Below are 72,089 nucleotides of genomic sequence, written 5' to 3' on the forward strand. Positions count from 1 at the left end.
TTTTGAGGGGACAGGAAATTTACACTGTTATACAAGCTGTACACTCACTACTTTACATTGTAGACAAGTGTCATTTCTTCAGTGTTGTCACATGAAAAGAGAGAAGAAAAGATTTACACAAATTTGACTGAGGGGTTTACTTACTTTTGTCAGATACTGTATATCTTTCCCCTTTCTCTCCTCCCTGAGTGTATATGAAGAGGCAGAGCTCAAATTGTTTATGAAGAGGAGGAGCTCCTGAGTGCATATGAAGAGGAGGAGCTCCTGACTGTGTATGAAGAGGAGGAGCTCCTGAGTGCATATGAAGAGGAGGAGCTCCTGAGTGCGTATGAAGAGGCGGAGCTCCTGAGTGTGTATGAAGAGGAGGAGCTCCTGAGTGCGTATGAAGAGGCGGGACTCCTGAGTGTGTATGAAGAGGAGGAGCTCCTGAGTGCATATGAAGAGGCGGGACTCCTGAGTGTGTATGAAGAGGCGGGGCTCCTGAGTGTGTATGAAGAGGAGGAGCTCCTGAGTGTGTATGAAGAGGCGGGGCTCCTGAGTGTGTATGAAGAGGCGGGGCTCCTGAGTGCAGATGAAGAGGTGGAGCTCCTGACTGTGTATGAAGAGGAGGAGCTCCTGACTGTGTATGAAGAGGAGGAGCTCCTGACTGTGTATGAAGAGGAGGAGCTCCTGACTGTGTATGAAGAGGCGGGGCTCCTGAGTGTGTATGAAGAGGAGGAGCTCCTGAGTGTGTATGAAGAGGCGGGGCTCCTGAGTGCATATGAAGAGGAGGAGCTCCTGAGTGCATATGAAGAGGAGGAGCTCCTGAGTGCATATGAAGAGGAGGAGCTCCTGAGTGCGTATGAAGAGGAGGAGCTCCTGAGTGTGTATGAAGAGGCGGAGCTCCTGAGTGTGTATGAAGAGGAGGAGCTCCTGAGTGTGTATGAAGAGGCGGGGCTCCTGAGTGTGTATGAAGAGGCAGAGCTCCTGAGTGCATATGAAGAGGAGGAGCTCCTGAGTGCGTATGAAGAGGCGGGGCTCCTGAGTGTGTATGAAGAGGCGGAGTTCCTGACTGTGTATGAAGAGGCGGAGCTCCTGAGTGCATATGAAGAGGAGGAGCTCCTGAGTGCGTATGAAGAGGCGGAGCTCCTGACTGTGTATGAAGAGGAGGAGCTCCTGAGTGCATAAGAAGAGGAGGAGCTCCTGAGTGCGTATGAAGAGGCGGGGCTCCTGAGTGTGTATGAAGAGGAGGAGCTCCTGAGTGCGTATGAAGAGGCGGGGCTCCTGAGTGTGTATGAAGAGGAGGAGCTCCTGAGTGTGTATGAAGAGGCAGGGCTCCTGAGTGCAGATGAAGAGGAGGAGCTCCTGAGTGCGTATGAAGAGGAGGAGCTCCTGAGTGTGTATGAAGAGGCGGAGCTCTGAGTGTGTATGAAGAGGCGGAGCTCTGAGTGTGTATGAAGAGGCGGAGCTCTGAGTGTGTATGAAGAGGCGGAGCTCTAAGTGTGTATGAAGAGGCGGGGCTCCTGAGTGCGTATGAAGAGGAGGAGCTCTGAGTGTGTATGAAGAGGCGGAGCTCCTGAGTGCATATGAAGAGGCGGAGCTCTGAGTGTGTATGAAGAGGAGGAGCTCCTGAGTGCGTATGAAGAGGCAGAGCTCCTGAGTGCGTATGAAGAGGCGGAGCTCCTGACTGTGAATGAAGAGGAGGAGCTCCTGAGTGCATATGAAGAGGAGGAGCTCCTGAGTGCGTATGAAGAGGCGGGGCTCCTGAGTGTGTATGAAGAGGAGGAGCTCCTGAGTGCGTATGAAGAGGCGGGGCTCCTGAGTGTGTATGAAGAGGAGGAGCTCCTGAGTGTGTATGAAGAGGAGGAGCTCCTCAGTGCGTATGAAGAGGCGGAGCTCCTGAGTGCGTATGAAGAGGCGGGGCTCCTGAGTGTGTATGAAGAGGCGGAGCTCTGAGTGTGTATGAAGAGGAGGAGCTCCTGAGTGCGTATGAAGAGGCGGAGCTCCTGAGTGTGTATGAAGAGGAGGAGCTCCTGAGTGCGTATGAAGAGGCGGAGCTCCTGAGTGCGTATGAAGAGGCGGAGCTCCTGACTGTGTATGAAGAGGCGGAGCTCTGAGTTTGTATGAAGAGGCGGGGCTCCTGAGTGTGTATGAAGAGGCGGAGCTCCTGAGTGTGTATGAAGAGGCAGAGCTCCTGAGTGCGTATGAAGAGGCGGAGCTCCTGACTGTGTATGAAGAGGCGGAGCTCCTGACTGTGTATGAAGAGGCGGAGCTCCTGACTGTGTATGAAGAGGCGGAGCTCTGAGTGTGTATGAAAAGGCGGAGCTCCTGAGTGTGTATGAAGAGGCGGGGCTCCTGAGTGCATATGAAGAGGAGGAGCTCCTGAGTGCGTATGAAGAGGTGGGGCTCCTGACTGTGTATGAAGAGGCGGAGCTCTGAGCATGTATGAAGAGGCGGAGCTCTGAGTGTATATGAAGAGGCGGGGCTCCTGAGTGTGTATGAAGAGGCAGAGCTCCTGAGTGCGTATGAAGAGGCGGAGCTCCTGACTGTGTATGAAGAGGCGGAGCTCCTGAGTGTGTATGAAAAGGCGGAGCTCCTGAGTTTGTATGAAGAGGCGGAGCTCCTGAGTGTGTATGAAGAGGCGGAGCTCCTGAGTGTGTATGAAGAGGCGGAGCTCTGAGTGTGTATGAAGAGGCGGAGCTCCTGAGTGTGTATGAAAAGGCGGAGCTCTGAGTTTGTATGAAAAGGCGGAGCTCCTGAGTGTGTATGAAGAGGCGGAGCTCTGAGTGTGTATGAAGAGGCGGAGCTCCTGAGTGTGTATGAAAAGGCGGAGCTCTGAGTTTGTATGAAAAGGCGGAGCTCCTGAGTGTGTATGAAAAGGCGGAGCTCTGAGTTTGTATGAAAAGGCGGAGCTCCTGAGTGTGTATGAAGTGGTGGAGCTCTGAGTGTGTATGAAGAGGCGGAGCTCCTGAGTGTGTATGAAGAGGCGGAGCTCCTGAGTGTGTATGAAGAGGCGGAGCTCTGAGTGTGTATGAAGAGGCGGAGCTCTGACTTTGTATGAAAAGGCGGAGCTCCTGAGTGTGTATGAAGAGGCGGAGCTCCAGAGTGTGTATGATGAGGCGGAGCTCTGAGTGTGTATGATGAGGCGGAGCTCCTGAGTGCGTATGAAGAGGCGGAGCTCTGAGTGTGTATGAAGAGGCGGAGCTCCTGACTGTGTATGAAGAGGCGGAGCTCCTGACTGTGTATGAAGAGGCGGAGCTCTGAGTGTGTATGAAAAGGCGGAGCTCCTGAGTGCATATGAAGAGGAGGAGCTCCTGAGTGCGTATGAAGAGGTGGGGCTCCTGACTGTGTATGAAGAGGCGGAGCTCTGAGCATGTATGAAGAGGCGGAGCTCTGAGTGCATATGAAGAGGCGGGGCTCCTGAGTGTGTATGAAGAGGCAGAGCTCCTGAGTGCGTATGAAGAGGCGGAGCTCCTGACTGTGTATGAAGAGGCGGAGCTCCTGAGTGTGTATGAAAAGGCGGAGCTCCTGAGTTTGTATGAAGAGGCAGAGCTCCTGAGTGTGTATGAAGAGGCGGAGCTCCTGAGTGTGTATGAAGAGGCGGAGCTCTGAGTGTGTATGAAGAGGCGGAGCTCCTGAGTGTGTATGAAAAGGCGGAGCTCTGAGTTTGTATGAAAAGGCGGAGCTCCTGAGTGTGTATGAAGTGGTGGAGCTCTGAGTGTGTATGAAGAGGCGGAGCTCCTGAGTGTGTATGAAGAGGCGGAGCTCCTGAGTGTGTATGAAGAGGCGGAGCTCTGAGTGTGTATGAAGAGGCGGAGCTCTGACTTTGTATGAAAAGGCGGAGCTCCTGAGTGTGTATGAAGAGGCGGAGCTCCAGAGTGTGTATGATGAGGCGGAGCTCTGAGTGTGTATGATGAGGCGGAGCTCCTGAGTGTGTATGAAGAGGCGGAGCTCTGAGTGTGTATGATGAGGCGGAGCTCTGAGTGTGTATGATGAGGCGGAGCTCCTGAGTGCGTATGAAGAGGCGGAGCTCTGAGTGTGTATGATGAGGCGGAGCTCTGAGTGTGTATGAAGAGGCGGAGCTCTGAGTGTGTATGAAGAGGTGGAGCTCTGACTTTGTATGAAAAGGCGGGGCTCCTGAGTGTGTATGAAAAGGCGGAGCTCCTGAGTGTGTATGAAGAGGCGGAGCTCTGACTTTGTATGAAAAGGCGGGGCTCCTTAGTGTGTATGAAAAGGTGGAGCTCCTGAGTGTGTATGAAGAGGCGGGGCTCCTGAGTGTGTATGAAGAGGAGGAGCTCCTGAGTGCGTATGAAGAGGCGGAGCTCTGACTTTGTATGAAGAGGCGGGGCTCCTGAGTGTGTATGAAGAGGCGGAGCTCCTGAGTGTGTATGAAGAGGCGGAGCTCTGACTTTGTATGAAGAGGGCGGGGCTCCTGAGTGTGTATGAAAAGGCAGAGCTCTGACTTTGTATGAAGAGGGCGGGGCTCCTGAGTGTGTATGAAGAGGCGGAGCTCTGACTTTGTATGAAGAGGGCGGGGCTCCTGAGTGTGTATGAAAAGGCGGGGCTCCTGAGTGTGTATGAAGAGGCGGAGCTCCTGAGTGTGTATGAAGAGGCGGAGCTCTGAGTTTGTATGAAGAGGCGGAGCTCCTGAGTGTGTATGAAGAGGCGGAGCTGCCATAACCCCGGTTTCCTCGTCTTCAGTGGACGGTCCGGTTTAAGATAAAAGTGGCCTCTGCGGCAAATTCGCTGCAAGATCACTTTTATCGTCAGCGGGAGAGAGGGGCCCGCTGTGATCCGGTGCCCTCCGCTGCTTACCGGAGCCGTCGGCAGTGGTGGAGGTGATCGCGTCTGTCCCCTGCCTAGGTGTGGAGATGAGTGAAGTCTAATTTAGACAAATATACCCAAACCAATCCGCAGTTCAGGTGTAACACTAAATGTGAAAAACGCATAGCGAGTGCTCTTCAGGGGCCGGCGCTACACTTGTAATAGGAATAAAAGTGACACCATTAAAAAAAAAAAAAAAAGTGTAAAAATGTAAAGAAAAAGCAAAAATAAATAAAAATTTGCGTCCCGCCGAGTGAAGCGCGTGGAAGCAAACGCCTTACGTGAGCAGCGCCCGCATATGAAAACGATGTACAAACCGCACACATGTGAGGTATCGCCGCGATCGGTAGAGCGAGAGCGATAATTCTCGCCCTAGACCCTCCTCTGTAACTCTAAACATGCAAGAAATTTTTAAACGTCCCCTGTGGAGATTTTTAAGGGTAAAAGTTTGTCGCCATTCCACGAGCGGGGGGGCGCTATTTTGAAGCGTGACATGTTGGGTATCAATTTACTTGGCGTAACATTATCTTTCACAATATAAAAGTACAAAACCTCCCAAAATATCTTCTTGTATTTCTGCAAATCCCAACAGAACGGATCAGTATGTGCTGCAGACTGCGGCCACCGGAGCTCCACAGAAATCATCTACAGGAATCATGTGCCCTCCACTTCCTGTAGTGGAGCTCCAGCTGCAGAGATTCACAATAAAGTTCAGTATAAAAAAAAAAAAGTGGAGTGGAGGCCACATACTTCCTGTCATCAGTGGAGCTCCACTCTGCAGCCACACCCCTCAGATACAGACAGGAAGTGATGTCAGATACAGACAGGAAGTCTCTATAGAAGACAGGAAGTGATGTCAGATACAGACAGGAAGTCTCTATAGAAGACAGGAAGTGATGTCAGATACAGACAGGAAGTCTCTATAGAAGACAGGAAGTGATGTCAGGAACACACAGGACATTCCGTAGGAAGTAGAGAGGAGACGTTGCTGGATCTGGAGGCAGAGGAGGTAATATGTAGATTAACCCCTTCAGGGGGATCAGTTGATGGTGCATATATCTTCCCTCCAGAGCCGGCCATACATGGTTCAGGTTTATCGTTCATCCAGCCGGGTCGGTGACATGAGAGAACCTCACTGAGCTCCCGCTGCCGATCTTTCTCCTTTACTGTCACCATCGGCTCCTGCTTCCCCCAGCAGCTGTCTGTGTCCCTGCAGAGCCCTCCGGCAGAACAGAGAGGAAGGAGCGAGACCCAATCTCCAACATGGCGCCACCTCGGTACTGCCACAAGGTGCTGAGAAACAGGACTACAGGGGGGGTCCTTACAGGAGTGACCAGGACAAGCCTGCAAAGCAGCCAGCTAAGAGACCAGCCAGGGAGGGACATGCTGCTTTATGTACACAAGATGTCCTCTCCATCCACTCTGCTCTCACACACTGCTGGGGGGGATGTACAGGACATGCAGGAGGACACAGGGGGAGGGGGGATTGTATTACTGTCCTGCATTCTGCGCCCCATGCCCCGCGTTCTGCGCCCCACGCCCCGCGTTCTTCTGCGCCCCACGCCCACGTTCTGCGCCCCCCACGCCCGCGTTCTGCTCCCCACGCCCGCGTTCTGCTCCCCACGAGTTCTGCGCCCCACGTCCCGCGTTCTGCACCCCATGTCCCGCGTTCTGCTCCCCACACCCCGCGTTCTGCGCCCCACGTTGTGCGCCCCACGCCCGCGTTCTGCGCACCACGCCCCGCATTCTGCGCCCCACGCCCCGCGTTCTGCGCCCCACGCCTGCGTTCTGCTCCCCATGTCCCGCATTCTGCTCCCCACGTCCCGCATTCTGCTCCCCACGTCCCGCATTCTGCGCCCCTCGTCCCGCATTCAAGGATGGAGAAAGATCTGGGGGTCCTAGTAAAAGACAGACCGAGCAATATCATGCAATATTAAGCTGCAGCTACCAAAGCTGGCAGAATATTAGCATGCATAAAAAAATAGGATTTTTGTACTCACTGTAAAATCCTTTTCTCTGAAGTTCATTGACGGACACAGCTCCTTTAAATATTGATCATAGGGTTATCATGCCACCTTCAGGAGAGGACTAGGCAGAACATGTAACACATGTAAAAACAGCAGAACTGCCTAGCTCCGCCCAGGGGGCGGTCCCTCTGGCTATACCCGCTCAGCCTGCTTCCTGCAGCTCAGTACATCAAAAAACAGTACATGTAAAATAGGAGGGGAGGGAGCTGTGTCCATCAATGGACTTCAGAGAAAAGGATTTTACGGTGAGTACAAAAATCCTATTTTCTCTGAAGTTCATTGACGGACACAGCTCCTTTAAATCTTGACCATAGGGACATCCCCAAGCCGTGTCAAAACAAGGGGTGGAAACGGCAAAACATAACTTCACCCACAACCAGAGGCACGCCTCAACGGAGGAGTTGTCACCTGAAACGACTGCATCAGAACTTGCGGCCAACGCATGCATCAAAAATGCATTTACAACAAAACTGTAAATTTCTTTAAAAAAAAAAGAAAAAGGTGTAAATTACAACTTTTACACGGCCGCCTGCAAAACTTTGTGGCCAAAGCAAACATCCGAAGATGCGCTTACGTCAACTTTGTAGAATTTTGTAAAAGTGTGAAACGGACAACCAAGTCACCGCCTTACACACCTGGGAAAGAGGCGCTTGATGTCGGAAAGCCCAGGAGGTTCCAATTGCCCTGGTGGAATGAGCTGTGACAGGAAAGAGGGGCACCTGCCCCTTCAAGGCGGAATCCTGGACCACGATCTGTCTGATCCACCGGGAAATGGTGGTCGACGAGACCACCAGAACTTTTTTTTTCGGACCAGCTACCGAAAAACAAACAGAGAGTCTGACTTCCGGGAAGGGAGCCGTAGCAGACAGAGATACCCTCAGAGCCCGGACCACATCCAGGGAATGTAGGGCAACCTCTTTTGGATGTGTCGGCTTAGGACAAAGGGATGGTAACACAATGTCCTCACTGAGACAAAAAGCCAAAACCACTTTTGGAGGAAAAGAGGGCCTGCGGATGTAGCGCCCGCCTTATCCTTGTGTCTAACCAGATAGGGCGACTTGCAAGATAAGGCCGCCAACTCAGAAACCCCCCCCCCTGGCAGATGTAATGGCCACTAAAAAGACACATTTCTGGGAAAGAGTCAACAAGGGAATTTCCCTGATGTTCTCAAACGGCAGTTTCTGAAGCGCCGATAACACCAGGTTCAGATCCCACGGAGGTAGATGTGGTCGAAACCGGAGGGACTACATGCCGAGCCCCTTGCACAGAGGTGTTTACCGATGAGTGAGACGCCAAGGGGCGTTGGAAAAAAGACGGCCATGGCTGATATCTAATGAATAATAATGGAAAAAGAGTCCTGCGCAAATCGTGAAACTCATATACTATAATCAAAAAACTCAAAATAATGCTAAGTGAAAAAAAATCAACGTACAAAATGTGATAAAAATAGTCCAAAATAGATCCCCATGAAGAAGTCACGTGGTATGACGTAACGCGTAGGGAGTGGCCGTAGGACGTACCGGAAGTAGAGTAAGACTGGCAGAAGACGCCACACAACCATCTTCCTTACTGTGCTATTCATTTTGTTTTTAATGTGAGAGTCTTTGAATTTTTTAATAAATCGATCTGCATACTTTAATACTACACTATTGGAGCCTCCTCTCTCTCTCTCTCCTTCCCCTTCCCCTCTTGTCTTGAGCCATACACTACGGAACACATTTGAGGATCTACAGTGCAAAGCCTATATGCTAAGATTGGCCCTCTAATGGCGGAATTTTATTAATACATCCCTCATCTGGATTTCCTTGATGGCTGAATATGGTGAATGAAATGAGAGACTCCTGGGGTTCTTTTTTGATCAGCTTGTTTACTCTATTTTAAAGGTGAGAGTTCTGGGAGCTCGGATTAGTGGACTTTGCATCATTGGTCCTCCTTCCATTTATTTTTCACTTATTTTTGTGCTTTTTTATGGACTATTTTTATCACGTTTTATACGTTGATTTTTTTTCACTTAGCATTATTTTGAGTTTTTGGATTATAGTATATGAGTGGCACGATTTGCGCAGGACTCTTTTTTTCCATTATTATTCATTTGATAGTTTGTGTTCACTATTTCGTCTTGCTGCATTTTTTGCACTATTTATTAGCACATGCACTTTATATCACTCAGTTGTTTACATTTGATATATTTATTTATATTATTCTTTTCCATTTATTTATTAGTAGTTTAGACATTTATTCACTTTAGGGCCGGTTCACACTGCAGGCGATGCGAGGCGACACCGACTTGCCTCGCCGCGACCTGCCACGACCTCAGCGGCAACTTGCAGATGACTTCTGTATAGAAGTCAATGCAAGTCGCCCCCCGAGGTCGCCCGAAAGTAGTACAGGAACCTTTTTTCTGAGTCGGAGCGACTCGAGTCGCTCCTCTCAGAACGGTTCCATTGTACAGAACGGGGGCGACTTGTCAGATCGAGGCGAGGCAAGTCGTGTCGCCTCGCATCGCCCGCAGTGTGAACCGGCTCTTAGTCACATTCATCACATAGTGGCGCGAGGGCTTATTTTTCCATGGCTGATATCTGTCCCTTGATGGTGCTTAAGGCAAGTTTCTGATCCACTCCTTGCTGTAAAAACAGCAGGATCCTGGAAACAGAATAGGTGCTGCGGACGCCACCCCATCTCCTCACATGGAGATATAGGCCTTCTACGTACAATGGTATTTCCGTGCCCTCAGCATAGTGGAAATTACAGAGTCCGTCAGACCTCAGTCCTTTAGCACATGGCTTTCAACAGCCGTGCCGTTAAAACCAGCGATGGTCTTCTCGCATCAGCAACCGCCAAGGAGCATCCGCCACCAGGCGTACTAGGTCGGCGTACCAAGGACGCCGAGGCCAATCTGGGGCAATCAGTATTAATGGAATCCCCTCGGCCTCCACTCTGCGAAGCAGACGTGGTAACAGTTTGAGTGGAGGAAAGGCATAAATCAGCCGGTACTGCCCCCATGGAGCCACCAATGCGTCTGACGTGTCCGCCCAGGGGTCTCTTGTCCTGGACATAAACCTCCTTACCTTTCGATTGAGCCGAATGGCTAAGAGATCCACATCTGGTGTGCCCCACCACAGGCAAAGAAGCCTGAACGCCTCCGGATGCAATAACCATTCTCCTGGGTCCAGCATCTGGCGACTTAGGTAGTCCGCCTGACAGTTTTCTAAACCCGGGATGTATGTGGCCAACAGGGCCGGGCACGTGTCGTTCTGCCCACAGGAGGATGTGAGCAATCTCTTATGCTGTGGCTGAGCTCCTTGTTCCTCCTTGATGGTTGACATACGCCACCGCCGTAGCGTTGTCTGACTGGATCCTGATCGGCATCTGGGATTCCTCCCACGACCAGAGGCCCTGGGTCGACTGCACCCCCAGCACTCCACCCCAGCCGGTCAGGCTGGCGCTCGTTGTGATCACCGTCCAAATGGAGAAGGAACGATCTGGACCGAAGGGCCGGAGACCTCAGCCACCAGAGAATGGAATCCCTGACCAACAGGCTCACCCAAATCTGACGATTCAGGGATAACGGAGATTTGTCCCATTTGGACAGTATCTCCTTCTGCAAGACTCGGGTGTGAAATTGGGCGTATGGTACTGCCTCGCAGGAGGCTAACATGAGGCCCAGAACTCGCATGCAGAAATGCAGCGATGACCACCTGCCTTTCATCAACAACTTTATCATGGCTCGGAGAGTCTGCAGTTTGTCTGAAGGGAGAAAAACTCTTGCTTCCATGGAGTCCATTAGTAAGCCCAGGTACTCCAGGCGCTGAGTCGGCATGGTGATCGCCACATCCTCCCTTAATTGTGAGGCAGAAGCTGCTCTCAGAAGGAGGTTGTCTAGGTAACCCACGATTGCGATCCAATGTTGCCTTAACAGTGCCAGAATTGGAGCTAACACTTTGGTAAAGACTCGGGGTGCTGGCGCCAGGCCAAACGGAAGAGCTACAAATTGGTAGTGCGCTTCCTCAACTGAGAGTCGCAGAAACCTCTGATGCCTGAGGCATATGGGTTTTTGCAAGTATGCATCCTGGATAGCCAGAGATGCCAGGAAATCCCCCTGATAGAGTGCAGTGACTACGGAGCAAACTTATTCCATCCTGAACTTTTGCCCTTTTACAAAGCAGTTGAGGACTTTTAAGTCCAGGGTTGGACGTACCCCTTCCTTTTTGGGACTACAAACAGATTGGAGCAGAATCCCTGAAACCTTTCCAGCTTTGGAACCGGCACTATCACCCTGTGTAGGAGCAGGTCCTTTACTACCCCTAACAGGGCTTTCCGGCAAGCCGGGAGTAAAGGGTAAAAAATCTGTTTGGTGGACAAGAAAGAAACTCTATCTTGTAGCCCGATGAAACCAGTTTGCAGACCCATTGGTCGACAGCCGTGAGGTCCACTGAGCTGAAAACTCCTGAAGGCGACCCCCCCACCTGAGTGTCGGGCGGGGGCAACCCTTCATGTGGTAGTATTTTTGCTCGCAGGCTTGTTAGGCTTACGAAAACCAGGGACACTTTTGTCCATCAGCAGATGCCCTTTCGGACTGGGAGCCAAGGGCGTTGCCAGGTGGCAAAAAGACCAGGGGCTTCAGCCCGAAGTCGAAGAAGCCCGGCTTTTTTTTGGCCTGGGTGGTGGGGATGTGTGACTTGCTAAATAAACACACCTGCCTGACACTGACCATTACACTGACCTGCCTGACTTACACACACTGACCACTGACCTACACACACTGACCACTGACCTACACACACTGACCACTGATCTACACACACTGACCACTGACCTACACACACTGACCTACACACACTGACCACTGACCTACACACACTGACCACTGATCTACACACACTGACCACTGACCTACACACACTGACCTACACACACTGACCACTGATCTACACACACTGACCACTGATCTACACACACTGACCTACACACACTGACCACTGACCTACACACACTGACCACTGATCTACACACACTGACCACTGACCTACACACACTGACCTACACACACTGACCTACACACACTGACCTACATACACTGACCACTGACCTACATACACTGACCTACACACACTGACCTACACACACTGACCAACACACACTGACCTACACACACTGACCTACACACACTGACCTGCCTGACCTACATACACTGACCACTGACATACACACACTGACCTACACACACTGACCTACATACATTGACCTACATACACTGACCTGCCTGACTTACATACACTGACCACTGATCTACACACACTGACCTGCCTGACCTACACACACTGACCTGCCTGACCTACATACACTGACCACTGACCTACATACACTGACCTACACACACTGACCTGCCTGACCTACATACACTGACCTGCCTGACCTACATACACTGACCACTGACCTACATACACTGACCTACACACACTGACCTGCCTGACCTACATACACTGACCACTGACCTACATACACTGACCTACACACACTGACCTGCCTGACCTACATACACTGACCACTGACCTACACACACTGACCACTGACCTACACACACACACACACTGACATACACTCTGTGTCTGACGGACCTACCTCAGCTCAGTCGTGGTGTGGTCACAGCAGTCAGTCAATCACTGGTGAGAGCCGAGGAGAGCCGAGCCGCCCGCCCGAGTGGGGATGTAGCATTCCCGCCTTCTGGAGCCTGCAGGCTAAGATGGACGTCACGCCACACGTCCCGCTTCAGAAGGCGGGACCAGCGGCATTTGGCCACTTTCGGGCGCTATGGCTAAATTTGCCCACCGAGGACCGATCTGTTAGCGAGTGCGGCCGAAATTAGCCGACGGCGCTCGGGGCTAACAACGGAATGCAGTATTCCATTGACTCTGGGCTTTTCGGGGTCACATTCGGGGCTTCAGCCACCCCTAGCCACCCCCTCCCAACGCCCCTGCTGGGAGTGCTTACCTGTCGTCCTGGGAGGGCGAAAAAGCCATTTCTGAGTGGAAAAGGAGGGCCCTTGCCTACAACGTGAATCCTTAGCCTTCCTGGACTGTGGGAGTAATGTGCTCTTCCCACCTGTAACATTCTTAATAATGTCATCCAGCAAAGCTCCAAATGCCCTCTCACCAAAGAAGGGTGAATTTCGCCAGAGCTTTTTTTAGATGCTTGGTCCACAGACCAGCATTTCAGCCAAATTAGGCACTGTAGCACCACTGCTGATACCGATGCTCTAGAGAGCAGGGGGACTGTATCCAGGGCTGCATCACAGACATACTTAAGGCCATGCACCAACTGGTCTGCTAGTTCTATGCAGACTGGGGGAGAGTGTTGCTTCTCCAATTCACGGTGCAATAACTTTGCCCACTCAGTGTCAGCGACACCAAGGCCGTGGCCAGTACAGGTCGTAATGCTGACCCCACTACCATAAACATGGACCAGGCCACTGCCTCGGCTCTCCTATTAGTAGGGTCTTTGAATGCAGGAGTCGCTTCTACCGGAATCGTGGTTACTTTATTCAACCTGGATACCGGGGGGGTCAACGACCGGCGGAGCCATCCATTTCTTTCTCGTACATCACGGGACACAGAGACTCAGTAATTACTGGTGGGTTATAGGGTATCACTAGGTGATTGGACACTGGCACACCCTAGACAGGAAGTTCAATCCCCCATATAACCCCTCCCCCTACTGGAGGTACCTCAGTTTTTTTCGACAGTGTCTTAGGTGTTGGTCACAAGTAAAGATGTGCTGTGCTGAGCTCCGCTGGAATATCCTTACTGGGGCCAGCTATGCAACCGGATCCATTCAAAGTGTCTTTTCCAGACCGAATTGGATGGTACCCGGGCCTTGTTTCCGTAGAAACAAGGTTTTACCTGTAACTCTTCTCTTTTTAGAGAGCTGGATCCTGGGACCCAGTATTTGTTTTATTCAGCCATATTCCTGGCAGGGTGCTTTACGGGCCCAGAACTGCGGATCCCCCTATTCAAGGGGACCCAGTCTCTGAAGGTTTTTTTTTCCCTAATGGAGCCCACCGTGAGCGGTGAAGATTGGGTCTGTTATTCAGACCCTGCAGCTGGATAAGGTAAGGGAGACTCACAAACTTTTCTAATTCTAGTAGGTTTTCTCCTTTTAAGTAAATGTATGCTATGCCTATAGTAGCCACCGGGGGCTGCCAAGAGCACATGCCTTTCATGCCTGATCTGTCGGCTTGGTGTCCACGCTCTATGCTCCTCCAGCCATGCTCCAGGAAGGATGAAGTTAAGGGGTTTTTTTTTCCTTCTGGGATTCTCCCTCCACGGATTAGGGGACTGAGACTGGCCTGGGCAGAGAGCGGTAATATACCGCACCGTCCGCCTCCGTCCACCGCCATTCGCCGCCGCCATTACAGCGGCTTCACATCCACCGGCCCTTTCCTCTTCTCTGTCCCAGCCTCCACTCCATGCTTGCCAGCAGGGTTGGAGCCTCTGCTCGTGTGGGAAACGCCCATTTTTAAAAATGAGCGAGGAGGGGCGGAAGTGGTCGGAGGAGGCTGGGGGCGGAGCACTAGGCTACACAGGCTTTAAAGTACACTCTTTTTCAGATGCACACAGCCTATGGAGCTGACAGGCGCATGTGATTGTGGGAGACACAGGCATTCCCAGGCAGCATTTACTTAGGCACCAGACTGAGTCTTAGCAGCGGCAGTTGCTGAACTACAGGGCTCAGCAGTCAGTGCATTTTTTGTGTGGTACCTCTACCTTTTGTTGCTTTGCACCATGGGTAAAAGAGGTACAAGTACCCCAAAGAATAGGGGCTCTAAGGGGTCCCCTTCAGGCTCTGAGGACCTCCCCCCCCCCTCTGCAGCACCTTCCTCCCCTGCAAGACCCGGGGAGGCTGGCCAGGGAGAGCCGTCGGGGTCAGAGGCTGCAGCTGCTTCTGGCACTTCAGCCCCTGTGTACATTACACAGGAGGTTTTTTTCCTCAACCATAAACGGTTTAGAGGAAAGATTAGCGGCCTTATTCACATCTTCACTCAGTGGAAGAAAACGCACTAGGCCCCCCTCTGTCACAGGGAGTGAGGAACTCTGGGATAAAGGAGAGGTATCCCCCCTCAGAGGATCGGGACTGATGATTCCACTTCTGAGGAATCTAGTGGAGAAGGGCCCTCTTCAGCTTCTCAGGATGAGAAAATGTTGGTGCAAATTCTTGCTGGATTGGTCCGTTCCACGTTTAAGTTGCCCGTACCTGAGACAGTTAAAGAACCCACTTCTTCTTCTCTGGGTTCACTGAAAGCTCCTCAAACTGCACATGCTTTTCCTGTTCATGGTTTGCTGGAGAGGCTTATCTATTCTGAGTGGGATCACCCAGATAAACATTTTTTTCCTCCTAAAAAGTTTTCTACACTTTTTATCCTATGGAGGAAAAATGTACTAAGCTGTGGGATATACCGGCAGTTGGCGCCGCCATTTCCTCCGTGAACAAAAGCCTGACTTGTCCTGTTGACAACGCTCAGATGCTTAGGGATCCAACTGATAAGAAAATGGAATCCCTATTAAAAAATGTTTTCTCCTTGGCAGGTTCAGTAGCACAACCTGCAGTGGCAGCAATTGGAGTCTGTCAATATTTGAGAGACCGTGTTAACCACTTCGGACCCAGGCCAATTCTGACATTTCTCTCCTACATGTAAAATTCCAAATTTTTTTGCTAGAAAATTACATAGAACCCCCAAACATTATATATGTTTTTTTTTTAGCAAAGACCCTAGAGAATACAATGGTGGTCGTTGCAACTTTTTATCTCGCACGGTATTTGCGCAGCAATTTTTCGAACGCGTTTTTTTCAGAAAAAAAACAGTTTCATGCTTAAAAAAAAAAAAAAACAGTAAAGTTAGCCCAATTTTTTTACATAATGTGAAAGAGGAGGATACGCCGAGTAAATAGATACCCAACATGTCACGCTTCAAAATTGCACGCGCTCGTGGAATGGAGCCAAAGTTTGGTATTTAAAAATCCCCATAGGCGACGCTTTAAATTTTTTTAACTGGTTACATATTTTGGGTTACAGAGGAGGTCTAGGGCTAGAATTATTGCTCTCGCTCTAACGTTCGCGGCGATACCTCACATGTGTGGTTTGAACACCGTTTTCATATGTGGGCGGGACTTACGTATGCGTTCGCTTCTGTGTGCGAGCACATGGGGACAGGGGCGCTTAAAAATTTTTTTAATTTTTTTTTATTGTTAATTTTATTTTTATTTTTTTAGTTTTACACTTAAAAAAAAAAAATTGATGACTTTTATTCCTATTACAAGGAATGTAAACATCCCTTGTAATAGGAATATGGCACGATCGGACATATTTACAGTGAGATATGGGGGGGTCAATAAGACCTCATATCTCACCTCTAGGCTGGGAATAATAAAAAAAAAAAAAAAAAAGCACGATCATGGCTTCCTAGCCAGATCGGCGGCGTTAATTTGAATACCGAGGCCGGGCGTGACGTCATAACATCGCGCCCGGCCTCCGAACGATCATAGAGACTCCGGGGACAATCTAGTCCGCCAAAAATCTCTATGGTAACTTGCTGGGACCGGCGGATCCTGTGACCGACTCACCGATGGAAACGGTGAGTCGGTAGAAGCAGCGGGAAGGGGGGGGGGGCAACCCCTCCCGCCGCCCGTAAGATTGATCAACAGCCACTATGATCCTTCTTATGGTGCAGGGAATCGCCGGCTGAAAACGGCAATATCTGAATGATGTCTGTGGACTCAGGCATCATTTAGATATAACCACCGAAACCCCATGACGTCACATGACGTAGTGTGGGAACCAAGTGGTTAAACAGGTGCTTAAAGCCTTACCTGAACAGCAAGCCCCGGGGGTTAGCTAACCTTCCAGCGGCTCTGTGTTTTGCTGTTGATGCTATCAGAGATTCTATCCTTCAGACCTCTCGCCTTACGCTTGGATTGGTACACATGCGTAGAATCTTGTGGCTGAAAAATTGTTCAGCCGAATCGCCATGTAAGAAACTCCTGGCGGGATTTCCCTTTCTTGGTGCAAAACTGTTTGGGGAGGATTTGGACAAATATATCCAAAGGATCTCTAGTGGGAAAAGCCCCCTTTTACCAGTCAAGAAAAGGGAGTAAACGTCCCTCCTTTAACCACTTGCTTACTGGGCACTTAAACCCCCCTCAGTCCCAGACCAATTTTCAGCGCTGATGCACTTTGAATGACAATCGCGCGGGCATACAACACTGTACCCAAATGACATTTTTATCATTTTTTTCCCACAAATAGAGCTTTCTTTTGGTGGTATTTAATTACAGCTCTGAGTTTTATTTTTTGCTAAACAAACAAAAAAAGATGCAAAAAATAAAAATAAATCATGTTTAATAGTTTGTTATAAAATTTTGCAAACAGGTCATTTTTCTCCTTCATTGAAGTGCGCTGATGAGGCGGCACTGATAGGCTGCATTGGTGGGCACTGATAGGCTGCACTGCTGGGCACTGATAGGCATAGTTAAGGCGGCACTAATAGGCACAGATAAGGTGGCACCGATAGGCACAGATAAGGCAGTACTGATGGGCTTAGATAAGGCGGCACTGATGGGCAAAGATGGGCACAGATAGGGTGGCACGGATGGGTGGCACTAAGGGGCACTGATAGGTACCACTGATAGATGGGACTGATAGGCAGCTCTGATAGGTGGCACTGATGGGCACTGGTAGATGACACTGATGGGCACGGATATGTGGCACTGGGGTGCAGCACCGTTGTTGAGGCAGATTGTGGGCACTGCTGGGTGGCACTGTGGGCACTGCTGGGTGGCACTGACGGGGGGCACTTTATTTTTTAATGAGGTGGCACTGGCAAGGGGCAGGTGGGCGCTGGCAGGGCTGGCCGTGATCGGCTCTCTTTTTTTCTCCTTGCGCTGACAGCACAAGGAGGAATAATAGCCGATTACTGGCTCCGTTGTATCACATGATCAGCTGTCATTGGCTGACAGCTGATCACGTGATAAGGGGTCGGGATCGACCCCTTGCTTGGATCAGTGATCAGGCGAGTCTCATAGACTCGCCGATCACAGTGCGCGCCGCGCGAGCCCCTCAGGGGCCGCGCAGGCCGCTCGTGCACGGGACGACGTCAATAGACGTAGTCTACGGCAAAGGAGGTCCGCGCTGTAGCCGTCATTTGGCTATAGCGCGGGTCTCAAGTGGTTAAACAGGCGCTTTCTCCAGTGCCAAGGCCATCAGCCTCCAGGCAGTCACGACGGCCTCCTCCGTCAGGCTCAAAAGTTAAAACTCAGAGTCAACCCCAGGGACAAAATAAGTCCTGGGGGGAGAAGGTCCTCAAGACAAAACGCTAAGACCTCCTTATGAAGGGGCGCTCCCGCTCACTCGAGTGGGGGGAAGACTACTAAAGTTCTCAGGGCTCTGGCAGCAGGAATTTCGGGACAAACGGGTGGTCTCCACAATAACGCTAGGTTACAAACTAGAATTCTGAGAATTCCCTTCTCCTTGTTTCCTCAGATCAAATGTACCCAGAGAAAAAAGAAGTCTCTCCTTCTAGCGTTGGAGAGATTATTGTTGCAAAAAGTTATCATGGTAGTTCCCATGCAAGAACAGGGATTGGGGTTTTATTCAAACCTTTTCACGGTACCAAAGCCAAAACGAAGATGTCAGACCCATTCTAGATTTCAAAGATCTAAACCGATTTCTAGAGATACAGTCTTTTCGCATGGAATCGATCCGATCGGTAGTCTCCATCCTACGAGGAGGAGAACTTCTGGCGTCAATAGACATCAAGGATGCGTACCTGCATGTACCTATTTTCCCTGCTCATCAAAAATTCCTGCGTTTCGAAATAGGAAAACGGCGCTTTCAGTTCGTAGCTCTGCCTTTAGGGCTAGCTACTGCACCTCGGGTGTTTACAAAGATCTTGGCCCCTCCTCTGGCCAGATTAAGGGCCCAAGGTATAACGATAATAGCATACCTAGACGACTTGCTCTTGATAGACCGGTCAGTAGCCCACCTGGACCAAAATCTAGTCACCACAATCAACTACCTGGAACGCCTAGGTTGGGTCCTCAACTTAGAGAAGTCTTCTTTAAAACCAGTAAGAAGACTAGAGTATTTGGGTCTGGTCATAGATACAGCCCAGCAGAGGGTATTCCTACCCCAAGCAAAGATCAGTGATATAAGAGAAGTGATTCCGGTAGTCAGGGCAAAGAAGGGTCCTTCTATTCGTTTTTGTATGAGGTTGTTGGGGAAGATGGTGGCTTCATTCGAAGCAGTTCCCTACGCTCAGTCTCATTCAAGACTACTGCAAAACAGTATCCTATCGGCCTGGAACAAGAAGGTTCAGGCGTTATATTTTCCGATGCATCTGTCCCCTACAACGCGTCGGAGCCTCAGCTGGTGGTTGATACCTGAAAATCTGCAAAAAGGAAAATCCTTTTTACCGGTTACCTGGGCAGTGGTAAAAACAGATGCCAGTCTTTTGGGTTGGGGGGCAGTCCTGGAACAGTCGACTGTCCAAGGGAGATGGTCCAGGACCGAGAGGGCCTTACCCATCAACATTCTCGAGATCCGTACGGTGTATCTAGCCCTAAAAGCCTGGACACTCAGGTTGCAGAGTTGCCCTGTCAGGATCCAGTCCGACAATGCCACAGCAGTGGCTTATATCAATCACCAAGGGGGCACCTAGAGTCGTGCAGCTCAGGAAGAAGTAAACCAGATCTTAATCTGGGCAGAAAGACATGTGCCATGCATATCGGCAGTCTTCATTCCGGGGGTACAGAACTGGCAGGCGGACTACTTGAGCCGCCAGCAGTTAGTGCCAGGGGAATGGTCTCTCCACCCTGAAGTCTTTTTGGCCATATGCCAGAGATGAGGGGCTTCCGGATGTAGGTCTCTTTGCGTCCAGGTTCAACAACAAGGTCGACAACTTTGTGTCAAGAATGAGGGATCCTCTTGCATGCGGGACAGATGCGTTGGTCACTCCATGGCATCAGTTCTCTCTGATTTATGCGTTCCCTCCTATTCTGTTACCGCCCAGACTGCTTTGCAGGATCAGGCAGGAAAAGAAGTCGGTGCTTCTGGTGGCCCCAGCATGGCCCAGAAGAGCTTGGTATGCAGAAATAGTGAAGATGGCGGTAGGCTCTCCTTGGACCCTACCGTCCCATCCAGACCTGTTATCCCAGGGACCGGTATTCCATCCTGCCTTACAAACGCTAAATTTAACGGTTTGGCTATTGAAACCCACATTCTGAAGAATCGTGGGCTTTCGGGCCCTGTGATATCTACCTTGATTAATGCAAGAAAGCCAGCTTCCAGAATGATTTATCATAGAGTCTGGAAAGCATATGTCTCCTGGTGTGAATCCAGGAGTTGGCATCCCAGAAAATATGTCATAGGCAGAATCCTCGAATTTCTGCAAAATGGGTTAGAGATGAAACTGGCCTTGAGTACCATCAAGGGCCAAGTCTCGGCCTTATCGGTTCTGTTTCAACGTCCACTTGCTTCACATTCTTTGGTCCGAAGCTTTATACAAGGGGTAACGCGCCTTAATCCTCCAGTTAGGGCGCCTCTGAACCCCTGGGATTTGAATTTGGTTCTGTCAGCTTTACAGAAGCAGCCTTTTAAACCGATGCATAAAATTCCCTTAGTTCTGTTGAAGGAAATACATTTTTCTGGTTTCCATTTCTTCTGCCAGAAGGGTAGAAGAATTAGCGTCCCTCTCTTGTAAAGAACCGTATCTGATAATGCACAAGGATAGAGTGGTGTTACGCCCTCATCCTAGTTTTCTACCGAAGGGGGTCTCAGGTTTACATCTAAACCAAGATATTGTTCTGCCTTCTTTTTTTCCAAATCCCTGTTCTACGGAAGAGAAGTCACTACATTCTTTGGATGTAGTGAGAGCAGTCAAGGCCTATCTGGAAGCGACTGCTCAGGTTCGTATTGCCAGAGGGTCCTAAGAGAGGACAGGCAGCGTCTAAAATCTGCCATTGCTAAATGGATTCGACAAGTAATTGTTCAAGCTTATGGTTTGAAGCAAAAGATTCCGTAACGTATAACAGCTTACCTGTAAAATCCTTTTCTTTTGAGGTACATCACGGGACACAGAGGTCCCTCCCCTCTTCTAATACAGTTACATTGCTTTGCTACAAAACTGAGTTACCTCCAGTAGGGGGAGGGGTTATATGGGGGATTGAACTTCCTGTCTAGGGTGTGCCTGTGTCCAATCACCTAGTGATACCCTATAACCCATCAGTAATTACTGAGTCTCTGTGTCCCGTGATGTACCTCAAAAGACAAGGATTTTACAGGTAAGCTGTTATAAAAATCCTATTTTCCTCCACCATATTAGTATTGGAGCAGAGGTTAGCGGCTTTAATCGCACCCCAGAGTGGGACTATTTTCTCAGGGTACTGGGAAGAGGCTGATGACTCCTCTTCTGAGGGGGTCAAATGCGGAAGGATCAGGTTCACAATCTGAAAGATTGATGGTGCAATCTCTTACTGAATTGGTCCGCTCCACATGTAGGCTACCCTTAACTGAGTCGGCTGATGAGCCCACTTCTTGTTTGGGTTCGCTAAATCCTCCTCGAGCTGTGCATGCCTTTCCTATCCATTCATTGCTGGGAAAAACATATTTATTATGAGTCGGATCACCCAGATAAGCATTTTTATCCTCCTAAAAAGTTTTCAACACTTTATCCTATGGAGGAAAAGTTTATTAACCACTTGAGACCCACGCTATAGCCGAATGACGGCTACAGCACGGATCTCCTTTGCTGGGACTACGTCTATTGACGTTGTCCCGTGCACGAGCGGCCTGCGCGCCCCCTGAGGGGCGCGCGCGGCGCGCTCTGTGATCGGCGAGTCTATGAGACTCGCCTGATCACGGATCCGAGCAAGGGGTCGATCCCGACCCTTACTACGTGATCAGCTGTCAGCCAATGACAGCTGATCATGTGATATAACGGAGCCGGTAATCGGCTATTATTCCTCCTCGCGCGAGGAGAAAAAAAAAGAGCTGATCACCGGCGGCCATGATCGGGACATCAGTCCCGATCACGGCCAGCCCTGCCAGTGCCCACCTGCCCCCTGCCAGTGCCCACCTGCCCCCTCATCACTAAACATCATTAAAAAATAAGTGCCCCCCGTCAGTGCCACTCAGCAGTGCCCATAGTGCAACCCAGCAGTGCCCACAGTGCCACCCAGCAGTGCCCACAATCTGCCTCAACAAAGGTGCTGCACCCCAGTGCCACATATCCGTGCCCATCAGTGTCATCTACCAGTGCCCAGCAGTGCCGCCCAGCAGTGCCACCTATCAGAGCCACCTATCAGTTCCCATCATTCCCATCTATCAGTGGTACCTATCAGTGCCCCTTAGTGCCACCCATCCGTGCCACCCATCTGTGCCACCCATCCGTGCCATCTTATCTGTGCCCATCTTTGCCCATCAGTGCCGCCTTATCTGTGCCTATCAGTGCCCACCAGTGCAGCCTATCAGTGCCCACCAATGCAGCCTATCAGTGCCCACCAGTGCAGCCTATCAGTGCCCACCAGTGCAGCCTATCAGTGCTGCCTCATCAGCGCACTTCAATGAAGGAGAAAAATGACCTGTTTGCTAAATTTTATAACAAACTATTAAACATGATTATTTTTTTTATTTTTATTTTTGCATCTTTTTTTGTTTGTTTAGCAAAAAATAAAACTCCGAGCTGTAATTAAATACCACCAAAAGAAAGCTCTATTTGTGGGGAAAAAATGATAAAAATGTCATTTGGGTACAGTGTTGTATGACCGCGTAATTGTCACTCAAAGTGCATCATCGCTGAAAGCTGAAAATTGGTCTGGGACTGAGGGGGGTTTAAGTGCCCAGTAAGCAAGTGGTTAAAAATGGGAGATACCAGCAATTGACGCTGCTATATCCTCTGTGAATAAAAGTTTGACTTGTCCGGTAGACAATGCTGAAATGCTTAGGGATCCAAACGGATAAGAAGTTGGAATTCCTAATAAAGAACTCTTTTTTCTCTGGTAGGTTGAGTGGCTCAGCAATCGGTGTATGTCAATCCTTGAGAGACCAGTTTAAACAGGTGCTCAAGGTTATTCCTGATCAGCAGGCCCAGGATTTGGCCGAGCTACCAGGGGCGTTATGTTTTGCAATAGACAATATATAAGAGATTCTATTCTCCAGGCCTAACGTCTAATGCCACGTACACACGACCAGACTTTTTGACAGCAAAGGTCAGACGGAACGAATCCGTTGTGTGTGTGTGTGTGTGGGGCTCCATTGGACCTTTGCTGTCCAAAAATCCGACAGACCTTAGAAATAGAACATGTTTTACATTTTCCCGCCGGACCCAGTTGCTAGCAGGAAACCCATTCGTTTGTATGCTGGTCCGATGGACCGAATACGGCGCAAGGGCAGCTACAGCACCTGCCCGCGAGAATGTTTTCTATTGCGCTGGTTCTCGGCTGCAGGGTACTGTACATCTTGCGCTCGCTGCAATAGGAAAAACACGTTTTCCTATTTGCCGTGAGCGCGAGGGAGTGGCAACAATGTCCCTTAGGTCTGGTATGGATTTTAAGGGGAATCCGCTACGCCGAAAAAATGGTGTGGGGGTCCCCCCAGAATCCATACCAGACCCTTATCCGAGAACGCAGCCCGGCCGGGCAAGGAAAGGGGGTGGGGATGAGCAAGTGCCCCCGCTCCTGAACCGTACCATGCCGCATGACCTCAACATGGGGGGTTGGTGCCTTGGGGAAGGGGGCGCTCTGTGGGCCCCCCACCCCAAAGCACCTTGTCCCCATGTTGATGAGGACATTGGCCTCTTCCTGACAACCCTGGCCATTGGTTGTCTGGGTCTGCAGGGGGCTTATCGGAATCCGGGAGCCATCTTTAATAAGAGGGCCCTCAGATCCCATGGCCCCCCCACCCTATGTGAATAAGTATAGGGTACATTGTACCCCCTACCCAGTCACCTGGGGGAAAGAAAGTCAATAAAAAAAACACACTAGACAGGTTTTTAAAGTAGTTTATTAGGCAGCTCTGGGGGTCTCCTCTGTCTTCAGGGGGTCCCTTCCAACTCCTCCGCTCTCTCCGGCCTCTTCTCCTGCTCTCCGGCCTTCTCTCCCGGTCTTCGATTCTTCACTCGGGCTCCTCCACTATCTTCTGCTCTTTTGCCGCTCTTTTGCTAGCGGTGGCCCAGTCTCTTCCGTCGTCTTCTTCCTTCTTCTCTTCTTCCTATGTTGACACGAACCTCTCTCCTGCTGTAATGCTGTGTACACGGTGTGCAATGACTTATATAGGCATAGACTCCGCCCCATATGATGTCACAGTCTGGGGGCTTGCTGGGACTCTGATGTCATAAGGGGCGGGGTCACCAGGTGACATCGCCCGGTGACCCCGCCCCATGCCTATATGAGTAGTTGCGTACAGTGTACACAGCATTACAGCGGGAGAGAGCGTCGTGTCAACATAGGAAGAAGAGAAGAGGGAAGAAGACCTCTGATCTCATGGTATCCTACTTTGGTTGTGTCTCCCTCCCCTCAGTTGGCATTGCTCTGGGACATCCCACATAGTGATTACTATGGCTCTGTGTCCCGTGATCTACGATTAAGAAACTAGGATTTTTATAACAGTTTACCTGTAAAATCCTTTTCTTTGAAGTACATCACGGTAAAGGTTCAAGGTCAAGGTCAGGGTTTACTCTTCAGTTTAGGAGAGGTAGGACACACCCAGGAACAATGATTTTGTTTGTATGGGAGCCTCGTATAGAGGACCCCTCAAATCTCCCCATCCAAATGTCCATCCATTCAGATTCTATAGGTCCTTTGTAATCACACTGATCTCACAGCTCCTCCTACCACTGGCCCTCCAATCAGAGCCAGAGAATCCTATGACATCACACTGACCTCACGGCTTCTCCTTCCAGTGCTCCTCCATCCAGAGTCAGAAGATCCTATGATCCTCCATCTGTTTTCCTTATTGATGATGATGATCTTAGGATGTAGATGGACTCTTGGCCTCCTTACTTGCACAGTAGGACTGTTGGTCCTGTGTTGTATGTAATGACGTCAGGATGTCGGCGCCAAGCTTTTACCTTTACCTTGATTTTGCTCTTTGTGTTCAGATCTAGAGATTTCCTCCTGTGAAGTCTGAAGATCACATGACCATCACATTGCCTCCACCTCCCTCCCTGATAGAATAGAGAAATACAAAGAAGATTCTAGAAGTCACCAGAGAGATGATGGAGGAGAGGTGAGGAGGATTCTGGGAATTCTGGGACATTATCCAGTAACAGACAAGGGATGTGTCTGGATGGTGACTGTATCATTGTGTGTGTCAGGTTCCTATAAGGTGTCAGGATGTCACTGTCTATTTCTCCATGGAGGAGTGGGAGTATTTAGAAGGACACAAGGATCTCTACAAGGACATCATGATGGACAATCAGCCGCCCCTCACATCACCGGGTAAGAGGAGACTTTATTGTAAAGGAGAGAGCAGTACGGAGGCTCCACCTAGATCCCCCATCATCTGATAAACACATAGAAACAATGTATTCAGTCAGTGTGTGTGTTTCCTACAGATGGATCCAGTAATGGGAACCCACCAGAGAGATGTCCCCGTCCTCTGTATTCCCGGGATTCCACACAGGAAGGTCACACCATCCCCCACCATCATCAGGTAGATGAGGAACAATCACTGATAGTATCATTAGGATCTGTACATTATCTGCATTGTTACCATTGATGTCATTTTTATTATATATTCAGAGTGGAAACCTGAGAGATCCTAAAGAAGAGATAAAAGAGGAGGATGATGAGGATGGGGTGATGGAGGAGTCTCTAAAGGAACCCAGAGATCTGTACCAGGACACCATGGTAGAGTCATCCAGCTACAGGAACCCTCCAGAGAGATGTCCCCGTCCTCTGTACTCCCGGAATTCCACACCGGAAGGTCAAAACCATCCCCCACCATCATCACAGATGAGGAACAATTTTTGGAAGTTATAATTTATACAGAAATGTATTTGTTACAATGAATGTTTTATTCTATATTCAGAGTGGAAATCTCGGGGATGATAATATTGATGTTAAAGAAGAGTATAAAGAGGAGGATGAGGAGTATGGAGTGATGGAGGAGTTTTCAGAAGGACACAAGGATATGATGGAGCCACCAAATACCAGGAACCCACCAGAGAGATGTCCCCGTCCTCTGTATTCCCGGGATTCCACACAGGAAGATCACACCATCCCCCACTGTTACAAGGTTGGTGGGATGGAGCATCTAGAACATGGACTCCTAGAGATGATGTGTGGATTTTCTATGTGATGTCACAATAATAAGTCTTCTATCTTACAGATGATATTTTCTCTCTCATTTTCTTGGTTTAGAGTGGAGATCCAATGGCTATAGAATTTGAGGTGAAATCAGAAGAAGAAGAGAGGTATGTGAGGGATGATCAGCAGTCTATGGAGGAGGATGGAATAACGGGGACATTTATAGAGGAGGACACTCCTACAGAGATCAGCACAGGTGGGTCATTAACACTAAATACCTCCCTCCACCCATACTGCTCACTGATTGGTCCAAAGTAGGGTGGGGGCTGGGTGATATCAGCCTGTAATCCCCTGGTCACTTTCCTGAGCTGTGTTCCCCGTCCTGTATTCCTGGATTTCTCTCCGATAATCTTCCTTCTCTGTGCTGCCGACACAATTTATGTATCTAGACTGGATTTATGGAGATTCTGGGGATCAGCCGGCAGCAAAATGTTCATTTTCCCCATAGATGTTACTAGATCTAGGCACCTGGGGTATGTGATTTGGGTCTTCTGCCCCATACCCGGGTATGACAAGAACAATCCCCCCAGGATTACTTGTTGTGTTGTCTGCTGGCTGTGCCGGGTGGAGGGATATGTCTGTATAGTCTCAGACCCAAGTCACTGAGTGCAGTCTCAGGAGATGGGAGGAGCGGTGTGGGACCTCTGCAACTTGTCTCATGTAATCATTTCATCTTCCACTGATTACTGAATACCAATATTATGAGTCCTGACCCTTACACTGTATACTCTATATTATACATTACATACTCCTGACCCCTGCACTCTATACTCTATATTGTACATAACATACTCCTGACCCCTGCACTCTATACTCTATGTTGTACATTACATACTCCCGATCCCTGCTCTATATACTCTATATTGTACATTACATACTCCCGACCCCTGCTCTATATACTCTGTTGTACATTACATACTCCCGATCCCTGCTCTATAAACTCTATGTTGTACATTACATACTCCCGATCCCTGCTCTATATACTCTATATTGTACATTACATACTCCCGACCCCTGCTCTAAATACTCTATGTTGTACATTACATACTCCTGACCCCTGCTCTATATACTCTGTTGTACATTACATACTCCCGATCCCTGCTCTATAAACTCTATGTTGTACATTACATACTCCCGATCCCTGCTCTATATACTCTATATTGTACATTACATACTCCCGACCCCTGCTCTAAATACTCTATGTTGTACATTACATACTCCTGACCCCTGCTCTATATATTCTGTTGTACATTACATACTCCCGATCCCTGCTCTATAAACTCTATGTTGTACATTACATACTCCCGATCCCTGCTCTATATACTCTACGTTGTACATTACATACTCCCGATCCCTGCTCTATATACTCTATATTGTACATTACATACTCCTGACCCCTGCTCTATATACTCTACGTTGTACATTACATACTCCCGATCCCTGCTCTATATACTCTATGTTGTACATTACATACTCCCGATCCCTGCTCTATATACTCTATGTTGTACATTACATACTCCCGACCCCTGCTCTATATACTCTATGTTGTACATTACATACTCCCGACCCCTGCTCTATATACTCTATATTGTACATTACATACTCCTGACCCCTGCTCTATATACTCTATGTTGTACATTACATACTCTTGACCCCTGCTCTATACACTCTATGTTGTTCAGTACATCATTTTGATGCTACAAAATCCTAACTTTTGTATTCTGTATGATAAGTTGTACATTGCACAGTCCTGACTTCTTTTGCACCCATTTCCTACCAGCTGGACATTTTATATCGGATGATGTGATTGGAGGACAGACTTTTCCATGGTGATAATAATGTGATTTCATCCTCCAACTTTGGAACCTTAAACAGAAAGTGATAATGAGGGGGAGGAGTCAATAACCCAATGATGGGGGGTCTTCAGGATCAGTCCAGTCTTCATCTTGGTTGTCCTCCCCCCATCCTCACTCTCTGACCTCTGGTGGGGCTCAGCCCCGCTGTTATTCATGACTAAATCATGGACTAGATAAGGAAGTGCAGGACTTCTTGTGTTGGGAAGATGGCAATGAGTGATAGAGGGGGAGGGGACACTCGTCCTATAATCCCCTCATCACTGTCACTCCTATAGAAGACAGTTCTCGTTGTTTCCTCACTCTCTGACTAAGGTCCATGAATAAAGAAATGATCTGGTAGGAGATCAGAGGACCACCCATTTTTTTTTTTTTATCAAATAGAACTTTATTGAAAGAACAATAAATGAGAAGCGGTACAGTAGACGAGATCTTGTACATATGAGACATAAACCTTCAACTTCTGCTATGTAGCTCTAAATCACATAAACTCCGCACATCCGCATACGACTCCGACCCCACAATAAACAATCAAGCAGTAGACTTCTGGGAAGAATGGAGACCCCGGGGGGGGGGGGGGGTGGAATACTCATTCCAGAGACTATCATACCCCCTCTACAATAATAGACGCTCCATAATTAGATCAACCAGAGCTAGACCAGGAATAGGGATGAGCTTGGTGTTCGAGTCGAACACCGGCCGTTCGCCCCCTTCAGCGAAGCCAGAACTCTCTGGGCTGTTCGCGCCAAATTCGCGTGGCGCTCACGGCCCACAATGCACTGCGCCATCGCAGTGCATTGCTGGCTCATGATTGGCCAAGCATGCACTGTGACCCCGCATGCTTGGCCAATCACAGCGCCGGCAGCGAGGAGAGCCATGAATGTTTATAGCTCAGGCTGTGTAGAACACGCCCCACACTATATAAGGCCGCCAGCGCGATGGCCTTGTGTAGTGTTCCGGCGTCTGTAGGAGTTAGTGGGTGTTGTCTGTGTGCCTCCAGCGCAGAATACACCTGTATCTACCTATATAGCTCTTCTCTAATTGAACCATCTGCCATCTGCAGGAGTTAGTGGGTGTTGTGTGTGCCTCCAGCACAATATAAACTACCCAATTGCTGGTTTTCCCATCTCCCTTCAGGCCATTACCATGTCTGGAAGGCCAGCAAGGAGAGGCAGACAGGCGCGAGCCGATAAAAGAGGGCAAGCAGACTCTGTGTCTAGAGACAACAGTGCTGGTCGTGGACGCGGTGCATCATCATCATCAGCACGTGGCCATGGGACACGCTTGTCCTTATTTTCGGCAGCTGGATATGTTGAGCCACAACATGCCAATGACTTGGTAGAGTGGATGACCAAGCCCTCTTCATCCTCCTCATCCTCTCTCACCCAGGCTCAGGGTACTAGCAAAGCAGCTGCCAAGGCATCCTCTTCCCTCGTCTCAATGTCATCATCAGTGACTCCTTCCCTAGACCCACCACGTCCTCCTGAGAAGTCTCCTGAACTCTTTGAGCACAGTGTTGGGTACATGCTCCAGGAGGATGCCCAGTGTTTTGTGGGCTCTGATGATGATACTCAGCTAGAGGAAGGGAGTAGCGTGAGTGCAGAGAGAGGGGATGCTCAAGAAGGACAGCAATCTGGCAGTCATGTTGCACCAGCTGCAGCATACTGCCAGGTTTGCTCCAGCGATGAAGAGGGAGGGGATGATGAGGGCACTGACTCCACGTGGGTGCCTGAGAGGAGGAGGAGGCACATGTCCAACGAGGCAGGATGCCCTCCGGGGGCCAGCTTAGGGGCAGCACACCGACTGAATCACACCGCAGAGCTCCGCCTGTGCAGAGCGCTGCCTCTGTGCATAATATTATAAAAGTTCTTTGGTGTGGGCCTTTTTTGAGACGAGTGCATCAGATCGCACCACTGCTATTTCCAACATATGTCTCTAGCGTATCTCACGTGGCCAAAACATCAGCCGCTTGGGCACCACATGCTTGACCAGACGTATGTTGACCTGCCATGTAGCTCGTTGGCAAGCGTACCTCAAAGACCCACACCAAAGAACAAAGCGGACCTCTCCTTGCTCCTCATCAGCTGGCATCTCCAACCCCACTAGACCTTCAGTCCTCTCTGAAACCTGCTCTGAGAGGAATGAAGGTGTAGAATTAGGTGTGTCACAGCCAAGTGCTTCCGGGAACTCTGCTAGCAGTACACCCACGTCCAATTATAGCAGGCAAATGTCCCTGCCCCAGCTGCTGGACCAGCGAAAGAAGTTCACTCCCAGCCATCCACATGCCCAGCGGTTGAATGCTAGCTTGGCTAAATTGCTAGCACTTCAACTGCTGCCTTTTCAGTTGGTAGACTCGGCCTCCTTCCGTGAGTTTGTACAATGTGCGGTTCCTCAGTGGCAGGTCCCCAAACGCCACTTTTTCTCACGGAAGGCGATTCCGGCTCTCTACCGGCATGTGGAAGGCAATGTCCTTGCCTCGCTGGACAGGGCGGTCAGCGGTAAGGTGCATATTACCGCTGACTCATGGTCCAGCAGGCATGGACAGGGACGTTACCTGTCTTTCACGGCCCATTGGGTCACTCTTCTGGCAGCTGGGAAGGATGCAGGACAAGGTGCAGTAGTGTTGGAGGTTGTTCCGCCACCACGCCTCCAAAATGCTACTACTGGTTGTGACACACCTCTCTCCTCCTCCCCCTCCTCTTCTTCTTCCTCCATGGCCTCTTCCAGTGCTCTGTCCTCAGAACTAGCGGTGCTCCGTAGGCATTCCAGGGGCTATGCAAGTACTCAGGCAAAACAATGCCATGCCGTGCTTGCGCTGGTTTGTTTGGGGGACAGGAGCCACACTGGGGCGGATGTTTTGTCAGCTTTGCAGGGGCAGGCCGAGAGGTGGTTGACGCCACGCCAGCTTAAGCCAGGAATGGTGGTTTGCGACAATGGCACCAACCTCCTCTCTGCCCTCCAACAGGGACAACTGACCCATGTGCCCTGTGTGGCTCACGTCCTTAACCTGGTGGTGCAGCGGTTCTTGGGCAGGTACCCGGGCTTATAGGATGTCCTGAAGCAGGCCAGGAAAGTCTGTGTGCATTTCCACCGATCATTTAATGCCTGTGCTCGGCTGGCTGAGCTCCAAAAGGAGTTGAACCTGCCCAAGAACCGCCTTATATGTGACATGCCCACCAGGTGGAACTCAACGTTGGCCATGCTGCAGCGGCTGCACACGCAGCAGAGGGCCATCAATGAGTCCCTGTGCGACTACGGCACCAGGACAGGGTCAGAGGAGCTTGGTTTTTTTTCAACACGCCAGTGGGGCATGATCAGGGATGCATGCACTGTCCTTTGAGGAGGCCACAAGGATGATGAGCAGTGACAGTGCATGCATCAGTGACACTGTACCTCTTGTCCACCTGTTGGAGCATGCGCTGCGTGGAATAATGGACAGGGCACTTGAGGCAGAACAGAGGCAGGAAGAAGAGGACTTCCTTGCCTCTCAAGGCCCCTTTTATCCAGACAGTGTTCCTGCTGTCCCACCCATCACACAGGAAGAGGAGGAGGATTGTTTCAGCATGGAGGTGGAGTCTGGCACTCAGCAGCAGCAGTCTTTTAGGGATGATTTACAGTCCCAAGAAACCCGTGGTCTTGTACGTGGCTGGGAGGAGGTAGCTGCGGATCATGTTGTCCTTAGTGACCCAGAGGACTCCGGACCAAATGCCTCACTTAACCTACACTGCATGGCCTCCCTGATCTTGCAAAGCCTGCGGAAGGATCCTCGTATTCTTCGGATCAAGGAGAGGGACCATTACTGGCTGGCCACTCTCCTTGATCCACGGTATAAGGGTAAGGTTGCCGACCTTATCTTGCCGTCGCAGAGGGAGCAGAGGATGAGACATCTCCGGGAGGCCTTGCAGAAAGGTCTGTGCAACGCGTTCCCAGAGACTGGGAGGTTACAAACTCCTGGTCCTGGACAACGTGTTGCTGAGGCATCGGTCAGAAGGAGCGGTGGAGAAGGTGGCCGTCTGACTGATGCATTCAGACAATTTTTTAGTCCGCAGCCCCAAGGTATGATCGGTTCCAGCAACCATCGCCAGCGTCTGATTTACATGGTATAGGAATACCTAGGGGCAAGGTCAGACTTGGACACCTTTCCTCTGGCTTACTGGGTCTTGAGGATGGATCACTGGCCAGAGCTTGCACAGTATGCAATTGAGCTACTGGCCTGTCCTGCATCCAGCGTTCTTTCAGAACGCACCTTCAGTGCTGCTGGTGGCTTTGTAACCGATCACAGGGTGTGCCTGTCCACTGACTTGGTTGATCGATTGACCTTCATAAAGTTGAATCAGTCTTGGATCACCACCAGCTACCAAGCACCTGAAGCTGATGTAACCGAATAATTTTTTTTGCAATATCACATCCCTTCAAGACTGCCTATGCTGATGCTGAGTGACTATCCTGTTATGTTGACTGTCTATCCTCTTCCTCCTCTGCTGATACCTTGGAAGAACATTTTTGGTTCTGGGTGATGCCACCAGCCCAATTTTTCAGTCCATGTTTAACAGGGGCATGTAATTACAATTTTTTATGCAATGCTTTGCAGCAGGGCTCATTCCTGCACTCCAACTAGAGTATCTGGGAGCGGTTGCAGTGTTGTGGCACCAGCAAGCAGTGCCTAAGGCCCAATTTTTCAGCCCCTGTTCAACAATGGCATGTAATTACAATTCTTGATATAATCGTTCACAGCAGGGCGCTCCAGCGCCCACCAAGAGTCACTTTGAGGGCTTACAATGTTGTGGCAACACCAACACCTTGTTCCGCCATTTCTGCAGAGCATATAGGGCAGGCCCCTACTTTCAAACATCCAACTTACAAACATCTCCTACTTGCAAACGGAAGGAGACAACAGGAAGTGAGATGAATAAAGACGGACCTCCAAAAAAATTATACAGGGGTGATAACCCTTCCCTATGTTTTCCAAAAAGCTTAAAAATAGATTTTTTGACTGGAGCTACACTTTCAAAATGTACCAGTTGAAAATTACAAACAGATTTTACTTAACACAACAAACCTACACAGTCCCCGTCTTGTTTGCACCGCCTGTATACTGCTGTTCTGAGTATATAGGGCCTGGGGGCCCCACGTATTTCCTTTTTTTAATATGGGTACGGGGTTCCCCTTAATATCCATACAAGACCCAAAGGGGCTGGTAATGGGCGGGGGGGGGCTACCCATGCCATTTTTCTCAATGATTTTCATCCATATTGCAGGAACCAGATATAACATTAAAACCGCAAGCAGTTTGAAATGACTTTTTTTCCGTTAAATGTCATTTTGTGCAGGGACTGTTCTAAACACGGGAAACACGTGGCACTTCACAGGCATACTACAGACACCCCCCAGGCACCATATTTAAAGAAATATTTCACTTTTTTTTCACTTTAATCAGTGCTCCCGCCAAAACGGCCATTTTTAAAAACATTTTACGCATTGACACATGTCCCCTGGGGCAGGAGCCAGGTCCCCAAGCCCTTTTTTAGGACAATATCTTGCATATTAGCCATTAAAATTAGCACTTTTTATTTTGAACGTTCGTGTCCCATAGACTTCAATGGGCTTCTAAAGTTTGCACAAATTTTCGGTCCGTCTGAAAGTTCTGGTGCGAACCGATCGGGGGGGGGTGTTCAGCTCATCTCTAACCAGGAACGTCCGGCCAAGGTGTCCAGATTTTGTTGAATTTTTTCACACTACTCCTGTGCTGATAAATGTATTTTTCCAGCCTGATAGTGCCGCCCATTTGATTCAACCAATCCATCATTGTGTGTGTGTGTGTGTGGGGGGGGTGGGGGTGTTCCGTTGATTTCCAGTGCCTCAAAATTAGTTTTCCATCCAGGCTAGGGCTACTCAGGAGTCTTCCTCCTCAGGGACATTATCTGTGATTCCCAATAATCATAGTTTAGGGTGTCCAGCGAGGTGGACCTGAAATACTCTGTTAATGGTTTCCAGCACATCCTTCCAATAAATATACAATTTTGGGCACCTCCATAACATCTGGATCAGGTCCCCGTGGTCCCTCATGCATCTTGTGCAGGAAGGATGGTCACGCACGCCCATTCTCACCAGTCTAGGTGGTGCAAATATAACTGGGACAGCCTTTGGGCCACATTTGAAGAGCACTGGGGAACTGCAGCAAGAGCCTCCTCCCACAGGTCCTCCTCAAAAGCCCCAATATCCCTTCCCCTCTCGGATATGACCCCTCGCGGGGCTGTCTGGGAGGAATTTGTGGAGCAGCGTAGAGTAGCTGCACAAGATAAAACCTTTGTATGACGTTACGTCCCTCATATAATTGAAAATGGGTGTGGAACACTGGCAGGGCACAGAACCCTGGCTATGTGTTGGAGTTGGGAGGCCAGGTAGTACCACCATGGGTTTGGAAGCTCCATCCCACCTGCTTCCTGAGGACGCTGCAACTGTTCCAATTTTACCCTGGCGGTTGAGTTAAGAGACCTAAACATGGAATTAATAACTGAAATTGCTCTGGTGGAACAACCATAGGGGAGTTGTGGAGTATGTATAGGGTCTGTGGCATCCAGATCAGAGGACCAAAGCTTCCTGATGTGGGCGGAGTCCTGGTTTAGGGGAACTAATCAGCTCATGTCTAGTAATAATCTTTGTATTTCTATTTTAGTAGATGGACGGGAGATGAGGAAAACCTCAGAGGATTGTCTCACTTTGTCTCCAGACTGTAAAGTAGAAGATGAGGACATCACACAGTATAGTCCAGGAGAAAACCCGACTACCTCAAATGTCCATCCGGCACCACACAGTGTAGATGGACCATCGTATTCCTCTTATCCCGAGGAACCTCAGACTGTGCGGGACGGTGCCGGACCATCGTATTCCTCTTATCCCGAGGAACCTCAGACTGTGCGGGACGGTGCCGGACCATCGTATTCCTCTTATCCCGAGGAACCTCAGACTGTGCGGGACGGTGCCGGACCATCGTATTCCTCTTATCCCGAGGAACCTCAGACTGTGCGGGACGGTGCCGGACCATCGTATTCCTCTTATCCCGAGGAACCTCAGACTGTGCGGGACGGTGCCGGACCATCGTATTCCTCTTATCCTGAGGAACCTCAGACTGTGCGGGACGGTGCCGGACCATCGTATTCCTCTTATCCCGAGGAACCTCAGACTGTGCGGGACGGTGCCGGACCATCGTATTCCTCTTATCCCGAGGAACCTCAGACTGTGTGGGACGGTGCCGGACCATCGTATTCCTCTTATCCCGAGGAACCTCAGACTGTGCGGGACGGTGCCGGACCATCGTATTCCTCTTATCCCGAGGAACCTCAGACTGTGCGGGACGGTGCCGGACCCTCGTATTCCTCTTATCCTGAGGAACCTCAGACTGTGCGGGACGGTGCCGGACCATCGTATTCCTCTTATCCCGAGGAACCTCAGACTGTGCGGGACGGTGCCGGACCATCGTATTCCTCTTATCCCGAGGAACCTCAGACTGTGCGGGACGGTGCCGGACCATCGTATTCCTCTTATCCCGAGGAACTTCAGACTGTGCGGGACGGTGCCGGACCATCGTATTCCTCTTATCCCGAGGAACTTCAGGCTGTGTGGGATGGTGCCGGACCATCGTATTCCTCTTATCCCGAGGAACCTCAGACTGTGCGGGACGGTGCCGGACCATCGTATTCCTCTTATCCCGAGGAACCTCAGACTGTGCGGGACGGTGCCGGACCATCGTATTCCTCTTATCCCGAGGAACCTCAGACGGTGCGGGACGGTGCCGGACCATCGTATTCCTCTTATCCCGAGGAACCTCAGACTGTGCGGGACGGTGCCGGACCATCGTATTCCTCTTATCCCGAGGAACCTCAGACTGTGCGGGACGGTGCCGTCCCTCCAACAGATAAGAGCTTTTCCTGTACTGAACGCGGGAAGTGTTTCCGTTCTAAATCCAATCTTAATAAGCATAAAAGATCTCACACAGGGGAGAAGCCATATTCCTGTCCTGAGTGTGGGAAATGTTTTTCAGACAATTCCAGATTTAACAGACATAAGAGATCCCACACGGGGGAGAAGCCGTATTCCTGTCCTGGGTGCGGGAAATGTTTTTCAGACAATTCCAATTTTATCAGACATCACAGATCTCACACAGGGGAGAAGCCGTATTCTTGTCCTGAGTGTGGGAAATGTTTTTCAGCGAAGTCCGATCTTTCCAAACATCAGAGATCTCACACAGGGGAGAAGCCGTATTTCTGTGCTGAGTGTGGCAAATGTTTTTCGAACAATTCCAGTTTTAACAGACATAAGAGATTTCACACAGGGGAGAAGCCGTATTCCTGTCCTGAGTGTGGGAAATGTTTTCCACGGAAGTCTGATCTTCTCACACATCAGAGATCTCACACAGGGGAGAAGCCGTATTCCTGTCCTGAGTGAGGGAATTGCTCCTCACTGAAGTCCTGTCTTCCTGTACATCGGGGTTCCCACACAACCCTCGAGGTGTATTAGTGCCATGAGTGTGGGAAATGTCTTCTATATGAATGTTGCTGGACATCACAGCTCTCATGTGGGGAAGAAGCACACCCTGATATACACCTCAGATATACGCCATGGCTGATCTTCATCATATAAGAAACACTTCCAGGGGTGTGGACATTATTTGAAAAAACAACTTTTCCAAGGGGCTAAATTGGGGTGAAGATCTCCTCGTCCCTCATGACGATCTCCTCGTCCCTTATGAGGATCTCCTCATCCCTTATGAGGATCTCCTCATCCCTTATGAGGATCTCCTCGTCTCTTATGATGGTCTCCTCGTCCCTTATGAGGATCTCCTCGTCCCTTATGAGGATCTCCTCATCCCATATGAGGATCTCCTCGTCTCTTATGATGGTCTCCTCGTCCCTTATGACGGTCTCCTCGTCCCTTATGTCAATCTCCTCGTCTCTTATGATGGTCTCCTCGTCCCTTATGACGATCTTCTTGTCCCTCATGACAATCTCCTCATCCCTTATGAGGATCTCCTCATCTCATCTCCTCGTCTCTTATGATGGTCTCCTCGTCCCTTATGAGGATCTCCTTGTCCCTTATGAGGATCTCCTTGTCCCTTATGAGGATCTCCTCGTCCCTTATGAGGATCTCCTCGTCCCTTATGAGGATCTCCTCGTCCCTTATGAGTATCTCCTCGTCCCTTATGAGTATCTCCTCGTCCCTTATGACGGTCTCCTCGTCCCTTATGATGGTCTCCTCCTCCCTTATGAGGATCTCCTTGTCCCTTATGAGTATCTCCTCGTCCCTTATGACGGTCTCCTCGTCCCTTATGAGGATCTCCTCGTCCCTTATGAGGATCTCCTCGTCTCTTATGATGGTCTCCTCGTCCCTTATGACGATCTCCTTGTCCCTCATGACAATCTCCTCGCCCCTTATGAGGATCTCCTCGTCTCTTATGATGGTCTCCTCGTCCCTTATGAGTATCTCCTCGTCCCTTATGAGTATCTCCTCATCCCTTATGACGGTCTCCTCGTCCCTTATGACGGTCTCCTTGTCCCTTATGAGGATCTCCTCGTCTCTTATGACGATCTCCTTGTCCCTTATGATGGTCTCCTCGTCCCTTATGAGGATCTCCTCGTCCCTTATGAGGATCTCCTCGTCCCTTATGACAGTCTCCTCGTCCCTTATGACGGTCTCCTCGTCCCTTATGACGGTCTCCTCGTCCCTTATGACAGTCTCCTCGTCCCTTATGACGGTCTCCTTGTCCCTTATGAGGATCTCCTCGTCCCTTATGACGATCTCCTTGTCCCTTATGATGGTCTCCTCGTCCCTTATGAGGATCTCCTCGTCCCTTATGACGGTCTCCTCGTCCCTTATGAGGATCTACTCATCCCTTATGAAGGTCTCCTCGTCCCTTATGACGGTCTCCTCGTCCCTTATGACGGTCTCCTCGTCCCTTATGAGGATCTACTCATCCCTTATGAAGGTCTCCTCGTCCCTTATGAAGGTCTCCTCGTCCCTCATGACGGTCGCCTTGTCCCTCATGAAGGTCTCCTCGTCCCTTATGAGGATCTCCTCGTCTCTTATGATGGTCTCCTCGTCCCTAATGAAGGTCTCCTCGTCCCTTATGAGGATCTCCTCGTCTCTTATGACGGTCTCCTCGTCCCTTATGAGGATCTCCTTGTCCCTTATGATGGTCTCCTTGTCCCTTATGAGGATCTCCTCGTCTCTTATGAGGATCTCCTTGTCCCTTATGAGGATCTCCTTGTCCCTCTTGACAATCGCCTGGTCCCTTATGAGGATCTCCTTGTCCCTTATGAGGATCTCCTTGTCCCTTATGAGGATCTCCTGGTCCCTTATAAGGGTCTCCTCGTCCCTTATGAGGATCTCCTCGTCCCTCATGATGGTCTCCTCGTCTCTTATGATGATCTCCTCGTCCCTTATGAGGATCTCCTGGTCCCTTATGAGGATCTCCTGGTCCCTTATGAGGGTCTCCTCGTCCCTTATGAGGATCTCCTCATCCTTCATGATGGTCTCCTCGTCCCTCATGATGGTCTCCTCGTCCCTCATGATGGTCTCCTCGTCCCTCATGATGGTCTCCTCGTCCCTCATGATGGTCTCCTCGTCCCTCATGATGGTCTCCTCGTCCCTCATGACTGTCACCTCGTCCCTCATGACGGTCTCCTCGTCCCTAATGAAGGTCTCCTCGTCCCTCATGATGGTCTCCTCATCCCTTATGACGGTCTCCTCGTCCCTCATGACGGTCTCCTCGTCTCTTATGACGATCTTCTTCTCGCTCATCCACCAGAGAGCTCAGCAGCGGTGTTGGAGTTTATTGAAAACTACAAGCCGACATCGGCAAAGGACAGATCTCTGTGAATGATTGGCACGGCCGCACTCTTTTCATAAAGTGACATCCGGTATGGGGAACCTCTCCCCGCACTGCTGTCACACACAGGGATCCGATCGATGAACCGCTGCAAGAACAGGAACATGTAACAGCTTCCCGAAGGTGACCATTTCCTTTGACACTTCCACTGCCAGAGACATTTTTGTGGGTTTTTTTTTTTTTTTCTCGACACATGTTTAACCCCTTCAATACCGGACACCTTCCCCCCCTTCCTGCTCCCAGGCCAATTTCCAGCTTTCAGGGATCTCACACTTTGAATGACAATTACGCAGTCATGTGGCACTGTACTCATATGACATTTTTATATATTTTTTTCCACAAGTAGAGCTTTCTTTTTATGGTATTTGATCACCTCTGGGGTTTTTTTTTTTTTTCTTGCTACAAATAAAAAAAAGACTGAAAATTATGAAATAATAACGTTTTTTTTTGTTTCTGTTTCAAAATGTTGTAAATAAGTCCGTTCTCTCCTTCACTGATGAGGAGGCACTAATATGCAGCAATGATGGGTGACACTGATTAGGCGGTACTGATAAGCATCCCTGATGGGCACGGATTGGCATACCTGGTGGGTACTGTTGAGGAGGCAGTAATATGAAGCACTGATGGGTGGTACTGATGCAGCCTCACCAGCACCTATTAAAGTGGAAGTAAACTCTCCTATAGTTTTCAGCCAAGGAAGCTGCCATCTTTGCCTCTGTTTAATCTTCAGCTGCTATGGTGCTGCACATGTGATTGGTTATGACACCAGCCATTGGGTGGTTTGATTGTTTGGCTAAGAGCACAGCCAATGTGCAGTTAGCATTCCCGGCATGCCTTTTTTTTTTTAACTGTTTAAATCCATGGGTTTTACTTCCACTTTAATGCAGCCTCACCAGCGCCCATCCATGCAGCCTCACCAGCGCTCATCAAATGCAGCCTCACCGGTGCTGCCTAGCATCCCTGATGGGCACTGATTGGCATAAGTGGTGGTCACTGATGGGCACTGATTGGCATACCTGATGGGCACTAATGAGGGGGCACCATTCTGCAGCACTGATGGGTGGCACTGATGAGGAGGTACTGACAAGAATCCCTAGTGACACCTCCAGGCGTCACTACTTAGGGGCTAGTTACCAAATACCCGACCCCACTTTCTTTTTGTCGGATAGTGGGGTCGTCTTCCTCTTACTTTCCTCACTTTCACTACTTACCCCCCCCCCCCCCACCTCTCTGGGTTTTTTTGGGGTTTTTTTTGTGATAGACCCTCTGATCTCTCATTCGCCATGATCTATTCCTCATTCGGCAACAGCCCAACTATGATATCACATAATGTTAGAGGTCTCAATGTGCCTCCAAAAGAGAACGCAGCTGTTGCGTCACCTTGGGAAGGGGAAGCCGGCCTTTGCGTTCCTACAAGAAACGCACTTTAGAGAAAATTCCATTCCTAAGCCCGACTGATTGTTATTTTACCAAAGCCTACCCAAGCCACTAGTCCGGAGTCCAGGACTAAAGGCATCTCCATATTGATAGGGAAGAACTCGGGATTCGAGCTTACTCAGAAATTGGCAGATCCGGGGGGGGGGGCAGGTTCCTCCTTCTATTTAATTAATTATTACCTTAGCTAATGTGTATTTCCCCAATACAGCACATGTTTCTTTCTGTTAAAAACTGATGAGCTTACGTGGTTTGCCTCCTGGTTGCATAGTCCTTGGAGGCGACTTCAATATTCCGTTGGACCCCCCTCCAGGACATACTCAAAAGAATCAGAACCATGTTGAACTCATTGACTTTGACGGACTCTTGGCGGGTGACACATCTACAGGGAAGAGACTATACTTACTATTCCATGGTCCACCACAACTACTCCCGCATAGACTACATCTTTGTGTCACTGAGGTACTTAACCATCTTGAAGGACCCACACATAGAGACGAGGACCATATCGGACCACGCACCTATTTGACTGACCTTTGCGAGTACAGGACGTACCTAAGAAACCCTGTCGTTGGCAGCTTAATTCCACTTTGCTGGCTGACCCCCTTGACCAATTTCGGAACCAATAAGAACATATTTTAGGGAGAAAACCACAGACGACGTATCGCACCTCACTGTACGGGAAGCCCACAAATGTGTGCTGGGAGGCAGATTGATTAGCTTAGCTTCACAGAAAAAGAGGCCCTCGGAGAAAGAACTTAAAGCCATGTTAGATAAAGTGCTGAAACTAGAAGCCCAACATAAAAGATCGGCGCCAATTAATTTAGACGACGACCTTTTGATGGCCCGTAAAGCGTTGCAGGCCAAATTGAACCTACAAAGTAGCAAATTCTTAGCTAGGGCACTGAGAGACATTCGCTCCACCACAACTATTATCCAGATCAAAAATAGAGCAAATAAACTGCTACACGCTACTGACCAAATGGCCTCGAAATTCCATGTTTTTTTACACAAAACTGTACAGCCTCGCACACACCCGCATCATATGAGGGATCTAGATCCCAGATTATAGAACAATACTAGACACAAAGAGGCCTACCATTAGTGGTGGACGAACTTCCGACGGGACGTTTCACAAACGCGGCCGATAGTTCGCGAACCGGAACATTCGCGGCGGGCCCCATTGACTTCAATGGGAGGCGAACTTCGCAAACCTACAGGTCAAATTTGCAGCCACAAAATAATTAATAGCTGTGCAAACATAGTCCCACCACATGGCCAATGACATAACACATGTATGAGGTGAATTTGGGATCGATAACTACAAGCATTCTTTTTTTATATGGGAAATTGTTGTGACAATTCAGGACTGTGGAGCGCATGAAGGCAATGGAGGAGAGGGAAGGTCAGGGACCAGAGTAGGCAACGAAGAGGGTGCAGGAGATGATCACCAGCAGCGTGACATACAGCAATGACACCTGCACCGTGATAGAGTCATCTGACAACAGCACCATGATAGAGAGCACTGACATCAGCAGCGTGACATACAGCACTAACACCAGCACCGTGATATACAGCACTGACAGCAGCACCGTGATAGCGTGACATAAAGCGTGACATAAAGCACTAACACCAGCACCGTGAAATACAGCACTGACAGCAGCACCGTGATAGAGAGCACTGACATCAGCAGCGTGACATAAAGCACTAACACCAGCACCGTGAAATGCAGCACTGACAGCAGCACCATGATAGAGAGCACTGACATCAGCAGCGTGACATACAGCAATGACACCTGCACTGTGATAGAGTGATCTGACAACAACACCGTGATAGAGAGCACTGACATCAGCAGCGTGACATAAAGCACTAACACCAGCACCGTGATATACAGCACTGACAGCAGCACTGTGATAGAGACTACTGACATCAGCACCGTGATATACATCACTGACACCTGCACCGTAAGCAGCCCCAGGAGGAAGTCAGCATAGCACAGGGATGGTGGGAGCCCCTCATAATGAGCATAGCACAGGGATGGTGGGAGCCCCTCATAATGAGCATAGCACAGGGATGGTGTGAGCCCCTCATAATAAGCAGCCCCAGGAGGATGTCAGCATAGCACAGGGATGGTGGGAGCCCCTCATAATAAGCAGCCCCAGGAGGAAGTCAGCACAGCACAGGGATGGTGGGAGCCCCTCATAATAAGCAGCCCCAGGAGGAAGTTAGCACAGCACAGGGATGGTGTGAGCCCCTCATAATAAGCAGCCCCAGGAGGAAGTCAGCACAGCACAGGGATGGTGGGAGCCCCTCATAATAAGCAGCCCCAGGAGGAAGTTAGCATAGCACAGGGATGGTGGGAGCCCCTCATAATAAGCAGCCCCAGGAGGAAGTCAGCACAGGGATGGTGGGAGCCCCTCATAATGAGCATAGCACAGGGATGGTGGGAGCCCCTCATAATATGCACAGCGGAGGTACAGCCCCAGGAGGAAGTCAGCACAGGACAGGGATGGTGGCAGCCCCTCATAATAAGCAGCCCCAGTAGAAATATGACACCGCTCAACCTCTTCAAAGAGGAGGGTACGGGCATATAGTACGGTGTGCTTTTTTTGTACAAGGAAGTGAGCCAAATGAAGAAAGAAGGTCTGTGTTCTCGATTAAAAAAATTGTTTATAGACATATACATGGTCTACTGGTCACATGTGTTGAATTCCTCTAAGATCCATGCCTCATTCATTTTTAGAAATGTGAGGTAGTTAACACTGTCGTGAGCTAGGCAAGTACGCTTATCGGTCACGATCCCCCCTGCTGCGCTGAACGTCCTTTCGGACAGGACACTGGATGAGGGTCAAGCCAACAGTTCGACTGCAAATTGGGCAAGCTCTGGCCAGAGGTCAAGCCTGCCCACCCAGTAGTCCAGCGGTTCATCACTCCTCAGAGCGTCCACATCGGCCGTTAACCCGATGTAGTCGGACACCTGATGGTCTAGGCGTTCCCTGATGCTGGATCCGGATGACACCTGTCGATGGGTCGGCTGAAAGAATGACCTCATATCCAAAGTCACCAACACATCTTCAAACCAGCCTCTTCTTGCAGGCGCTGTTGGATTGGTACCCGCAACTCCTTCTCTGGGAGTGGGAATTGCTCCTCTGCCAGCGCACGCAAAAGCAGAATGCAGCATTTCTCGAAGCAAGGCCTGGAAGTGCTGCATTCTGACAGCCCTCTGTGACGGCGGTAACATTTCCGCCATTTTGTGTTTGTACCGGTGGTCTAAGTACGTTGCCACCCAGTACTGGTCCTTGACCCTTATGCTTTTTATACGGGGGTCCCTATTAAAACACTGGAGCATGAAGGCACCCATTTGCACTAAAGTGGAAGCGGTGTGGTGGCCTGGCTCCTGCTCATCATCCAGGATAATGTCGTCCTCTTCATTCTCCTCTCCCCATCCACGCACAACAGGGATCCCAGAAAGGTTTAAAGCATGCTCTTCTTGCTCCTCCTCATCCGCCCCGGCACCATCCTCCTCTGACTCCTCTTCAGACTCCTGTAGTTCACTTTTCTCAGATAGAGTAGCCCCCCCTGGGAATTCATCCAGCATTGCGACTTCCTCATCTTCCCGCTCCTGCTCCTCCACAGCTTGATCAATGACACGACGCAATGCACACTCCATAAAGAAGGCATAAGGTACCATGTCACCGATGGCACCATGGCTGCGACTGACCAGTTTGGTGATCTCCTCAAATGGGCGCAGAAGTCTGCATGCGTCGCGCATGAGCAGCCACTGGCGCGGTGAAAAAAACCCCAGCTCCCCAGAACCTGTTCTGCCGCAGAGTTCATACAGGTAGTCGTTAACTGCACGTTTCTGCTGGAGCAGCCTATCAAGCATATAGAAGGCTGAGTTCCATCGCGTCGGGCAATCGCAAATAAGACATCTGACCGGCAGATTGTGTCGCCGCTGAATGTTAGCAAGGCGAGCCATGGCCGTGTAAGATCTTCTGAAATGGGCCGAGATTTTCCTTGCCTGCCGCAAGATGTCCTGGACCCCAGGGTATTTGACAACGAATCGCTGCACGACCAAGTTTAAGATGTGTGCCATGCATGGCACGTGCGTGATTTTGCCGTTTCAATGCGCTAAGCAGATTGGCACCGTTGTCACACACCACTTTACCAACTGTCAAATTGAGCGGTGTTAGCCACTGATCTGCCTGTGAACGCAAAGCTGAAAGGAGTGCCGGGCCAGTGTGGCTCTTGGCTTCCAGGCACAACAGACACAGCACGGCATGGCAACGTCTCACCTGGCATGTCGAATAGGTTCTGGGGAGCTTGGGCAGCGCAGGGGAAGAGACGCTAGCAGCGGAAAAGGAGGAGTCAGCCGAGGAGGAGAGGGAGGAGGATGGAGGAGGAGGAGAAGAAGAGTCAGGCCTGCATGCAATCCATGGCGGTAAAACCAAATCTACACGGGTGCCACGGTTACATGCTTGACGGCCGTCAGAAGGTTCACCCAGTGGGCAGTAAAAGTGATATACCTTCCCTGCCCGTGTTTGCTAGACCACGTGTCTGTGGTCAGATGTATCTTGGCACCGACACTGTGTGCCAGAGATACATTCACTTGCCGCTGAACATGGCCATATAGCTCTGGGATGCCCTTCTCTGAGAAATACTTCCTTCCTGGGACCTTCCATTGTGGTGTTCCAATGGCCACAAATTTGCGAAAGGCCTCCGAGTCCACCAGGCCCCTGGACGACGTAAATTATTACGAAACGCGTAGGGCGGTGCGAACGTGTCGACGTCACCCCAGTCGTGTTCGTTCTTTTTAGACCAGGAAGGACGGGTTGGTCTCTGCGTTGGCGTGTGTCCGGCCGGTGCACGCTTCTGTTTTGAACCTGCTTTTAAAGTCTTTTATGTAAGTGTATACGTTCGTTTTTTGCAAATTAAAATCATTGGTTTTACACTATCTGGAGCCTATGTTTTTCCCTATGTGATACCACGTTGAGTTGGGAGTGATATGTGGAACAACAGCCATAACCCTATTGCGTGAAAGATTCGGGATCGCCTGAAGGGGAACCGTTACCCGGATATCCTTTGATTGTTTTTGCCTGTGGTGACCCTCTGTAACGGGGGGTCGCTTGGATCTGGTAAGGAGCCAATTCATTCATTCGGTGATGGGAAAAGCACATTATATTTCTGGAGAAGATTTTTAATCTGTGCACTCTTAATTCAGCTTTTTGAAGTTTTTCTTCACCGGTGTTTATTTACCATATGGACATTTCATTATATTTTGGTATATAATTATATGGACATTATATAGAGTGTCTCCAAATACTTTTTGATAGTTTATTTTATGTAAAAAAATTGCAAACATACTATTTTTTACTTTAGGGGTATATGCACAGAGTTTTATATATTTGTATTGTGAATGGGGAATTCACATTATTGACACGTATTTATGTTCCGTTTTTGTATTCAATTTTATTTATTTGTATATATATTAGTATGCACTATATCTTGGAGGTGGTCTTAGAGACAATAAGATACTAAGACTCATATTGTGGGTCTGGCACATATACATACCCCATTCACTTTGGGCATTTGTGGTTAGCGCAGTTCTCTTTTTTTCTTTTTCTGTTTGGTGTATTTTTGGTGTACATTTGAATTGCAGCTTCCGACCAATACCATTCTTATTCCGTAGCGCAGTTTTTTTCCTTTTTTGCTCTCTCCGAGTCCACCAGTTTATATGGCAGTAGTTGGCGGGCTATGAGTTCTGACAAGCCAGCCGTCAACCGTTGGGCAAGAGGGTTATCCGGCGTCATCATTTTTTTACGCTCGAACATTAGGCCCACGGAAGCCTGCCTTTTTGCAGAAAAACGTGAGCTTGGCGTGATGGAAGGTGGAGTGGAGGACAATTGTGAGGAGAGAGGAGAAGGAGAAGTAGAAGACGAGGCTGGACGGTGAGAGCCTGCAGTGTGGCTTTGTGTGTTCCGTTGCTCCCACTGGGCTCGGTGATGGCTGCTCATGTGCCTTCTTAAGACGGTCGTCCCTAGGTGAGTGTTGGGCTTACCGCGACTAATGCGTTGACTGCAAAGATTGCAGATGGCAACGCTATTGTCAGCAGCGGACACGTTAAAAAAAGTCCACACTGCGGAGCCATGTGCCGGTGTCCTGGGAGCGCCAGATGTGACCGTACATGGTCGATGACTTGCTCCTGATACATTAGCAGTCTGCTTTGTCCCTCCTGTGCAATGTAAGTTATTCCTGCTTCTCCTCCCTATCTGCTGGTCCATATCTCCCTCTGAACTCCCCTCCTCTTCCTCTCTTGTGGGCACCCACGTGGCATCACTAGACACGTCATCATCAACATCACCTTCCCCACCGCTATAAGTAGAGAACTCGGAGTAGGCAGCAACACCGGGGACCAACCTCCTCCTTGGGCTGATCTGGGTACTGTTATCAGACTGCTGAGTGACGGTTGTTGCTACCTCCTCTTCCTGATCCAATACCAAGAGTGGCTGCGCATCAGAAATGTCTTGACATGGATCGGAAAATAATTCCTGTGACTCAAGCGGAAGGTATGTGGTGGTGGTGGTGTTGTTGGTGGTAGTGTCTTTGGGGGTGCACATAGCAGAGAGTGAAGAAGAGGGTGCAGATCGAGAGGATGAGGAGGGTGCAGAAGAGTAAGGCTGAGTGAGCCACTCAACCAAGTCTGGTGCGTCCTTTAAAGTAATTGAACGCACCTTCTGCAACTTCCCACTTTGGCTCAAGGCTGTTGCTCCTGCCCTACCCCTACCACCCCTGCGGAAGGGCCTGCCTCTTCCTCTGCCTGTCATTTTTTAAATCACCCTGTGACAAAACTCTTAGTCCCTATACCAATGAAGGACTGCTGCAGTATAGGGCAGCGGTCAGCAGTAGTGCACCTCAACCCTATGTATTGTGGACCGATACCAGTCCTTATAGAATAGCAGACTGTACCTCACTCAACCCTATGTACTATAGTACCCTATACCTTACCAGTCCTTATAAGGACCTTTGTGGAACAAGTAGGTTGTGACTGATTAGCAGACTGTACGTCAGTCCCTATACCGATGAAGGACTGCTGCAGTATAGGGCTGCTTACCCCCTTCTATTCTGCCTGATCCTGTGTTGCCAACTTCTGTCTGCATCCTGACCATTCTCTGCCTGCCGTTTATGCCTACATCTGACCGTCCACTGCTGACACGACTTGTCCTGACCACGTTTGATCGCTACCTGCCCTGACCTTGGCTTGCCTCTAGACTCTGCTTACCTCTTGCTATTCTGCCTGATCCTGTGTTGCCAACCTTTGCCTGCATCCTGACCATTCCCTGCCTGATATGTATGGCTGCATCTGACCATCCATTGCTGACCTAGCTTGTCTGGCCTCGCATCCAGTCATTCGCCTGCCCTGCTGTGCATACTGCCTGGCTTCCGCTGGCACTTCCCCTGCCGTGTGCTGCACCAGCAACCAGCTGCTGTATGCCAAGCAACTGCAGCTCCTGCTGCCTTCTGCTGTTCCTGCTATCTGACCCGACTCTGGTTACGCACCTCTGCGACCGGTGGAAGATCATACAGGCACTCATAGCTCGTTGCGCTCTCGTGGCGTCACTGTCGCATCATCTGTGGTCCCGGAGCTGGGGCTGTACCAGAGGCCTCCCTCTACACATCAGGCTCCGCCACACGGTACATGCCACTATTTTTTTGTGCCGTGTCTCTTGTACACCCACGTTCTCCAATGCATCCCCACCCGATTGGTTCTGTGTGCCCCCCTCGCTCTGCGCTCCTAGTTCCTTACATGGTGTCTATCTTGGGAGCAGAGGAAAAGTTGTTAAGAGTTTACATGTTTCTATTTTTCCTGTGGAGAGACTACTGTACTGTATTTTGTGCAGGGGAGGATGATTGCCAGAGAAGGTGTTTTTTTGGCTAGCCATCAGATGGTTTGCAGGTGGAGTCCAACGTCTGGCAGGAAACCAGAAGAGCGCTGTTGAAGAAGGGCGGAAGCTGCAAGCCTCAGTCTGCTGGGGAAGGCAGACAAAGTGGAGCAACATAGCACATGCCTGCTTTGTTAGTTGTAGGACTGTGTCCGGATCTGGGAGATCTGACCCCTTCTGGACGTTCTGTCTGGCCAATCTGCAAGGAGAGGACCACTGGGACTGGAAACGGGGCGGGCGCCCTCTGAGCAGGTAAGAGGGATCCATTTCCTATGCAGTGGCTCCTCCTGGGATTATTGCTACACATACCTGCTAATTATATGATAATCACACTGCTATCATAGAGAAAGGCACTCTACAGTACCTTGAAAAAGTATTCATACCCCTTGAAATTCCCCACATGTTGTCATGTTACAACCAAAAACATAAATGTATTTTCTTGGGATTTTATGTGATGGACCAACACAAAGTGTCACATAATTGTGACGTGGAAGGAAAATGATACAAATAAATATGTGAAAAGTGTGGGGGGGAGGGGCATTTGTATGGCGCCCCCCGGAGTCAATACTTTGTAGAACCCCCTTTCTCTACAAGTCTTTTTGGGGGTGTCTCTACCAGCTTTGCCCATCTAGAGAGGACATTTCTGCCCATTCTTCTTCTTTGTAAAATATCTCAAGCTCTGTCAGATTGGATGGAGAGCGTCTGTGATCAGCAATTTTCAAGTCTGGCCACAGATTCTCAATGGGATTTAGGTCTGGACTGTGACTGGGCCATTCTAACACATGAATATGATTTGATGTAAACCATTCCATTGTAGCTCTGGCTGGATGTTTCGGGTCGTTGTCCTGCTGGAAGGGGAACCTCCGCCCCGGTCTCAAGTCTTCTGCCGACTCTAACAGGTTTTCTTCTAAGATTGTCCTGTATTTGTCTCCATCCATCTTCCCATCAACTCTGACCAGCTTCCCTGTCCCTGCTGAAGAAAACCATCCCCACCACATGATGCTGCCACCACCATGTCTCACGGTGGGGATGGTGTGTTCGGGGGATGGGCGGTGTTAGTTTTCCCCCACACATAGCATTTTGCTCTTACGCCAAAAAGTTGAATTTTGGTCTCCTCTGACCAGATCACCTTCTTCCACATGTTTGCTGCCCCCTCCCCCACATGGCTTCTCACAAACTACAAACAGGACTTCTTATGACTTTCTTTCTCCAATGTCTTTCTTCTTGTCACTCTTCCATAAAGGGCAGATTTGTGGAGAGACGACTAATAGTTGTCCTGTGGACAGATTCTCCCCCCCTGAGCTGTGGATCTCTGCAGCTCCTCCAGAGTTACCATGGACCTCTTGGCTCTTCTCTGATGAATGCTCTCCTTGCCCGGCCCGGTCAGTTTAGGTGGATGGCCGTGTCTTGGTAGGTTTGCGGTTGTGCCCATACTCTTTTCATTTTCCGATGATGGATTGAACAGAGCTCCGTGAGATGGTCAAAGCTTGGGAGACTTCCTTTATAACCTAACCCTGCTTTATACTTCTCCACAACTTTATCCCTGACCTGTCTGGTGTGTTCCTTGGCCTTCATGATGCTGTTTGTTCACTAAGGTTCCCTAACAAACCTCTGAGGGCTTCACAGAACAGCTGTATTTATACTGAGATTAAATTACACACAGGTGGACTCTATTTACTAATTAGGTGACTTCTGAAGGCAATTGGTTCCACTAGATTTTAGTTAGGGGTATCAGAGTAAAGGGGGCTGAATAAAAATGCCCCCCCCCCATGCCTTTCACAGATTTATTTGTATAATTTATCATTTTCCTTCCACTTCACAATTATGTGCCATTTTGTGTTGGTCCATCACATAAACATATCACATCACATACATGCGCATGTGCAAACGGGCAACTGGCTGGGCAGATGCACATAGTCTTGGGCATAGGAGCACTCGCACATCCAGGTGCGCACCGGTCACTAATGCTGGCGCCAACCTGACCATTTAAACAAGCTATAGTATGGACTCATTGCTGTTTGGTCTGCAGCTTCTGTGTGTTTGATTCCTGATTCCTGTGTTGACCTCTGATCCTGACCCGGCTTACTTCTGACCTGCGATGGCCTGTTAGCTGCCCTGACCTCGGCTTGTCTCTGGATTCGGCTTCCGCCTCCTGTTTTTGCCTTATATACCTCCCGTTGCTGGCTTGTGACCCGACTATCCTGCTGTCAATGCCTGATCTGCCCGACCGTTGCTGACCCGGCTCATCTGACCCTGCACCCTGCTCACCCAGCCTGCTACAGCTCTTCAATGCAGCAAGCTCTCATCTGGCTCCTGCTTCCAGCTGTTTACCCACAGTCTGCTGCCAACCAAACTCAGTGCCAGCTCATCCGCCAACAGCCTACCCTGCTGCCACACCCACCTGCTGAATGCTGCCACGCAGACTACAGGGCTGGTTACAGGATCTCCGACCTCGCCGTGCTCCTGCGGCTGCTGTCTCAGTACGGGGGACCCCCCGTGCCGGAGCTGTACGAGAGGTCTTCCTCTACACGGCAGGCTGACTGACCAGGTACGTGACAGATTGTGTAAGTTCCCTGGCGTCAGTTGGGTGATTTGTGCCCCTTCTTTGTTGCCCCATTATTGGTATAATGCCCTGTACACGCGATCGGATTTTCCGATGGAAAATGTGCGATCGGATCACGTTGTCGGAAAATTTGATCGTGTGTGGACTCCATCTGACTTTTTCCGTTGGATTTTCGGACACACAAAGTTTGAGAGCAGGATCTAAAATTGTCCGACAACAAAACCCGATCGCATAAATTCCGATCGTGTGTAGACAATTCCGACGGACACAGTGGCACGCATGCTCAGAATAAACTAAGAGACGAAAGCTATTGGCTACTGGCCCGTTTATAGTCCCGACGTACGTGTTTGACGTCACCTCGCTCAGAACGATCGGAAATTACGACAACATTGTGCGACTGTGTGTATGCAACACAAGTTTCGGCCAAAATCCGTCAGAAAAAATCAGACGGATTTTGTGGTCGGAATGTCCAACTGTGTGTACGAGGCATTAGAGATGTGCTATTTTTTTTCAGTCCGAAAATAAATCCTCAGCTCCACATTTTCTGAGTGATTCGAATTTAGATCAATCGAAAAAATGATCGACCGATTTGAATTCTGTGTGAAGAATAGCTGGTTGTTAAGGAGCGATCCCTTCTGGTCTGGTATGGATTTTAAGGGGAACCCCACTCCAAAATGTAAAAAAAAAAAAAATGTCATGGGGTCACCCCTAAAATCTATACCAGACCCTTATCCAAGCATGTAGACTGGCAGGCCAGGAAAGGGGAGGAGAGAAGCTCAAAGCACCCTCTTATGTTGAGGGCATGTGGTCTGGTGTGATGTTGATGTTGAGGGCATGTGGCCTGGTGTGATGTTGAGGGCATGTGGCCTGGTGTGATGTTGAGGGCATGTGGCCTGGTGTGATGTTGAAGGCATGTGGCCTGGTGTGATGTTGAGGGCATGTGGCTTGGTGTGATGTTGAGGGCATGTGGCCTGGTGTGATGTCGAGGGCATGTGGCCTGGTGGAATGTTGAGGGCATGTGGCCTGGTGTGATGTCGAGGGCATGTGGCCTGGTGTGATGTCGAGGGCATGTGGCCCGGTGTGATGTTGAGGGCATGTGACCCGGTGTGATGTTGAGGGCATGTGGCCTGGTGTGATGTTGAGGGCATGTGGCTTGGTGTGATGTTGAGGGCATGTGGCCCAGTGTGATGTTGAAGGCATGTGGCCTGGTGTGATGTTGAAGGCATGTGGCCTGGTGTGATGTTGAAGGCATGTGGCCTGGTGTGATGTTGAGGGCATGTGGCCTGGTGGAATGTTGAGGGCATGTGGCCTGGTGTGATGTTGAGGGCATGTGGCCTGGTGGAATGTTGAGGGCATGTGGCCTGGTGTGATGTTGAGGGCATGTGGCCTGGTGTGATGTCGAGGGCATGTGGCCTGGTGTGATGTCGAGGGCATGTGGCCTGGTGTGATGTTGAGGGCATGTGGCCTGGTGGAATGTTGAGGGCATGTGGCCTGGTGTGATGTTGATGCTGAGGGCATGTGGCCTGGTGTGATGTTGATGTTGAGGGCATGTGGCCTGGTGTGATGTCGAGGGCATGTGGCCCGGTGTGATGTTGAGGGCATGTGGCCCGGTGTGATGTTGAGGGCATGTGGCCTGGTGTGATGTTGAGGGCATGTGGCCTGGTGTGATGTTGAGGGCATGTGGCCCGGTGTGATGTTGAGGGCGTGTGGCCCGGTGTGATGTTGAGGGCATGTGGCCTGGTGTGATGTTGATGTTGAGGGCATGTGGCCTGGTGTGATGTCGAGGGCATGTGGCCCGGTGTGATGTTGAGGGCATGTGGCCTGGTGTGATGTTGAGGGCATGTGGCCTGGTGTGATGTTGAGGGCATGTGGCCTGGTGTGATGTTGAGGGCGTGTGGCCCGGTGTGATGTTGAGGGCATGTGGCCTGGTGTGATGTTGATGTTGAGGGCATGTGGCCTGGTGTGATGTCGAGGGCATGTGGCCCGGTGTGATGTTGAGGGCATGTGGCCTGGTGTGATGTTGAGGGCATGTGGCCTGGTGTGATGTTGAGGGCGTGTGGCCCGGTGTGATGTTGAGGGCATGTGGCCTGGTGTGATGTTGAGGGCATGTGGCCTGGTGTGATGTTGAGGGCGTGTGGCCCGGTGTGATGTTGAGGGCATGTGACCTGGTGTGATTCAGAAGGGGGGGGGGTGCTCGCTCGTCTCCCTCCTTGTCCCCATGTTGATGGGTATAAGGACCTCTTCCCCACAACCCTGGCCCGGTGGTTGTGGGGGTGCAGGGGTGACTTATCAGAATCTGAAATCCCTTTTTAACAAAGGGGGCCCAGATCCCCCCCACCCAGTGAATTAGTAGGGGTACATACAGTAGTACCCCTACTCATTCATCAAAAAAGTGTAAAAAGTTTTTGACAATTTATTAAATAAAAAAATAAATGTCCCCCCAAAGTAGATCCAATGTCAATCATGATGCCCGCCGCTGTTCATGAGATTGTACAAGAGGAATATTTCGGGGCAGCCGGTACGAAGTGCATTGTGATTTGTAGTGTACTGCCCAAGCACTGCATATTTCTACTTGAGCCTTTGTAGCAGCAAGTGTTGGTAAAAGTGCCTAGTGCCTAAATTCAAGAGTAAAAAGGAGGGGAAGTGAGATGTTCCTGGTCACGGCATATAGGTTGTAAAATAGGTTTCAAAGAGGATGGGAGTTGAGGGCTCTCATGGCCTGAGGGGAAAAAGCTGTTGAGCAGTCTGACAGTCCTGGTTTTGATGCCCCCGGTACCTTCTACCGGATGGCAAGAGCTGGAAGAGACTGAAGGAGGGATGGGTGGGATCCTTCACGGTACTGGTAGCTTTTCTGGAGCACCGTGTATGGAAAATGTCCAGCCGCTGTAGGGTCTTGCGGTGGGCAGCACTGCAGTTCCCGTACCAGACAATGATGCAGATGGTCAGCACGCTCTCAATGGTTCCCCTAAGGATAGGTGGAGGGAGACTGGCTCTTTTAGGGTGGCAGATAAAAAAAATATAGGCGCTGTTGCGCCCTCTTGGTGAGTGGCGTGACGTTGGTTGTCCAGGTAAGGTCCTCCGAGATGTGCCCTCCCAGGAATTTAGTACTGCTTACTCTCCCCACAACCCGAGCTGTTGGTTTTCAGTGGGCGGTGATCGACAGAGTCTCTCCTGAAACCCGTCACAACCTCCTCCTTTGTTTACATTGAGGGACGTCGGTCGTTTGTACTACACCATTCAACCAGTCGTGCCACTTCCTCTCTGTAGAGTGTTTCGTCATTGTTGTCGATGAGACCTTCCACAGTTGTGTCCTCCTCACACTTGATGATATGGTTGGAGCTGAACTTGGCAGTCCGCTGGTGGGTCAGCAGTGTGAAGAGCAGCGGGCTGAGCGCACATCCCTGTGGTTCACCCGTGCTCAGTGTGGTCGTGCTTGAGGTGGCGCAGCCAACACAGACTGACTGAGGTCTTCCGGTTAAAAAGTCCAGGATATAATTACAGAAGGGCAGGTTGAGGCCCAGCCCATTCATTTCAGTGATAAGTTGCTGAGGAATTATTGTATTAAATGCTGAGCTAAAGGCAGTGAACAGCATTCTAATTATTCTTTCTGTTCTACAGTAGGTGGGTAAGGGTAGGGTTGCCACCTGATTCCTTTAAACCCAAACACATATTAACCACCTCAATACCGGGGGGGCACTTAAACATCTTCCCGTCCATACCAATTTTCAGCTTTCAGCGCTGTCGCACTTTGAATGACAATTGCGCGGTCATGCTACACTGTACCCAAATGACATTTTTATCATTTTTTTCCCACAAGCAGAGCTTTCTTTTGGTGGTATTTGATCACCTCTACGGTTTTTATTTTTTGCTAAACAAATAAAAAAAGACCGAATTTTTTTTAAAAAAATATGTTATTTTTGTTTCAGTTTCAAAACATTGTAAATAAGTACGTTTTGTCCTTCACTGATGGGCACTGGTGGTGCGGCACTGAGGGGCACTGATAAGGTGGCACTGATGAGGTGGCACCAATGAAGTGGGACTGATGAGGTGGGATTGATGGGCACTGATATGTGGCACTGATAGGTGGCACTCATGGGCGACACAGATGGACACTGATAGGTGGCACAAATTGGAACTGATAGCTGGCACGGATTGGCATGGATAGCTGGCACGGGTTGGCATGGATAGGCGGCACGAATGGGCATGGATAGGCGGCACAGATGAGCATGGCTAGGCAGCACAGATGGGCATGGATGGGCACTGATAGGCGGCATGGATGGGCACTGATAGGTGGCATGGATTCGGCACTGATAGGCGGCATTGTATTGTACTGATGGATGCCAATCAGTGCCAAACAATAATGCATGCCAATCAGTGATGCCCATTGTGGGCACTGATTGGCATCCATTGTGGGCACTGACTGGCATCCATTGTGGGCACTGACTGGCATCCCTGGTGGTCTAGGGTGGCATACCTAGTGCTGGGCATCCCTGGTGGTCTGGTGGCATCCCTGGTGATCCAGTTTGGGCATCATCGGGGGGGCTGTGCTGATAATTGATCAGCACAGACCCTTCCTGTCAGAGGAGCAGCCGATCGGCTCTCCTCTACTCGCGTCTGACAGAAAAATAAGCCAATCACCGGCTCTTCCTATTTACACCGTGATCAGCCGTGATTGGACACGGCTGATCACGTGGTAAAGAGTCTCCGTCGGAGACTCTTTACCGAGATCGTAGTTGCAGGGTGTCAGAGTGACACCCCGCAACAACAATCGCCGCGATGTGCGTCCAGTCGGGATTTTGAAACCACTTTGCTGCCGTCATTTGACAATTGGCGGGCCGCAAGTGCTTAATTATGCAGGTTCTGTGGCTGATCAAGGTGGTAATTACACTCACTTGGTGCCTTATCTGCATTAAATTGGCCTCAGAACCCGGGTAATTCATATGTGTTCGGGGGTAAAGGTGAGGTGGCAACCCTAGGTAAGGGCCAAGTGGAGGGTAGAGGATACTGCATCGTCTGTGGAACCATCTGGAAGGTATGCAAACTAGTATGAGTCCAGCGTGTATGGAAGACTAGACGTAATGTGAATGCATGACTAACCTCTCAAAGAACGTCTTCATTTTTGGAGTTGGTGCTCTATGGGGCGATAGTCATTCAGACAGGACACAGGTGTCTTCTTTGGCACTGGAGTTATGGTGGTGGATTTAAGACATGTAGGGCCAACCGTCTGGCTCAGAGAAATGTTGAAGATATCTGTGAGGACATCTGTCAGCTGTCTCTCCGTACACGTCCCGGTAAAGTCATCAGGACCAGCAGCCCTTCCGCGGGGTTCATCCTGGACGGGGTTTTCCTTACGTCGGCTGGAGAAAAGCAGAGCGCTCCGGTAGTTTGGGGTCGTGGGTCGTTTTTTTGTGTAGGTGTTTGGTCCTGCATCTCAAACCGTTCATAAAATTGGTTGAGTGCACCCAGGAGGGAAGGTCACCGGCCTGTGGCCGAACTAGTATGAGTCCAGCGTGTATGGAAGACTAGACTTAACGTGAATGCATGACTAACCTCTCAAAGAACGTCTTCATTTTTGGAGTTGGTGCTCTATGGGGCGATAGTCATTTAGACAGGACACAGGTGTCTTCTTTGGCACTGGATTTATGGTGGTGGATTCAAGACATGTAGGGCCAACCGCCTGGCTCAGAGAAATGTTGAAGATATCTGTGAGGACTTCTGTCAGCTGTCTCTCCGTACACGTCCCGGTAAAGTCATCAGGGCCAGCAGCCCTTCTGTGGGTTCATCCTGGACGGGGTCTTCCTTACATCGGCTGGAGAAAAGCAGAGCGCTCCGGTAGTTTGGGGTTGTGGGTCGTTTTTTGTGTAGGTGTTTTGGTCCTGCATCTCAAACCGTTCATAAAATTGGTTGAGTGCACCCGGGAGGGAAGGTCACCGGCCTGTGACCGGGGCTTGTAGTCAGTGATGGTCCAGATGGCTTGCCGCAGGCCCTCAGACAGATTGGCTCTTGCTGTTTTGAGAGCTGCTTTATCTCCTGATACCCCCGTCTCTGGTCTTCAGCAGCCCAGGAACCTCTGCCGTCTTCCATGTCTGGTTGGCACGTGTGGTGACAATCTTGGTGACTGTCACATCATCTGTACACTTTTTGATGTAAGCAGTCACTGTTTCAGTGGTGTACTCTTGTAAGTCTGTATGATTGTTATAAGATTGTTATACTTTAACCACTTGCCTACCGGGCACGTATACCCCCCACTTCCTGCCCAGGCCAATTTTCAGCTTTCAGAGCTCTCACACTTTGAATGACAATTGCGCGGTCATACAACATTGTACCCAAATTAAATTTTTATAATTTTTTCCCTCAAATAGAGCTTTGGTATTTAATCACTGCTGGGTTTTTTAATCTTTACAAAAAAAAAGACCGAAAATTTTGTTTCTGGCAGTAAATTTTGTAGAAAAGTATTTTTTCTCCTTCACCGATGGGCACTGATGGTCTGCACTGATGGGTGCTGATAGGCTGCACTGACAAGGCAGCACTGATGAGGCGGCACTGAAGGGCACTGATTATGTGGGACTGATGAGGAGGCACTAATATGCGGCACTGATAGGTAGCACTGATGGGCACAGATAGGTGCCACTAATTGGCATGTATAGGCGGTACTGGTGGACAATGATAGGTGGCACGGATGGGCAATGATAGCTGACTGATGAGATGGCACTTATGAGGCGGCACTGAAGGGCGCTGATAGGCTACACTGATGAGGCGGCACTGAAGGGCACTGATTATGTGGCTCTGATGAGGAGGCACTTATGAGGAAGCACTGATAGGTGGCACTAATGGGCATGTATAGGCGGCACTGGTGGATATCGATAGGTGGCACGGATGGGCAATGATAGCTGACTGATGAGGCGGCACTGAAGGGTACTGATTATGTGGCACTGATGAGGAGGCACTGATAGGTGGCAATAATGGGCATGTATAAGCGGCACTGGTGGACAATGATAGGTGGCACAGATGGGCAATGATAGCTGACTGATGAGGCGGCACTGATGAGGCGCTGATAGGCTGCACTAATAAAACAACACTGATGAGGTGGCACTTAAGGGCACTTATGAGGAGGCACTGATGGGCACTGATAGGTGGCACTAATGCGCATGTATAGGTGGCACTGATGACACTGGTGGCGCTGATAGGCTGCACTGATGAGGTGGCACTGAAGGGCACTGATAAGGAGGCACTGATAGATGGCACTAATGGGCATGTATAGGTGGCACTGGTGGGCAATGATAGGTGGCACAGATGGGCAATGATAGCAGACTGATGAGGCGGCACTGATGAGGAGGCACTGAAGGGCGCTAATAGGCTGAACTAATAAGGCAACACTGATGAGGTGGCACTTAAGGGCACTTATGAGGAGGTGTATAGGTGGCACTGGTATATATAATATATATCTATATAATGTTTGGGGGTTCTTCTAGCAATTTTCTAGCAAAAAATAATGATTTTTAACTTGAAACCAACAAGAGTCAGAAAAAGATTTAGTCTTTAATTGGTTAAACTGCCCTCATTTACAGACTGAAGTTCATCCCCTCCATCTAAAGAACAAAACGTTACAATGTTTATAGTTTGCTCAGTGGCTGAGGAATGTTGTGATACTTGGCAGACTGCCTGTTTTTTTTTTTTTTTTTTTTTTAAAAGCTGTCGGCTTGAGCAGGGAACTCTGCATAGAATCGAGAAAATGCTTTGTTAAGATCACGAGGGGGAAAAAAATCGCGATCTCGATTCTTAACGATTAATCCTGCAGCTCTACCGATTGGTGTCACCAATGGGCACTGCTGGGGCTGTACTGTAATCAGGGCACTTGTGATCAGTGCCCTGATTACCAATACAGGTCTCCCCTGCGAGGAGATGCAGCTGATCGGTTCTCCTCTCCTCACACACTGTCAATGTGAGGCGATAAACGGCTCTTCCTTGCTTACATGTGATTGGACACAGCCAATCACATAGGTGAAGAGCCGCGTCATCGGCTCTTTACTGATATCTGGGTTGCGCCATGTCCTAGGAACGCGGCGCGACCACGATCGCCACTCTGTGGGTGAGCGCGGTTCTGGGGGCGCTGCCATGGGACGTCCTCCCAGAATGAACGCGCACCCCGTCATTTTACTATACGGCGGACGGGAAGTGGTTGAACGTGTCCCAGTCTGTGCGCTTAAAGCAGTCCGGCATTCCCGAGGCAGCGTTGTCTGCCTATATACTGTGTTCTGTTTTTGAACTGGTTTGGCAAGTGTGAGCAATGGTTTGTATGCTGGAACCGAGATGTGAGCCAAGTGCCCGAGGCGGGGGCGGGGTTCAACATTTCTCTCTGTTGTATGAACAAAGCCAGCGTGTGTTTGCACAATTCCCATGTTGGTAGAACTTCGGCAGAATTGCCTCACTTAGGGATGAAGAAGAGCGCGCCGCGGTGAATATGGGCTGTGTGGAAGAGGAGGGCACCTGGGCAGTGTGGAAGGAGGAGGGCACCTTGGAAGTGTGGAAGGAGGAGGGCACCTGGGCAGTGTGGAAGGAGGAGGGCACCTGGGCAGTGTGGAAAGAGGAGGGCACCTTGACAGTGTGGAGGAGGAGGGCACCTGGGCAGTGTGGAAAGAGGAGGGCACCTGGTCAGTGTGGAAGGAGGAGGGCACCTTGGAAGTGTGGAAGAGGAGGGCACCTTGGAAGTGTGGAAGAGGAGGGCACCTTGGAAGAGGAGGGCACCTAGGCAGTGTGGAAGAGGAGGGCACCTAGGCAGTGTGGAAGAGGAGGGCACCTAGGCAGTGTGGAAGGAGGAGGGCACCTGGGCAGTGTGGAAGGAGGAGTGCACCTGGGAACTGTGAAAGAAGAGGGCACCTGGGCAGTGTGGAAAGCGGAGGGCACCTTGGAAGTGTGGAAGAGGAGGGAACCTGGGCAGTTTGGAAGAAGGAGGGCACCTGAGCAGTGTGGAAAGAGGAGGGCACCTGGGCAGTGTGGAAGAGGAGGGCACCTGGGCAGTGTGGAAAGAGGAGGGCACCTTGGAAGTGTGGAAGGAGGAGGCCACTTTGGAAGTGTGGAAGAGGAGGGCACCTGGGCAGTGTGGAAGAGGAGGGCACCTGGGCAGTGTGGAAGAGGAGGGCATCTGGGCAGTGTGGAAGGAGGAGGGTACCTGGGCAGTGTGGAAGGAGGAGGGCACCATGGAAATGTGGAAAAGGGGGGCACCTGGGCAGTGTGGAAGAGGAGGGCACCTTAGAAGTGTGGAAGAGGAGGGCACCTGGTCAGTGTGGAAAGAGGAGGGCACCTTGTCAGTGTGGAAAGAGGAGGGCACCTGGACAGTGTGGAAGAGGAGAGCACCTTGGAAGTGTGGAAGAGGAGGGCTCCTGGGCAGTGTGGAAAGAGGAGGCCACTTTGGAAGTGTGGAAGAGGAGGGCACCTGGGCAGTGTGGAAGAGGAGGGCATCTGGGCAGTGTGGAAGGAGGAGGGTACCTGGGCAGTGTGGAAGGAGGAGGGCACCATGGAAATGTGGAAGAGGGGGGCACCTGGGCAGTGTGGAAAGAGGAGGGCACATTGGAAGTGTGGAAGAGGGGGGCATCTGGGCAGTGTGGAAGGAGGAGGGCACCTTGGAAGTGTGAAAGAGGAGGGCACCTGGTCAGTGTGGAAGGAGGAGGGCACCTTGGAAGTGTGGAAGGAGGAGGGCACCTTAGAAGTGTGGAAGGAGGAGGGCACCTTGGAAGTGTGGAAAGAGGAGGGCACCTGGGCAGTGTGGAAGAGGAGGGCACCTTGGAAGTATGGAAGAGGAGGGCACCTGGGCAGTGTGAAAGGAGGAGGGCATCTGGGCAGTGTGGTAAGAGAGGGCATCTGGGCAGTGTGGAAGGAGGAGGGCACCTGGGCAGTGTGGAAGAGGAGGGCACCCTGGCAATGTGGAAGAGGAGGGCACCTGGGCAGTGTGAAAGAGGAGGGCACGTGGCCAGTGTGGAAGGAGAAGGGCACCTGGGCAGTGTGGAAGGAGAAGGGCACCTGGGAAGTGTGGAAGGAGGAGGGCACCTGGGCAGTGTGGAAAGAGGAGGGCACCTTGGAAGTGTGGAAGAGGAGGGCACCTGGGCAGTGTGGAAGGAGGAGGGCACCTGGGCAGTGTGAAAGAGGAGGGCACGTGGCCAGTGTGGAAGGAGAAGGGCACCTGGGCAGTGTGGAAGGAGAAGGGCACCTGGGAAGTGTGGAAGGAGGAGGGCACCTGGGCAGTGTGGAAAGAGGAGGGCACCTTGGAAGTGTGGAAGACGAGGGCACCTGGGCAGTGTGGAAGGAGGAGGGCACCTGGGCAGTGTGGAAGGAGGAAAGCACCTGGACAGTGTGGAAGAGGAGGGCACCTTGGAAGTCTGTAAGAGGAGGGCACCTGGGAAGTGTGGAAGAGGAGGGCACCTGGGCAGTGTGGAAGAGGAGGGCACCTGGGCAGTGTGGAAGGAGGAGGGCACCTGGGAAGTGTTGAAGAAGAGGGCACCTAGACAGTGTGGAAAGAGGAGGGCACCTTGGAAGTGTGGAAGAGGAGGGAACCTGGGCAGTTTGGAAGAGGAGGGCACCTGGGCAGTGTGGAAGGAGGAGGGCACCTGGGCAGTGTGGAAGAGGAGGGCACCTGGGCAGTGTGGAAGAGGAGGGCACCTGGGAGGTGTGGAAGAGAAGGGCACCTGGGCAGTGTGGAAGGAGGAGGGCACCTAGGCAGGGTGAAAGGAGGAGGGCACCTGGGCAGGGTGAAAGGAGGAGGGCATCTGGGCAGTGTGGAAGGAGGAGGGCACCTGGGCAGTGTGGAAAGAGAGGGCACCTGGGCAGTGTGGAAGGAGGAGGGCACCTTGGCAGTGTGGAAGAGGAGGGCACCCGGGCAATGTGGAAGAAGAGGGCACCTGGCCAGTGTGGAAGGAGAAGGGCACCTGGGCAGTGTGGAAGGGAGGAGGGCACCTGGGCAGTGTGGAAAGAGGAGGGCACCTTGGAAGTGTGGAAGAGGAGGGCACCTGGGCAATGGGGAAGGAGGAGGGCACCTGGGCGGTGTTCCAGATTCTGATAAGCCCCCCGCCCGCAGACCCTCACAACCACCGGCCAGGGTTGTGAGGATGAGGCCCTTGTCCTCATCAACATGGGGACAAAGTGCTTTGAGGGGTCACAGACCCCCAAAGCATCCTCCCAATGTTGAGGGTATGTGGCCTGGTACGGTTCAGGAGGGAGGGGGGGGCGCTCTCTCGTCCCCCCCTCTTTTCCTGCGGCCTGCCAGGTTGCGTGCTCGGATAAAGGGTCTAGTATGGATTTTTAGGGGGACCCCCACGTCAATTTTTAAAAAAAATTTGATGCGGGGTTCCCCTTAATATCCATATCAGACCTGAAGCGTCTGGTATGAATATTTAGGGGGACCCCCACGTCAATTTTTTTTAAATTTGATACGGGGTTCCCCTTAACCACTTAAGGACCGCCGTATTGCCATTGTACGTCATCGCAATGGCACAGGCAGGCACAAGCACGTAGATGTACGTGCCTGCCTTCCAGCGGGTGGGGGGTCCGATCGGACCCCCTCCCGCTGGATATGGCGGTCCGTTTCCCTCCAGGAGCGATCCGTGATGAGAGGATGGCCGTTGGTTTCTGGCCACCCCCTCTGGATCGCTCCTGACCAATGACGAACTTCCTCCCACTGTGTATTGTTTCCACAGGAAGGAGGAAGTGATGTCATTCTCCTCGGGGCGGTCTTTTTGACCGGACTACGAGGAGAAGACACAAAGTAAGTGCACCAAAACACTACACTGACACATAGGTACACAAACCCCCCCCCCCCCCCGATCCCCCCCCCGATCCCCCCCGATCCCCCCCCCAGTCACAGTGTCACTGATTGCATTGATCATTTCTTTACTGATCAATGCATTCAGTGTCAGTTGTAACAGTTAAAACTGTCAGGGCAGTTAGTGTTAGGTCCAGGGTAGCCCCCTATCACCCCCCAATAAAGATTTAACCCCTGATTGCCCCTAGAGTTAACCCTTTCACCCCCTTTTGCCAGTGTCACTAAGCGATCATTTTTCTGATCGCTGCATCAGTGTCGCTACTGTCGCTAGGTAGCTAGTTATTTTTTTAGGTTCACCGCCAGGTTTTTATATCGCTAGGTACCCCGATATACTACCCAATAATGGTTTTAACCCCCTGATTGCTCCTAGTTAACCCTTTCACCCCCTTTTGCCAGTGTCACTAAGCGATAATTTTTCTGATCGCTGCATTAGTGTCGCTACTGTCGCTAGGTAGCTAGTTATTTTTTTAGGTTCACCGCCAGGTTTTTATATCGCTAGGTACCCCGATATACTACCCAATAATGGTTTTAACCCCCTGATTGCCCCTAGTTAACCCTTTCACCCCATTTTGCCAGTGTCACTAAGCGATTATTTTTCTGATCGCTGCATCAGTGTCGCTACTGTCGCTAGGTAGCTAGTTATTTTTTTAGGTTCACCGCCAGGTATTTATAGCGCTAGGTACCCCGATATACTACCCAATAATGGTTTTAACCCCCTGATTGCCCCTAGTTAACCCTTTCACCCCCTTTTGCCACTGTCACTAAGCGATCATTTTTCTGATCGCTGCATTAGTGTCGCTAGGTAGCTAGTTTTTTTTTAGGTTCACCGCCAGGTTTTTATAGCGCTAGGTACCCCGATATACTACCCAATAATGGTTTTAACCCCCTGATTGCCCCTAGTTAACCCTTACACCCCCTTTTGCCACTGTCACTAAGCGATCATTTTTCTGATCGCTGCATTAGTGTCGCTAGGTAGCTAGTTTTTTTTTTAGGTTCACCGCCAGGTTTTTATATCGCTAGGTACCCCGATATACTACCCAATAATGGTTTTAACCCCCTGATTGCCCCTAGTTAACCCTTTCACCCCCTTTTGCCACTGTCACTAAGCGATCATTTTTCTGATCGCTGCATTAGTGTCACTAATGTCGCTAGGTAGCTAGTTTTTCTTTTAGGTTCACCGCCAGGTTTTTATATCGCTAGGTACCCCGATATACTACCCAATAATGGTTTTAACCCCCTGATTGCCCCTAGTTAACCCTTTCACCCCCTTTTGCCACTGTCACTAAGCGATCATTTTTCTGATCGCTGCATTAGTGTCACTAATGTCGCTAGGTAGCTAGTTTTTCTTTTAGGTTCACCGCCAGGTTTTTATATCGCTAGGTACCCCGATATACTACCCAATAATGGTTTTAACCCCCTGATTGCCCCTAGTTAACCCTTTCACCCCCTTTTGCCACTGTCACTAAGCGATCATTTTTCTGATCGCTGCATTAGTGTCACTAGTGGCGCTAGGTAGCTAGTTTTTTTTTAGGTTCACCGCCAGGTTTTTATAGCGCTAGGTACCCCGATATACTACCCAATAATGGTTTTAACCCCCTGATTGCCCCTAGTTAACCCTTTCACCCCCTTTTGCCAGTGTCACTAAGCGATTGTTTTTTCTGATCGCTGCATTAGTGTCACTAGTGTCGTTAGGTAGCTAGTTATTTTTTTAGGTTCACCGCCAGGTTTTTATAGAGTTAGGTACCCCATATACTACCCAATAATGGTTTTAACCCCCTGATTGCCCCTAGTTAACCCTTTCACCAGCGATCACAGTATAAGTGTCACTGGTGACGCTGGTTAGCCAGTTAGTTATTTAGGTTCCCCATCAGGTTTTTATATAGTGCCAGGGACCCCCATATACTACCTAATAAAAATTTGAACCCCCTGATTGCCCCTAGTTAACCCTTTCACCACTGATGACCGTATAAGTGTTACGGGTGACTCTGGTTAGTTTGCTTTTTATAGCATCAGGGCACCCACCATTTATTACCCAATAAAGGTTTAACCCCCTGATCACCCGGCGGGTGATATCAATTAGGTTTTAGGGTCAGGGTCTGCGTCGCCCCAGGCAGCGCTAGGTTAGTGCCAGTACCGCTAACACCCACACGCAAAGCATACACCTCCCGTAGTGGTATAGAATCTGAACAGATCAATATCTGATCTGATCAGATCTATACTAGCGTCCCCAGCAGTTCAGGGTTCCAAAAAAACGCATTGTTAGCGGGATCAGCCCAGATACCTGCTAGCACCTGCGTTTTGCCCCTCTGCCCAGCCCACCCAAGTGCAGTATCGATCGATCACTGTCACTTACAAAACACTAAACACATAACTGCAGCGATCGCAGAGTCAGGCCGGATCCCTGCAATCGCTAACAGTTTTTTTTGGTAGCATTTTATATTTAAATCCGGAAGGTAGTGCTTGGTTTTTGGGGTCCCGTACGTGGCTAGGCTCCCAAAAAGTCCCCCACATGTGGTATCCCCCGTACTCGGGAGAAGCAGCAGAATTTATTTTGGGGTGTAATTTGACTTATGCCTATAGCATGTGTGAGCAATATATCATTTAGTGACAACTTTGTGCAAAAAAAAAAAGTTTGTAATATTCCCGCAACTTGTGGCAAAATATAAAATATTCCATGGACTCAACATGCCTCTCAGTAAATAGCTTGGGGTGTCTACTTTCTAAAATGGGGTCATTTGGGGGAGGTTTGTGCTATTTTGGCATTTATGGCCTTCGAAACTGTGATAGGTAGTGAGGAGTGAAATCAAAAATTTGCACCCTTAGAAATCCTGAAGGTGGTGATTGGTTTTCGGGGTGCCGTGCGTGACTAGACTCCCAAAAAGTCCCACACATGTGGTATCCCCATACTCGGGAGAAGTAGCGGAATATATTTTGGGGTGCAATTCCACATATAACCATGGCATGTGTGAGCAATATATCATTTAGTGACAACTTTTTGTAAAATATATATATATATATTTTTTTTTTGTCATTATTCAATCCCTTAGGACAAAAAAAATAAATATTCAATGGGCTCAACATACCCATCAGCAATTTCCTTGGGGTGTCTACTTTCCAAAATGGGGTCATTTGGGGGGGTTTGTACTGCCCTGCCATTTTAGCACCTCAAGAAATGAGATAGGCAGTCATAAATTAAAAGCTGTGTAAATTCCAGAAAATTTACTCTAGTTTGTAGACGCTATAACTTTTGCGCAAACCAAAAAATTTACGCTTATTGACATTTTTTTTACTAAAGACATGTGGCTGAATAAATTTTGCCCTCAATGTATGACTAAAATTTAGTTTTTTTTTTCGATTTTTCTTATAACAAAAAGAAGAAAATATCTTTTTTTTTCAAAATTTTCGCTCTTTTTCCATTTATATCGCAAAAAATAAAAATCGCAGAGGCAATCAAATACCATCAAAAGAAAGCTCTATTTGTGGGAAGAAAAGGACGCAAATTTAGTTTGGGTGCAATATTGCATGACCGCGCAATTACCAGTTAAAGCAGTGCAGTGCGAAATTGGAAAAAGACCTCTGGTCCTTAAGGTGTTTATTGGTCCGGGGCTGTAGTGGTTAAACGCCCCTGTTAAACAGGGGCAGAAAAATTGGGCCTTAGGCACTGATGCTGGTGCCACCACACTGCAAACTCTGCCATATACTCTAGTTTTATTGCAGGAATTAGCCCTGCTGCAAAGCATTGCATCAAAAATTGTACTTAAACGCCCCTGTTAAACAGGGGCAGAAAAATTGGGCTGATGGCATCAACCAGAACCAGAAATGTTCTTCCAACATATCAGTGGAGGAGGAAGAGGATAGACAATCAACATAACAGGACAGTCACTCAGCATCAGCATAGGCAGTCTTGAAGGGATGTGATATTTCAAAAAAAATTATTCGGTTACATCAGCTTCAGGTGCTTGGTAGCTGTGGGTGATCCAAGACTGATTCATCTTGATGAAGGTCAGTCGATCAACTGATTCGGTGGACAGGCGCACCCTGTGATCGGTAACAAAGCCACCAGCAGCACTGAAGGTGCGTTCCGAAAGAACGCTGGATGCAGGACAGGCCAGTAGCTCAATTGCATACTGTGCAAGCTCTGGCCAGTGATCCATCCTCAAGACCCAGTAAGCCAGAGGATTTTTGGTGGGAAAGGTGTCCAAGTCTGACCTTGCCCCTAGGTATTCCTGCACCATGTAAATCAGACGCTGGCGATGGTTGCTGGAACCGATCATACCTTGGGGCTGCGGACTAAAAAATTGTCTGAAAGCATCGGTCAGACGGCCACCTTCTCCACCGCTCCTTCTGACTGATGCCTCAGCAACACGTTGTCCAGGACCAGGAGTTTGTAACCTCCCAGTCTCTGGGAACGCGTTGCACAGACCTTTCTGCAAGGCCTCCCGGAGATGTCTCATCCTCTGCTCCCTCTACGATGGCAAGATAAGGTCGGCAACCTTACCCTTGTACCGTGGATCAAGGAGAGTGGCCAGCCAGTAATGGTCCCTCTCCTTGATCTGAAGAATACGAGGATCCTTCCGCAGGCTTTGCAGGATCAGGGAGGCCATGCAGCGTAGGTTAGCTGAGGCATTCGGTCCGGAGTCCTCTGGGTCACTAAGGACAACATGATCCGCAGCTACCTCCTCCCAGCCATGTACAAGTCCACGTGTTTCTTGGGACTGTAAATCATCCCTACAAGACTGCTGCTGCTGATGCTGAGTGCCAGCCTCCACCTCCATGCTGACACAATCATCCTCCTCCTCCTCTTCCTCCTCCTCATCCTCTTCCTGTGTGATGGGTGGCACAGCAGGAACACTGTCTGGATAAAGGGGGCCTTGAGAGGCAAGGAAGTCCTCCTCTTCCTGCCTCTGTTCTGCCTCAAGTGCCCTGTCCATTATTCCACGCAGCGTATGCTCCAAGAGGTGGACAAGAGGTACAGTGTCACTGATGCATGCACTGTCACTGCTCACCATCCTTGTGGCTTCCTCAAACGGTGACAGGACAGTGCATGCATCCCTGATCATGCCCCACTGGCGTGGTGAGAAAAAACCGAGCTCCCCTAAACCTGTCCTGGTGCCGTAGTCGCACAGGTACTCATTGATGGCCCTCTGCTGCGTGTGCAGCCGCTGCAGCATGGCCAATGTTGAGTTCCATCTGGTGGGCATGTCACATATAAGGCGGTTCTTGGGCAGGTTCAACTCCTTTTGGAGCTCAGCCAGCCGAGCACAGGCATTAAATGATCGGCGGAAATGCACACAGACTTTCCTGGCCTGCTTCAGTACATCCTGTAAGCCGGGGTACCTGCCCAAGAACCGCTGCACCACCAGGTTGAGGACGTGAGCTACACAGGGCACATGGGTCAGTTGTCCCTGTTGGAGGGCGGAGAGGAGGTTGGTGCCATTGTCGCAAACCACCATTCCTGGCTTAAGCTGGCGTGGCGTCAACCACCTCTCGGCCTGCCCCTGCAGAGCTGACAAAACATCCACCCCAGTGTGGCTCCTGTCCCCCAAACAAACCAGCGCAAGCACGGCATGGCATCGTTTTGCCTGCGTACTTGCGTAGCCCCTGGAACGCCTACGGAGCACCGCTGGTTCTGAGGATAGAGCACTGGAAGAGGCCATGGAGGAAGAAGAAGAGGAGGGGGTGGAGGAGAGAGGTGTGTCACAACCAATAGTAGCATTTTGGAGGCGTGGTGGCAGAACAACCTCCAACACTACTGCACCTTGTCCTGCATCCTTCCCCGCTGCCAGAAGAGTGACCCAATGGGCCGTGAAAGACAGGTAACGTCCCTGTCCATGCCTGCTGGACCATGAGTCAGCGGTAATAAGCACCTTACCACTGACCGCCCTGTCCAGCGAGGCAAGGACATTGCCTTCCACATGCCGGTAGAGAGCCGAAATCGCCTTCCGTGAGAAAAAGTGGCGTTTGGGGACCTGCCACTGAGGAACCGCACATTGTACAAACTCACGGAAGGAGGCCGAGTCTACCAACTGAAAAGGCAGCAGTTGAAGTGCTAGCAATTTAGCCAAGTTAGCATTCAACCGCTGGGCATGTGGATGGCTGGGAGTGAACTTCTTTCGACGGTCCAGCAGCTGGGGCAGGGACATTTGCCTGATATAATCGGACGTGGGTGTACCGCTAGCAGAGTTCCCGGAAGCACTTGGCTGTGACACACCTAATTCTACACCTTCATTCCTCTCAGAGCAGGTTTCAGAGAGGACTGAAGGTCTAGTGGGGTTGGAGATCCCAACTGATGAGGAGTAAGGAGAGGTCCGCTTTGTTCTTTGGTGTGGGTCTTTGAGGTACGCTTGCCAACGAGCTGCATGGCAGGTCAACATATGTCTGGTCAAGCATGTGGTGCCCAAGCGGCTGATGTTTTGGCCACGCGAGATACGCTTGAGACATATGTTGCAAATAGCAGCGGTGCGATCTGATGCACTCGTCTCAAAAAAGGCCCACACCAAAGAACTTTTAGAATAACGCGCAGAGGCAGCGCTCTGCACAGGCGGAGCTCTGCGGTGTGATTCAGTCGGTGTGCTGCCCCTAAGCTGGCCCCCGGAGGGCATCCTGCCTCATTGGACATGTGCCTCCTCCTCCTCCTCCTCCTCCTCTCTGCTTCCAGGCACCCACGTGGAGTCAGTGCCCTCATCATCCCCTCCCTCTTCATCGCTGTAGCAAACCTGGCAGTATGCTACAGCTTGTGGAACATGACTGCCAGATTGCTGTCCTTCTTGAACATCCCCTCTCTCTGCGCTCACGCTACTGCCTTCCTCTAGCTGAGTGTCATCATCAGAGCCCACCAAACACTGGGCATCCTCCTGGAGCATGTACCCAACACTGTGCTCAAAGAGTTCAGGAGACTCCTCAGGAGGACGTGGTGGGTCTAGGGAAGGAGTCACTGATGATGACATTGAGAGGAGGGAAGACGATGCGTTGGCAGCTGCTTTGCTAGTACCCTGAGACTGGGTGAGAGAGGATGAGGAGGATGAAGAGGGCTTGGTCATCCACTCTACCAAGTCGTTGGCATGTTGCGGTTCAACATGTCCAGCTGCAGAAAAGAAAGACAAGCGTGTCCCATGGCCACGTGCTGATGACAATGCACCGCGTCCACGACCAGCACTGTTGTCTCTAGACACAGAGCCTGCTTGCCCTCTTTTATCGGCTCGCGCCTGTCTGCCTCTCCTTGCTGGCCTTCCAGACATGGTAATGGCCTGAAGGGAGTTGGGTAAACCAGCAATTGGGTAGTGTATATTGTGCTGGAGGCACACAACACCCACTAACTCCTGCAGATGCATTTATTATAAAACACCAGAGATAAAGGGGTATATACAGATGTATACTGTGCTGTGCTGGAGGCACACACAACTTCCAATAACTCCTGCAGATGGCAAGTGGTCTCAAATAGAGAAGAGCTATGTAGGTGGATATAGCGGTATGTACTGGGTACAGAGCACGCAGACAGCACGCACTATCTCCTAACACTACTGACTGCAAGCTCTATTATAAAAGATAGATCACTAGCTATATAGGTGAGGTGAATATAGCGGTGTATACTGTGGTCAGGGCACGCAGACAACAACCACTACACAACAGCAAGATCAAAAATCATCCGAAAACGATCGATGTGTACTGTGTTGAAGGTACACAGAACACCCACTAACTCCTGCAGATGCCTTTATTATAGAACACCAGAGATAAAGGGGTATATACAGATGTATACTGTGCTGTGCTGGAGGCACACACAACTTCCAATAACTCCTCCAGATGGCAAGTGGGCTCAAATAGAGAACAGCTATGTAGGTGGATATAGCGGTATGTACTGGGTACAGAGCACGCAGACAGCACGCACTATCTCCTAACACTACTGACTGCAAGCTCTATTATAAAAGATAGATCACTAGCTATATAGGTGAGGTGAATATAGCGGTGTATACTGCGGTCAGGGCACGCAGACAATAACCACTACACAACAGCAAGATAGAAAATCGGCCGATAACGATCGGTGTGTACTGTGTTGAAGGTACACAGAACACCCACTGCTTCAGACGCCAGCACACTACACAAGGCCGCCGCGCTGGCGGCCTTATATAGTGTGGGGCGTGCACTACACAGCCTGAGCTATGATTGGCCACAGGCATCCTGCCTGTGGCCAATCATGGCTCTCCTCGCTGCTGGCGCTGCGATTGGCCAAGCATGCGGGGTCACAGTGCATGCTTGGCCAATCATGAGCCAGCAATGCACTGCGCCATCGCAGTGCATTGTGGGCCGTGAGCGCCACACGAATTTGACGCGAACGGACCAAAATGTTCGGACTTCGCCGAACGGACGAACAGCCAATGTTCGAGTCGAACACGAAGCTCATCCCTACTCCACACAGCAATCTTTCCCTATAGTGACATACGAAAGAATGTAAAATGGCCGCCGGATCAGGTCTATTTATAAGTTAGAAGGAATGTCCAATTGTCCATGTGCTGAAATGTCTCAATTTGCTGTCCTGTACCCCATGATAGATGTGTCATCATGGGTCAAAGTTCTTTCACACTGTAAACACATAAGTCCGCCGGGCGAACAGCGGCAATAGTCCGCCGATCGGGTGAATGGCGAACAGGCAAAATTCGCTGCGAACCGACCGCCGGGCGAACCGTTCGGCCATCCCTAGCGGTGTGGAGGAGACAATGGACCATTTCTTGCTTAAGTGCCCCTTCAATGTAGAAGTCTATAAGTGGGTGTGTGGGGCTCTGGGTATCCCAAACCTTTCCCACTTGAGTTATGCGGATTGGTCGTACAGGTCTGTTGGGACGCATCGGTATTTTGGTTTTGAGACACTTTTTCTTGTTCGCCTCGTAGTCCGTTATGTCCGGTTTCCATTTGGAAAAAAGTCCTTCCTGTCGAGGTGGTGGTGCACGACATTCTGGGTGAGGTTGGGAAGATTCGTGGGTCTTGAAAAGAACAGGTGGTGGCCGGGGTCCTGGACAAAGGCGGGGGTCCCGTGTCGGGTCCCGTAGCTGCTGTCTGTCAGTCTCTGGGTGTGTGGCTTTTCTTTCTGTGAATTCACGTCCCCTAGATTTTTATAAGGTCAGATTTTGGGGAAAAGGCTGCATGCATGGGCTACATGCGGTGGTGGGGGCCCCTGGGCTTGAATCACTTTCGGGTCTATCCTTCTATACATTAATGTTTGATGTCCCTCTCACAGCCTCCGGTGATCAGATTTTTTTTTTCTCCTCACACTACCAGCGTGAGGAGAACAAAATAGCCGATTACCGGCTCTGTTTACATCACATGATCAGCTGTCATTGGCTGGCGGCTGATCACATGGTAGGGGGTCAGGATCGTCCCCTTACTCTGATCTGTGATCAGCCGAGTGTCATAGACTCGCTGATG

The 72,089-nt window shown here is 50.1% G+C and overlaps 1 protein-coding gene across 1 annotated transcript; it reads left to right on the forward strand.

The window, feature by feature from the left end:
- The first annotated feature begins 5,724 nt into the window (after positions 1 to 5,724).
- On the forward strand, positions 5,725 to 36,658 carry LOC143975765 (uncharacterized). Its single transcript, XM_077478284.1, has 7 exons — positions 5,725 to 5,812; positions 24,976 to 25,103; positions 25,192 to 25,315; positions 25,432 to 25,529; positions 25,908 to 26,114; positions 26,240 to 26,381; positions 34,715 to 36,658. The coding sequence occupies exons 3-7, from the start codon at positions 25,231 to 25,233 to the stop codon at positions 36,481 to 36,483; spliced, it is 2,301 nt and encodes a 766-aa protein (XP_077334410.1). The 5' UTR covers positions 5,725 to 5,812; positions 24,976 to 25,103; positions 25,192 to 25,230; the 3' UTR covers positions 36,484 to 36,658.
- The last annotated feature ends 35,431 nt before the right edge of the window (positions 36,659 to 72,089 follow it).

Source organism: Lithobates pipiens, unplaced genomic scaffold, assembly GCF_037356315.1.
Source record: "Lithobates pipiens isolate NorthernLeopardFrog02 unplaced genomic scaffold, aLitPip1_a1.2 Scaffold_13, whole genome shotgun sequence".
In the NCBI taxonomy this organism is placed as follows: Eukaryota; Metazoa; Chordata; class Amphibia; order Anura; family Ranidae; genus Lithobates; species Lithobates pipiens.

Excerpts from the sequence above, each read along its gene's own strand:
- LOC143975765 (XM_077478284.1), top strand. The coding sequence starts at position 25,231 with ATGGAGGAGTGGGAGTATTTAGAAGGACACAAGGATCTCTACAAGGAC. Across the intron at positions 25,530-25,907 it reads CCATCCCCCACCATCATCAG|AGTGGAAATCTCGGGGATGA; the intron begins GTAGATGAGGAA and ends TTCTATATTCAG. Across the intron at positions 26,382-34,714 it reads TCCTACAGAGATCAGCACAG|TAGATGGACGGGAGATGAGG; the intron begins GTGGGTCATTAA and ends TTTCTATTTTAG.